At 46.5% G+C, this 72,089-nt stretch overlaps 1 protein-coding gene across 3 annotated transcripts; it reads left to right on the forward strand.

The window, feature by feature from the left end:
• Positions 1-29,239: 29,239 nt before the first annotated feature.
• KXD1 (KxDL motif containing 1) lies at positions 29,240-58,315 on the forward strand. Of its 3 annotated transcripts, none has more exons than XM_075337855.1 (5): positions 29,240-29,308; positions 34,526-34,635; positions 39,884-40,036; positions 41,743-41,789; positions 54,522-58,315. In XM_075337855.1, the coding sequence occupies exons 1-5, from the start codon at positions 29,288-29,290 to the stop codon at positions 54,752-54,754; spliced, it is 564 nt and encodes a 187-aa protein (XP_075193970.1). In that variant the 5' UTR covers positions 29,240-29,287; the 3' UTR covers positions 54,755-58,315. The 3 variants fall into 3 exon arrangements, with proteins under 3 accessions (XP_075193970.1, XP_075193969.1, XP_075193971.1); XM_075337854.1 differs by lacking the exon at positions 29,240-29,308 and adding an exon at positions 29,796-29,906 and having other exon boundaries at positions 54,522-58,314; XM_075337856.1 differs by lacking the exon at positions 29,240-29,308 and adding an exon at positions 29,833-29,913.
• The last annotated feature ends 13,774 nt before the right edge of the window (positions 58,316-72,089 follow it).

Genomic DNA, 72,089 nt, shown 5'->3' on the forward strand with positions numbered 1-72,089 from the left:
CCCCCACTCTCTGCAAAGCGTGTACCGGACGCAGAAAACGTATATGTGCAAAAATGTCACCAAACAGAGCACACGCTAACGCAGTGCGCTCCATTACAGTGAATGGCCCTGCCTGGTGCATGCGATCGGGACACACTTTGTAGAGTGGGGGAGGGGCAGTTCGGACGGATCCTCCGACAGAACCTGTGGACGTAGGGAAAAACGTAATACGAAAGGAGCCTAATACATTCACTGTATAACCTAGATGTCAAAAACAAGGTTAATCCTGATAAATAACAAATAGATCAGATGTTAAACTTAACCCATTGAGTACATGTATCTAAATTCACAATCCAGAAAGCCTCCCTAAGATGGAGAATCTGCAATTTATTACCAGCCCTTTTTGGTAAAAAGCTCTCTCTATGGCCATCACTGTTAAAGTAGAAACCGCCCTTCTATCATGCAAAAAATGCTGCAATGCACCTGATACTAGGCTTCTGGTCGTTTTATTCTGGGCATCATATTTGTGCTCAGAAATCTGCCTCCTGAGGGGGGGAGTCATGCAGTCGATGTAACATAAATTACATTTTTCACAAATTATCATATAAACAACATACTGTACCATAATACCACTCTCTCTTGCATAAGCAGCCTGATAGATACACCTTTTCGCTCTAATACACTCACCCACGGGTATGTTGATGGATTTCTCATGAGGCAGAATTCTGAGCCCATATACTATACCCAGAATAAAATGACCAGAAGCCTATCATGTGCATCGCACCACAGAAGGGTGGTTTCTTCTTTAATAGTGGCGGCCATTGAGAAAGCTTTTTACCAAAAAGGGCTGGTAATAAATTTCAGATTCTCCACCAGAGGGAGGCTTTCTTGATATTTATTTAGAGACATGTATTTCCAATGGTTAAATTTTATCTGATTTATTTTTTTTATCTATCAGGATTGTGACGACATGGACTCTCATGGGTTAAAGTTTCTTAAAATTCAGCCAGACAGCTTGATAAATTGTTTATAGACGGGGGAGAAGTCCCTCATTGTTTTTACAAGACTCTTGTTGACTCAATGTAATTGTGTTGGCCACTGAAAGCCAGACTATTGTTCTTATGTGTGCTAAGTCATGTTTGCTTAGCTATTGCTCTCCATACTTTTCCAGTAATCATTGTATTGTAGTTGTGTGTTGATAATGTAATTACCTTAGTAGCCATTGTCTAGTCGGTGACTTGCCGACTCCATGTAGATATACTGAGTCTTTCTATGCACATCATTTAAATGAACATTATCCATGCAGCTTGAAATTCATCCAATGGGAGAAGCAATCTTGTCCAACCAATCGATGAGGATGCAGTGTATTTTAAGGGAAGGTTATGGCTATAAAAGGGACTTCTTTAAGCCACCAGGGTTGATGAAGGTTGATGGATGCTGATGGATCCAGTCTAAGCTCTTTGGAGCTGACTAGAGGATCAGGATATCTTATGGCTTCAATCTAGGGACTCCGGTTCCGGTTGGAGACCATATCCACAGCCTAGGGATTTCGACTCCGGCTGCCAGGATTGTAACGTCATACCAGGACTACCTAAGGAGGACACTCAGGTTGGGACAGTTCAGTCACCTGTTACAGACTTTGCAGACCTCACACAGCTTCCTGAATCTGGCATTATTCCTTTCTCGGTGGGTGCCCGCCAAAAGCGGGGTGCTGCTGGACTGGAGTAAGCGGCCCTGGAAGCTCTGAGGCATGGACATTCTAAATCCCTGGTGAGCCAGCGGAAGGGTGAGACTCTGTTGCCTGTTACATTTGTGTGTTTTGCTGGTTATGTGTTATGTGCCGTTAATTGTTTGGGGATCCAATAAAGTCTAATTATTGTGGTTCCCTCACCCTGTGTTGTCTGAGTAGTGTTATGTCCACGGTTAAGGAGGCCGTCGTTCAGTTGGGATGAGCCCTGAGCCACGCTGTCTTTCTAAAGGCGGCGGGTTTTAGTGGACGAGAGCACCCACTGAGCCCGGTGTCTCCACAAGGATTAACCCTGTTTTTTACATCTAGGTTATGCAATGAATGTACAGTGAAGGAAACAATTATTAGATCCCTTGCTGTTTTTGTAAGTTTTCCCACTGACAAAGACTTGAACAGTCTATAATTTTAAGGGTAGGTTAATTTTAACAGTGAGAGATAGAATATCTAAACATTTTTTCCAGAAAATCACATTGTATAAATTAAATTAATTTGCAGTTTGCAGAAAGAAATAAGTATTTGATCCCCTACCAATCATTATGAGTTCTGTATCCTACAGACCACTTAGGGTGTTTTCACATCAGCGTTTTTTAACTGCAGCACGAATGGATTTTTTGCCGCAAAGCCGGATCCTTTACAAATGCATTGTCAGTTCAATGCATTTGCAATGGAATTGCAGCAATATGCGGTCACATGCGGTTGTGTGGCGCCCCTGCTGCTTCAGGTGCCACAGGGTACTGCACATTCATTAGGGTGTACAGTGGAACCTTGGTTAACGAGAACAATGCGTTCTGGGAGTGTGCTTGTTAACCAAGTTACTTGTTCAGCAAAGCAAGATTTCCCATAGGAAATTATTCAATGCAGAGAATTCATTCCTCAACTTGTTAAATGTCCCATCCTGGTCCTCTATTGTGCTATTCCACACATGCACAAACACACACAAACACACACAAGCACACATGCACATATTATGCTCAACTTACCTTCCGTTCCATCGCCGGTCTCCTGGGGCTTGCTGTTCGCTAGTACGGGCTGTGTATCTGGTAACCATCGCGACGAGGGAGGAACTTCCGCACCCAGAGCGCTGACGTCAAAGGCAGGAGCTTCTTGCCTCTGATTGGTCAGCTCGCTGCCTTTGAGTAGCGGCTGACAGCCGAAGTTCCTGCCTCGTTGCGATGCTTGCGGATACACATCCTGGAGCGGCAAACTACAAGACCCAGGAGGCCAGCAATGGAACTGAAGGAACACATATTATGCTCACCTTACCTTCCGTTCCATCGCCGGCCTCCTGGGTCTTGTAGTTCGCCGCGAGGATTCCTCCCTTGTCGCGATGTACCGGCGAACTACAAGAACCATGACGCCGGCGATAGAACGGAAGGTAAGGTGAGCATAATACTGTATGTGTGTGCGTGCGTGTTTGTTTGTGTGTATTTTGTGCATGCTTGTGTGTGTTTGTGTGGACTGCAAGAGTGGGTCAGAGCGCGGTGGATGTACAGAAACGGAAGTGTGTGCTTTGGGTATTTTACTTGTACAGCAAAGCTTTCTCGTAAACAGAGTTACAAATTTACAGAAAGCTTTGCTTGTTAAGCGAAATTCTCGTTAACTGGGTTACTCGCTAAGCGAGGTTCCACTGTAGTACTTATCCTGGGTCCAAGGAAGGTCGGTACAGGTTTCCACCAACATCCACACACAGGATCGGGTCACTGTAGGGGGTCACTACAGCGGTTGGGGTTACAGGACGCCACCGCACCAGGGGCTCCCCGATCCACTGAAACCAGGATCCAGGGTCAGGGAAAAGCACCCACCAGGGTAAGTCAGGAGCACACAGTGGGAAGAGCAGATTGACCTAGTGAAAGTAGTGAACCAGCCGGTGGTAGCGGCTGGGGGCAACAGCTTGGAACACACAACACAACTAGAGATGAGCGAACCGGTCCCGGTTCGGCTCGAGGCGGTTCGCCGAACGGGGGGTCTGGCTCGAGTTCGGCTCGTCGAACGTTCGACGAACCGAACTCGAGCCCATAGGAAACAATGGCAGGCAATCACAAACACAGTAAAACACCTAGAAAACACCCTCAAAGGTGTCCAAAAGGTGACAAACAACTCACAACACAACACAAACACATGGGAAAGTGACAAGGACATGTACTCATGCGAAAACAAAACAGCTGGACAAGGAAAAAGAGGAGGACACACAGATATAGGCATGGCACGCCCTTCTAAAGTCATGTAAAACACCGCAAGGTGACTCCAAGCGGAGTCTCCCTTTTTTCCAAAAATTGGGCCCCACACACCCACCCCTTCAGTGGCAGCAGTTGTGCCCCAGTTGTACACTTCACAGCTAGATTTGCATCAAGCACATTCAAAAATACGCCATTCTTATCCGTCCCCAGGATGACACCGGGGTAGGTAGCAAAGTCTTTCCTGATCCCAGCTCTGTTCATCTTGGCTTCTTTTAAAAACACAGCAAGCAAGGGTTACTCCAAGCGGAGTCTCCCTTTTTTCCAAAAATTGGGCCCCACACACACCCACCCCTTCAGTGGCAGCACTTGGGCCCCAGTTGTACACTTCACAGCTAGATTTGCATCAAGCACATTCAAAAATACGCTATTCTTAACCGTCCCCAGGATGACACCGGGGTAGGTAGCAAAGTCTTTCCTGATCCCAGCTCTGTTCATCTTGGCTTCTTTTAAAAACACAGCAAGCAAGGGTTACTCCAAGCGGAGTCTCCCTTTTTTCCAAAAATTGGGCCACACAGACACCCACCCCATCAGTGGCAGCACTTGGGCCCTAGTTGCAAACAGGATGTTTTGATTTGCATCAAGCACATTCAAAAATACGCTATTCTTAGCCGTCCCCAGGATGACACCGGGGTAGGTAGCAAAGTCTTTCCTGATCCCAGCTCTGTTCATCTTGGCTTCTTTTAAAAACACAGCAAGCAAGGGTTACTCCAAGCGGAGTCTCCCTTTTTTCCAAAAATTGGGCCACACAGACACCCACCCCATCAGTGGCAGCACTTGGGCCCTAGTTGCAAACAGGATGTTTTGATTTGCATCAAGCACATTCAAAAATACGCTATTCTTAGCCGTCCCCAGGATGACACCGGGGTAGGTAGCAAAGTCTTTCCTGATCCCAGCTCTGTTCATCTTGGCTTCTTTTAAAAACACAGCAAGCAAGGGTTACTCCAAGCGGAGTCTCCCTTTTTTCCAAAAATTGGGCCACACAGACACCCACCCCATCAGTGGCAGCACTTGGGCCCTAGTTGCAAACAGGATGTTTTGATTTGCATCAAGCACATTCAAAAATACGCTATTCTTAGCCGTCCCCAGGATGACACTGGGGTAGGTAGCAAAGTCTTTGCTGACCCATGACTTGTTCATCTTGGCTTCTTTTAAAAACAATGTAAGCAAGGGTTACTCCAAGCGGAGTCTCCCCTTTTTTCCAAAAATTGGGCCCCACACACACCCACCCATTCAGTGGCAGCAGTTGTGCCCCAGTTGTACACTTCACAGCTAGATTTGCATCAAGCACATTCAAAAATACGCCATTCTTATCCGTCCCCAGGATGACACCGGGGTAGGTAGCAAAGTCTTTCCTGATCCCAGCTCTGTTCATCTTGGCTTCTTTTAAAAACACAGCAAGCAAGGGTTACTCCAAGCGGAGTCTCCCTTTTTTCCAAAAATTGGGCCACACAGACACCCACCCCATCAGTGGCAGCACTTGGGCCCTAGTTGCAAACAGGATGTTTTGATTTGCATCAAGCACATTCAAAAATACGCTATTCTTAGCCGTCCCCAGGATGACACCGGGGTAGGTAGCAAAGTCTTTGCTGACCCATGACTTGTTCATCTTGGCTTCTTTTAAAAACAATGTAAGCAAGGGTTACTCCAAGCGGAGTCTCCCTTTTTTCCAAAAATTGGGCCACACAGACACCCACCCCATCAGTGGCAGCACTTGGGCCCTAGTTGCAAACAGGATGTTTTGATTTGCATCAAGCACATTCAAAAATACGCTATTCTTAGCCGTCCACAGGATGACACCGGGGTAGGTAGCAAAGTCTTTCCTGATCCCAGCTCTGTTCATCTTGGCTTCTTTTAAAAACACAGCAAGCAAGGGTTACTCCAAGCGGAGTCTCCCTTTTTTCCAAAAATTGGGCCACACAGACACCCACCCCATCAGTGGCAGCACTTGGGCCCTAGTTGCAAACAGGATGTTTTGATTTGCATCAAGCACATTCAAAAATACGCTATTCTTAGCCGTCCACAGGATGACACCGGGGTAGGTAGCAAAGTCTTTCCTGATCCCAGCTCTGTTCATCTTGGCTTCTTTTAAAAACACAGCAAGCAAGGGTTACTCCAAGCGGAGTCTCCCTTTTTTCCAAAAATTGGGCCACACAGACACCCACCCCATCAGTGGCAGCACTTGGGCCCTAGTTGCAAACAGGATGTTTTGATTTGCATCAAGCACATTCAAAAATACGCTATTCTTAGCCGTCCCCAGGATGACACTGGGGTAGGTAGCAAAGTCTTTGCTGACCCATGACTTGTTCATCTTGGCTTCTTTTAAAAACAATGTAAGCAAGGGTTACTCCAAGCGGAGTCTCCCCTTTTTTCCAAAAATTGGGCCCCACACACACCCACCCATTCAGTGGCAGCAGTTGTGCCCCAGTTGTACACTTCACAGCTAGATTTGCATCAAGCACATTCAAAAATACGCCATTCTTATCCGTCCCCAGGATGACACCGGGGTAGGTAGCAAAGTCTTTCCTGATCCCAGCTCTGTTCATCTTGGCTTCTTTTAAAAACACAGCAAGCAAGGGTTACTCCAAGCGGAGTCTCCCTTTTTTCCAAAAATTGGGCCACACAGACACCCACCACATCAGTGGCAGCACTTGGGCCCTAGTTGCAAACAGGATGTTTTGATTTGCATCAAGCACATTCAAAAATACGCTATTCTTAGCCGTCCCCAGGATGACACTGGGGTAGGTAGCAAAGTCTTTGCTGACCCATGACTTGTTCATCTTGGCTTCTTTTAAAAACAATGTAAGCAAGGGTTACTCCAAGCGGAGTCTCCCCTTTTTTCCAAAAATTGGGCCCCACACACACCCACCCATTCAGTGGCAGCAGTTGTGCCCCAGTTGTACACTTCACAGCTAGATTTGCATCAAGCACATTCAAAAATACGCCATTCTTATCCGTCCCCAGGATGACACCGGGGTAGGTAGCAAAGTCTTTCCTGATCCCAGCTCTGTTCATCTTGGCTTCTTTTAAAAACACAGCAAGCAAGGGTTACTCCAAGCGGAGTCTCCCTTTTTTCCAAAAATTGGGCCACACAGACACCCACCACATCAGTGGCAGCACTTGGGCCCTAGTTGCAAACAGGATGTTTTGATTTGCATCAAGCACATTCAAAAATACGCTATTCTTAGCCGTCCCCAGGATGACACCGGGGTAGGTAGCAAAGTCTTTGCTGACCCATGACTTGTTCATCTTGGCTTCTTTTAAAAACAATGTAAGCAAGGGTTACTCCAAGCGGAGTCTCCCCTTTTTTCCAAAAATTGGGCCACACAGACACCCACCACATCAGTGGCAGCACTTGGGCCCTAGTTGCAAACAGGATGTTTTGATTTGCATCAAGCACATTCAAAAATACGCTATTCTTAGCCGTCCACAGGATGACACCGGGGTAGGTAGCAAAGTCTTTCCTGATCCCAGCTCTGTTCATCTTGGCTTCTTTTAAAAACACAGCAAGCAAGGGTTACTCCAAGCGGAGTCTCCCTTTTTTCCAAAAATTGGGCCACACAGACACCCACCACATCAGTGGCAGCACTTGGGCCCTAGTTGCAAACAGGATGTTTTGATTTGCATCAAGCACATTCCAAATCCACAAGCATTTACTCTCCCCAGGATGACACAGGGGTAGTAAATTCCTTCTGGATCCATGACTTGTTCATTTTGATGAACGTCAGTCTGTCCACATTGTCACTGGACAGACGCGTGCGCTTATCTGTCAGCACACACCCAGCAGCACTGAATACACGTTCAGAGACAACGCTGGCAGCTGGACACGACAAAATCTCCAAGGCGTAAGTTGCGAGCTCTGGCCATTTTTGTAGGTTTGAAGCCCAAAAGGAGCAAGGCTCCAGTTGCACAGTCATGGCATCGATGTTCATTTGGAGATACTCCTGTATCATCCTCTCCAGCCGTTGACTATGTGTCAGACTTGTTGTCTCTGGTGGTCTTGCAAAAGAGGGTCTAAAAAAATTATGAAAAGATTCCATAAAATTGCTGTTACCGGCACCAGAAAAGGTCCTACTGGTACGGGTAGACTGTTGAAGATGACGAGACCGTCCCATGTTTGTCAAGTTACAACTGGGAGATTCACTCCCTGCACCTGCACGGTTGTTTGGTGGAAAAGCCGAGCTAAGATCTAGTAACAGCTTCTGCTGATACTCCTGCATACGTGCGTCCCTTTCTATGGCTGGAATTATGTCACAAAATTTGGACTTGTACCGGGGATCTAATAGTGTGGCAATCCAGTAGTCATCATCACTTCTAATTTTGACAATACGACTGTCATGTTGGAGGTAGTGCAACAAAAAGGCACTCATGTGTCTTGCGCAGCCATGCGGACCAAGTCCATGCTGTGTTTGTGGCATAGAGGTGCTACCCGTTCTTTCTTCCTCTGACATCTGACCCCAACCTCTTTCAACTGAAATTTGACCAAGGTCTCCCTCATCCGCTGAGTCTTCCATGTCCATGGACAGTTCGTCCTCCATTTCTTCATGTTCTCCTGCACCTTGCTCAACATTTCGCCTGCTACTATGCGCCCTTGTCGATCCCTGTCCCCCATGGTCCCATGCCTGCTGCGTTGGTGATGATGAACGTCTGGACCTTCGTGATGTTGTTGTCCCTTGCGCATATGAATCCTCCTGTAGTTCCTCCCCTTCATGTTGTCCCACCCCCTGACTCCGAATAGTGTTTAGCGTGTGCTCCAGCATGTAAATGACTGGAATCGTCATGCTGATAATGGCATTGTCAGAGCTAAACATATTCGTCGCCATGTCGAAACTGTGCAGAAGGGTGCATAGGTCCTTGATCTGAGACCACTCCATCAGGGTGATCTGCCCCACCTCTGCATCTCGTTGGCCCAGGCTATACGTCATGACGTATTGCACCAGGGCTCTGCGGTGCTGCCACAGTCGCTGTAACATGTGGAGAGTTGAATTCCAGCGTGTCGCCACATCGCATTTCAGGCGATGAACCGGCAGGCCGAAAGACTTCTGGAGCGATGCAAGTCGCTCTGCTGCGGCGCTTGAACGGCGGAAGTGAGCTGACAGTTTTCGTGCCCTGTTCAGAAGGCCATCTAGGCCGGGATAGTGTGTTAAAAATTGCTGCACGACAAGGTTCAACACGTGAGCCATACAAGGTACGTGTGTCACCTTGCCCAGGCGAAGTGCCGCACCCAGGTTTGCAGCATTGTCGCACACGGCCTTACCAGGCTGCAGTTTGAGTGGAGACAACCATTTATTAAACTCGGACCGCAAAGCTGACCACAACTCCTCAGCTGTGTGACTCTTATTACCAAGACATGTCAAGCTAAAGACCGCCTGATGCCGTTGCGCTCTGCTGCCAGCATAGTAATGAGGGGTGCGTGATTCCTTCTGCGCAGTGAGAACGCTGGTGGCCTGACCAGGCAGGCTTGGGGCGGAGGTGGAGGACCCAGATGAGGTGGAGGATGCAGAAGCAGTGGCGGAACTTGGACAGACAGAGGATTGACACACAAGTCGTGGGGACGGCAAGACTTGTGCAGCAGACCCTTCACCATCTATCACCATAGTTACCCAGTGCCCAGTCAGCGACATGTAACGTCCCTGTCCATGCTTACTGGTCCAAGTATCGGTGGTGAAATGCACCCGTTCACACACAGAGTTTCTCAAGGAAGCGGTGATGTTGTGTGCGACATGCTGGTGTAGCGCGGGCACACCTTTCTTAGAGAAGTAGTGGCGACTAGGCATCTGGTACTGGGGCACAGCGACAGACATAAGGTCTCTAAAATCCTGTGTGTCCACTAGGCGGAAAGGCAGCATTTCGGTAGCCAACAGCTTACAGAGGGATAGAGTCAACCTCTTAGCTTTGTCATGGGTCGGAGGAAGTGGCCTTTTATTTGACCACATCTGAGGGACAGAGATCTGGCTGCTGTGTGTAGACGGTGTTGAGTAGGGTGTCCCTTGAAAAATGCAGGTTTGTGAGGAAAGTGCAGGCGGAGACATGATGTTGCCTTCATCCAACGTTGGTGCTATCGATGTCTGAGAGAGCTGTACACACTCACTTGTTTCCCCTTCCAAACCAACTGACGACCTTACAAGCAAACTGCCTGTTGCGGTTACAGTGGTGGAAGTTTTGCGTGGAAAAACAGGTGTGGCAGCTGTCCCCACAGTCCTAGAAGATGAAGAGCGCGCGGATGCAGTGGAAGGGGCGGGCGGTGGATGGTTCGCTCCACTAGGCCGCATTGCAGCACGGTGAGCTTCCCACCGGGACTTATGATATTTAGTCATGTGACGATTCATGGAAGAAGTTGTCAAACTGCTGAGGTTTTGACCTCTACTAACAGAATCATGACAAATGTTACATATCACATGAGTTGGGCGATCTTTTTCGATGTGAAAAAAGGACCAGGCTAGGCAAGGCTTAGAGGCCATGCGACCTGTTGATCCACCCCGAATAATGCTCATAGGCAGAGTGGTGGCTGAGGATGCAGTTGTAGACGTGCTACCAGTGCTCCGACTCTGTCCAGGAAGGCGCAAGGTAACTTCGTCGTCGGTTGCATCCTCCTCCACCGCCTCTGTTGACCTCCTCGAGTGCCTGACTGGGGGTTGACAGTAGGTGGGATCTAGAACGTCATCATCAATTGTTGTGTTTGCACTCCCCTCCCCCTCAGACCGAGCCTCTTCTTGCCCTGACGGAATATTTAAGTTGTCATCCCAATCGGGTATCTGCGTCTCATCTTCATCAGTATGTTCCTCATTGTCTATAACCACAGGTGTTACAGTTTGTGACAAAGGGTCAACATTATGCTCAGAAACTTGGTCCTCACGGCCTGAATCTGAGTCACAAAGGTTCTGGGCATCACTGCAGACCATTTCCTGTTCTGTACTCACTGTAGCTTGGGAGCAGACCTCTGATTCCCAGGCTATAGTGTGACTGAACAGCTCTGCAGACTCAGCCATCTCAGTTCCACCATACTGTGCAGGGCTGATGGAGACTTCAGAGCTGGGAGAAAGCAAGTTTGATTGGGATGACAACTCAGAGGACTGGTGTTTTTTGGATGCGGTACTTGAAGTGGCAGAGAGGGCACTTGTTGGACCACTTGAGATCCATTCAAGCATTTTCCTTTTTTGCCCATCATCTACCTTTGTTCCTGTTGTTCGTGTCCGTAACAAAGGGAGCACATCGGATTGTCCACGGTAAGTAGTAGACATCTTACTTTTGCTGGTAGATGGTCTATCTTCAGCAGATGATAATGGAGCTTTGCCACCTTCCCCACGGACAAAACCTTTTTTGCCTTTTCCACCACGCCTCTTCCCCTTTCCACCAGCATCTGTCATTTTGCCACTCATGTTGATTGCGACAAGATTGTGGACTGAAAATGTGGTAGTAAAAATTGAGAGGTGGTGAAGATTGCAGTGGTGGTCTAGCTTTATTAACAGCAGAATAATAAAGAATAAATATCCCTGACAATGCAACTTAGTTATAATTAGTTGGAGTGTGCAACGCAGGCAGACGTGCTGCAAATGTCTTTGCACTAGTGGGACTATAGCAAAGTCCAATAGCCACGTATAGGATGCCACTAGGTACACTGAGTGTTTCCTAGTATAATGGCTTGGTTAGAATGAGTTGTAGTGTGCAACGCAGGCAGACGCGCTCTGCAAATGTCTTTGCACTAGTGGGACTATAGCAAAGTCCAATAGCCACGTATAGGATGCCACTAGGTACACTGAGTGTTTGCTAGTATAATGGCTTGGTTAGAATGAGTTGTAGTGTGCAACGCAGGCAGACGCGCTCTGCAAATGTCTTTGCACTAGTGGGACTATAGCAAAGTCCAATAGCCACGTATAGGATGCCACTAGGTACACTGAGTGTTTGCTAGTATAATGGCTTGGTTAGAATGAGTTGTAGTGTGCAACGCAGGCAGACGCGCTCTGCAAATGTCTTTGCACTAGTGGGACTATAGCAAAGTCCAATAGCCACGTATAGGATGCCACTAGGTACACTGAGTGTTTGCTAGTATAATGGCTTGGTTAGAATGAGTTGTAGTGTGCAACGCAGGCAGACGCGCTCTGCAAATGTCTTTGCACTAGTGGGACTATAGCAAAGTCCAATAGCCACGTATAGGATGCCACTAGGTACACTGAGTGTTTGCTAGTATAATGGCTTGGTTAGAATGAGTTGTAGTGTGCAACGCAGGCAGACGCGCTCTGCAAATGTCTTTGCACTAGTGGGACTATAGCAAAGTCCAATAGCCACGTATAGGATGCCACTAGGTACACTGAGTGTTTGCTAGTATAATGGCTTAGTTATAATTAGTTGGAGTGTGCAACGCAGGCAGATGCGCTCTGCAAATGTCTTGGCACTAGTGGGACTATAGCAAAGTCCAATAGCCACGTATAGGATGCCACTAGGTACACTGAGTGTTTGCTAGTATAATGGCTTAGTTATAATTAGTTGGAGTGTGCAACGCAGGCAGACGCGCTCTGCAAATGTCTTGGCACTAGTGGGACTATAGCAAAGTCCAATAGCCACGTATAGGATGCCACTAGGTACACTGAGTGTTTGCTAGTATAATGGCTTGGTTAGAATGAGTTGTAGTGTGCAACGCAGGCAGACGCGCTCTGCAAATGTCTTTGCACTAGTGGGACTATAGCAAAGTCCAATAGCCACGTATAGGATGCCACTAGGTACACTGAGTGTTTGCTAGTATAATGGCTTGGTTAGAATGAGTTGTAGTGTGCAACGCAGGCAGACGCGCTCTGCAAATGTCTTTGCACTAGTGGGACTATAGCAAAGTCCAATAGCCACGTATAGGATGCCACTAGGTACACTGAGTGTTTGCTAGTATAATGGCTTGGTTAGAATGAGTTGTAGTGTGCAACGCAGGCAGACGCGCTCTGCAAATGTCTTTGCACTAGTGGGACTATAGCAAAGTCCAATAGCCACGTATAGGATGCCACTAGGTACACTGAGTGTTTGCTAGTATAATGGCTTGGTTAGAATGAGTTGTAGTGTGCAACGCAGGCAGACGCGCTCTGCAAATGTCTTTGCACTAGTGGGACTATAGCAAAGTCCAATAGCCACGTATAGGATGCCACTAGGTACACTGAGTGTTTGCTAGTATAATGGCTTGGTTAGAATGAGTTGTAGTGTGCAACGCAGGCAGACGCGCTCTGCAAATGTCTTTGCACTAGTGGGACTATAGCAAAGTCCAATAGCCACGTATAGGATGCCACTAGGTACACTGAGTGTTTGCTAGTATAATGGCTTGGTTAGAATGAGTTGTAGTGTGCAACGCAGGCAGACGCGCTCTGCAAATGTCTTTGCACTAGTGGGACTATAGCAAAGTCCAATAGCCACGTATAGGATGCCACTAGGTACACTGAGTGTTTGCTAGTATAATGGCTTGGTTAGAATGAGTTGTAGTGTGCAACGCAGGCAGACGCGCTCTGCAAATGTCTTTGCACTAGTGGGACTATAGCAAAGTCCAATAGCCACGTATAGGATGCCACTAGGTACACTGAGTGTTTGCTAGTATAATGGCTTGGTTAGAATGAGTTGTAGTGTGCAACGCAGGCAGACGCGCTCTGCAAATGTCTTTGCACTAGTGGGACTATAGCAAAGTCCAATAGCCACGTATAGGATGCCACTAGGTACACTGAGTGTTTGCTAGTATAATGGCTTGGTTAGAATGAGTTGTAGTGTGCAACGCAGGCAGACGCGCTCTGCAAATGTCTTTGCACTAGTGGGACTATAGCAAAGTCCAATAGCCACGTATAGGATGCCACTAGGTACACTGAGTGTTTGCTAGTATAATGGCTTGGTTAGAATGAGTTGTAGTGTGCAACGCAGGCAGACGCGCTCTGCAAATGTCTTTGCACTAGTGGGACTATAGCAAAGTCCAATAGCCACGTATAGGATGCCACTAGGTACACTGAGTGTTTGCTAGTATAATGGCTTGGTTAGAATGAGTTGTAGTGTGCAACGCAGGCAGACGCGCTCTGCAAATGTCTTTGCACTAGTGGGACTATAGCAAAGTCCAATAGCCACGTATAGGATGCCACTAGGTACACTGAGTGTTTGCTAGTATAATGGCTTGGTTAGAATGAGTTGTACTGTGCAACGCAGGCAGACGCGCTCTGCAAATGTCTTTGCACTAGTGGGACTATAGCAAAGTCCAATAGCCACGTATAGGATGCCACTAGGTACACTGAGTGTTTGCTAGTATAATGGCTTGGTTAGAATGAGTTGTAGTGTGCAACGCAGGCAGACGCGCTCTGCAAATGTCTTTGCACTAGTGGGACTATAGCAAAGTCCAATAGCCACGTATAGGATGCCACTAGGTACACTGAGTGTTTGCTAGTATAATGGCTTGGTTAGAATGAGTTGTAGTGTGCAACGCAGGCAGACGCGCTCTGCAAATGTCTTTGCACTAGTGGGACTATAGCAAAGTCCAATAGCCACGTATAGGATGCCACTAGGTACACTGAGTGTTTGCTAGTATAATGGCTTGGTTAGAATGAGTTGTAGTGTGCAACGCAGGCAGACGCGCTCTGCAAATGTCTTTGCACTAGTGGGACTATAGCAAAGTCCAATAGCCACGTATAGGATGCCACTAGGTACACTGAGTGTTTGCTAGTATAATGGCTTGGTTAGAATGAGTTGTAGTGTGCAACGCAGGCAGACGCGCTCTGCAAATGTCTTTGCACTAGTGGGACTATAGCAAAGTCCAATAGCCACGTATAGGATGCCACTAGGTACACTGAGTGTTTGCTAGTATAATGGCTTGGTTAGAATGAGTTGTAGTGTGCAATGCAGGCAGACGCGCTCTGCAAATGTCTTTGCACTAGTGGGACTATAGCAAAGTCCAATAGCCACGTATAGGATGCCACTAGGTACACTGAGTGTTTGCTAGTATAATGGCTTAGTTATCAGTTGGAGTGTGCAGAGGACAAGAGGGTACAGTGGCAGGATTGTGGTGCTCTGGGTAGAGGAATGGAAGACTGCCTTTCTATTCCCTCCTAATGGTGAAATGCAGGTAGGAAATCCCTGACCTGGGCTACACAGACGCTGTTGCTGTTTGCAGGACCTGTCACCTATGGCTCTCTGACCCTGCCGGTTGGAGCCCTTAAAAGGACTGCTATAAAGTGCTCTCCCTAAGCTGTCTAACGCTGTGTATGCAGCGCATACAGCTGTATCGGCTATAGGACTCAGGAAGACGGAGCTGCGACAGTGATGTCTGACACCAAAGACGCAGAAGGCAGATAATGGCGTCCGTGAAGAAAATGTCCGGTTTTATAATGCAGGGACATGTGACATGCAGATCCTATCACACATGCTGTTGCTTCTCTGGCTCAAAGTCCACTTAGCTGTGTGTGTGTCTGGGATTGGCTGACATGCTGGCCCGCCCCACAAGACGCGCGCACTTAGGGAAGGAAGACAAGAAAAAAAAAAAAAAAAAAAAATGGCGATCGCCATTATAGAAACAGCAGTGATCTGAAGGCGCTGTTCACGCACACTATACACTGAAATGTGATAATAGTTTGATTCACAGAGTGACTTACACTATTACAGCAGAAACCAAGCTATGATTTAGCTGTTTTTTGGCTGCTAGAACCGTTCTCGAACGTTTCTAGAACTACCGAGCTTTTGCAAAAAGCTCGAGTTCTAGTTCGATCTAGAACATGCCCCAAAATCACTCGAGCCGCGAACTGGAGAACCACGAACCACGAACCGCGCTCAACTCTAAACACAACTACAACAAGAGGAGAACAGCTACAGACACAGAGCAGAGCGGACATGCCGCAAGCAGGTCTGTGGGCCAAGGTGTTCAACCCAGTCGCTGGGGAGAAGCAGGCAGCTGCTTCCACAGGACTGGTGCTGTCATGGTACAGAACCCTAGGGCAGGCATACTTCACGTTATCTACCAACTCTGCAAGGGTCGCGGGAAGAGTCAGCGGACCTGTCCCACCGAGTCTGGAGCCAAATAGCATATAGGACCCGGGGCTGAGGTCTTCGACCGGCCCCACATTGGAACTGCGCTATCAGCATACAGACCGGGATACTTTACTGACACTGGGATCCCCAAGTGCTTCACGCCACAAGAATCTGATACTTAGAGCATCAAAGGAGAAAGGGCCCATAAGCTGATATACACCGGACTTGACCTTCCACGGATTCGGGATCGGATGGAGCCCATCGTGGCGGAGACCGGTATTCTGGGGCAGCGCCTGAACGATCAGTGAGTAAAAAACCTGGAACCACAGCCCCTGCCTCTGATTTACCGTCACCGTCGCCCTGCGCTTCGGTGCCAACGGGGACTACCACCATCCCCGTTCTTCCTGCATCATCCTCCCCAGGGTAACCCCGCTCCACCTGTGGGGAGCGACACCATCCCGGCTGCAACCTTCACCATCAGCCCCGGAGAACAGCACCCACAGCGGCAGCCCATCCCTGGCCGCGTACCACAGGTGGCATCACGATCATAAAAGACTTTCCTAACCATCCCTATTACCCCATCCTCCATCTTTCCTCCTGTCCACTGCCTTCCCTCCCTTCTGTATGTCTTGGGGTCACGAAACTGAGCCAGACCAGCCCGTGACGACGCAGAGGATCTGAACCCCTGGCCCGGCAACGTGTCAGGGGAAAACCCCTCTCGACTCTGGGGTGTTACAGTTGCGTGTGGCACACAATGGATCCGTTGTTTTGCGGTATTTTACCGTGTTTCAAAAACGCTACTCGTTGCATTTTTGACCTCGGTCAAAATACTGCATCTCACTGGATCCGTTAGATTGCAGTGGTACCTGAAATGTGATTCAATGGGCGCTGGATCCTGCTGTACCGGAAGTCACTGGATCTCGATAGACAGGATCCTGTTTTCTGTACTGAGCATGCCCAGAAAGCAGCCTGGCACGGTCAGTACAGAAATCTCTCTCTCTCTCAGACAGAAGACCAGGATCGTGGAGGGATGATAGAGAGTAATAAAGATGGAGTCCCTAATGGTGTCTGTGTATTTATTTCTAATAAAGTATTTTTTCTCTGTGTGATGCCTTGTTTTTAACCCGTTATTGCAGATTCTTAATGGCCAAGTCAAAGGTGGCCTGACATTAAGAATCTCAGGCTTTATACCAGCTGGTAAAACAAAACTGGTAGTCACCCCTTATTACCCAGCGTACCACCCAGTACCAGGACCGCTGGCAGAGTTAGGTACAGCGCCAGAAGATGGCACGTCTCTGAAAGTGCCATTTTCTGGGGCGGCTGCGGACTGCAATTCGCAGCCGGGGGGAGTGGGGGGGGCAGAAAGCTTGGGCCACCTTGATCTGCGGATTCCAATCCCCAGCTGTCTAGTTGTACCTGGCTGGACACAAAAATTGGGCGAAACCCACGTCTGTTATGATCCGGTAAGCATGGAGGATTACAAAAAAATCCCATCAGTAGAAAAACACCAAGAAAAACAAGGGTAGTTGAAACCTGAGCCGAACGCAATCCCCTAACTATTAGACCACACTAGAAGTAGCCATGGAGCGTTCCTAAACACCTAGACGCCACATCACAGCCGGAGAAACTAGCTACACTTCAGATAGAAATGAGGAAATCTACCTTGCCTCAGAGAAGTCCCCGAAGGAATAGCCAGCCCCCCCGACATATAGAGATTATGGTGATGTAGGAAAACACGATACACAGATTGGAAAAATAGATTTAGCAAAGGCGAAGCCCGACTACCTAGATACAAAGGAAAGAAAAGGAAACTGATTACGGTCAGTAACAAACCCTGTAGAAAAATACCAATCTCCTAATAGTAAAAATGGCCCTGGAGGTCACACGATCTCTCCCATACTATATCAGGTACTCTTGTAAATAATGGGAGAAACAAAATACCAAAAAACCCCACAAAATTACAAAAGTGTAAATAATCAAGTTTGACAGGGAGAATCTCCCTTTTCTTGCAGAAGAGCTAGCAAAGGTGGAACCCCCATGCTCACTAAATTAGAAAAGCAAATCTTCACCTGCAAGAAAACAGATTCCAAACAAAATAAAAAGAAAACCAAACACCCTTTGGTGTAAACCAGGAAGCAAAGGAAAAGCTTGCAAACTTATCTGCAGAGGTCTTGCACAGGAAGACAGGGAAGACAGAACTCCATGCCAGGTCAGAGACTGAGGAAAATTCAACTATCACCGGCGCCAGCAAGGCAAAAAGTGCTCTCCTATATGCACCAGGCTTGTCTGCAATAGGACTTCCTTAATTCCCAATTAATGCCGACACCTGTCTGAGTCACAGACTCAGACTCAGCTTCACTACCATACCTAGCCACCAAAGGGAGCTCCAAAACAGCATCCACACAGACGACATTTACAACACACGTCGTTTTTTTTATTATTTCATGAAATTCATGAAATAATTAAAAAAAGGGCTTCCCTATATTTTTGGTTCCCAGCTGGGTACAAATAGGCAGCTTGGGGTTGGGGGCTGCTCGTACCTGCCTGCTGTACCTAGCTAGCATACAAAAATATGGCAAAGTCCACGTCATTTTTTTTTACTCCTAACTTTAGGGTTATGTGTTTGTTTTTTTTAATTTTTTTATTTAATTACAAAAATAAAAAAGAATTGACATGGGCTTTGCTCATTAAGCACCCGAGCATTTTACTACACGCTCATCCCTACTCCTGACCACACAGCCATCAGAACAAGAAATCAGATCAGCTGACTCCAGTGTCGGCCGATTACTTGTTCTGTGTGCCACTGCATCCATTGCAGTGTGTGCGGGCTGTGAGGTCAGCTGAGTTCAGCCGGCACTGGAGTTGGTTGATCTGAACTCAGTTAACCTCACAGCCCGTAAACGCTGCGATGGATGCAGCGGGACACAGAACAAGTAATCGGCCAACACTGGAGTCAGCTGATCTGATTACTTGTTCTGCTGGTATGGGGTCAGGACTCAGAGTTCAGCTGAGTTCAGGTCCGGCCGAACTCAGCTGAATTTCACAGCCCGCACACGCTGTGATGGATGCAGCAGGACACAGAACAAGTAATCGGCCGAAACTGGAGTCCTCAGCTGATCTGAACTCAGCTGAACTCCTGATAACACAGCCCGCACATGGTCACACGTGATCGGCAACAGGCAGTGACTACTGTTAACCTGCATCCATCGCAGCGTGTGCGAGCTGTGAGATCAGGAGTTCATCTGACTCCCGATTAGCTGACTCCAGTGCCAGCCGATAAATTCTGTGTCCCGCTGCATCCAGGATCTGGTAAAATAACAATTGCGGTTGCATGCGTTGCACATTCAGTCCACAGGATCCGGTCATATGCTGATGCTGATGTGAAAACACCCTTAGACGCTTCTAATCAACTTGTTACCTGTATTAAAGTAAGCTGTCTTGAATTGTCACTTATATAAAAGATTCCTGTCCACCGACTCACTTAATCAGTCATACTCTAGCCTCTACAACATGCGCAAGACCAAAGAGATTTCTATGGATGCCACGAGACAAGATCATAGACCTGCACAATGCTGGAATGGGCTACAAAACCATAAGTAAGACACTGGGTTAGATTGAGACAACTGTTGGTGCAATAGTAAGAAAATGAAAGAAATACAAAATGAGTGTCAATGAACATCGATCTGCTGCACCATGCAAAATCTCACCTTGTGTGATATCCAGGATCATGAGGATGATGAGATCAACCTAAGGCTATGTGCCCACGTGTGTGCGCTCTGCACAGCAGCGTAACGTCACTGCATGTGCGCTTCAGAGCGCAGCTGAAAAGCTCCGGTCTAAGGGCGGCTTTGCACGTTGCGACATTGCACGTGCGATGTCGGTGGGGTCAAATCGAAAGTGACGCACATCCGGCGTCGCAGTCGATATCGCAACGTGCAAATCCTTTTTGATACGATGAACGAGCGCAAAAGCGTTGTTATCGTATCATCGCTGCAGCCTCCGACATTTCCATAATGCCGGTGCAGCGACAGGTACGATGTTGTTCCTCGCTCCTGCGGCAGCGCACATCACTGTGTATGAAGCCGCAGGAGCGAGGAACTTCACCTTACCTGCCGCCGGCTGCAATGAGAAGGACGGAGGTGGGCGGGATGTTTACATCCTGCTCATCTCCGCCACTCCACTTCAATTGGCCGCCTGCCGTGTGACGTCGCTGTGACGCCGCCAGAGGGACGTCACACGGCAGGTATGTGCGTGTGAAACTGCCGTAGCGATAATAATCGCTACGGCAGCTTTCACTAGATATTGCACGTGCGACGGGGGCGGGACTATCGCTGCAGCATCGGTAACACATTGTTACCGATGTCGCAGCGTGCAAAGCCCGCCTAAAGCTTCGGTGACTGCCGATTTCATGCGCTCTGGATGCAGCCCCTCCCATAGACAGAGCGGGGGCTGCATGCAAAGTTCACGAAAGAAGTGACATGTCACTTCTTAGAACGCAGCGATTTGGCAGCAGCCGAAGCGCTGCATTCTAATACGCCACGTGGGCATGGATTAGGCACAATCTTCACAGATTGTGCTGGGGACGCAGGATGCATGCAGTTACGCTGCGGGGCAGATCGCAGCGTTACTGAATGAAAATACGCCACGTGGGCACATAGCCTAAAACTACACGGAGGGAAATTTGAATGATCTCAAGGCAGCTGGGATCACTGTCAGCAAGAAAACCATTGGTAACACATTATGCTGTAATGGCTTAAAATCCTGTAGTGCCCGCAAAGTCCCACTGCTCAAGAACATGTGCAGGCACGTCTGAAGTTTGCCCATGAACACCTGGATGATTCTGAGAGTGATTGGGAGAAGTTGCTGTGGTCAGATGAGACAAAAATGTAGCTCTTTGGCCTAAACTCAACTCGCCATGTTTGGATGAAGAGAAATGCTGACTATGACCCAAAGAACACTGTCCCCACTGTCAAGCATGGAGGTGGAAACATTATGTTTTGGGGGTGTTTCTCTGCTAAGGGAAGAAATTCTAGAAAATCACATTGTATAAATTCTATACATTTAGGCTATGTGCGCACGTAGCGTTTGTCCCTGCAGAAATTTCGTGCGCTTCAAATCGCTGCAGAAAGAGTCCGTAATGATAAACAAAAAAGCCGATTCCATGCGCTCTGAGTGCAGCCCCTGCCATAGACAGAGCGAGGGCTGCCGGCAGAGCGCAGGAAAGAAGTGACATGTCACTTCTTAGAACGCGCGCTTCGGGCAGCAGCCGAAGCGCTGCGCTCCAATACGCCACGTGCGCACGTCTCCTGCATAATCTTCATAGATTATGCTGGGGACGCAGGACGCATGCAGTTACGCTGCGGTGCAGATCGCAGCGTAACTGCATGTAAATACGCAACGTGCGCACATTATTTACATTTTGCAGAGAGAAATAAGTATTTGATCCCTCTGGCAATCAAGACATAATACTTGGTGGCAAAACCCTTGTTGGCAAGCACAGCAGTCAGATGTTTTGTTGTAGTTGATGATGAGGTTTGCGCATGTCAGGAGGAATTTTGATCCACTCCTCTTTGCAGATCATCTCTAAATCATTAAGATTTTGAGGCTGTTGCTTGGCAACTCGGAACTTGAGCTCTTTCCATAGGTTTTCTATGGGATTAAGGTCTGGAGACTGGCTAGATAGGGAGGATGAGGGATAATGCATGGGGAGAGATTGGATGAGGGGTGATGCATGGAGACAGAGAGGATGAGGGGTGATGCATGGGGACAGAGAGGATGTGGAGCGAACTGGAAAGAAATTTTGAGGACACAGAATAAAGAGTGACATGGTATGAGGAGCAAGTGGGCAGGATGGGGAGTCAGGTGGAAAAGTATATGGACACACAGGAGGTAGTGAGGAGATAGTAAGGGATGAGAAGAATGTGAGGGGCACAGAATAAAGACTGGGTAGTGGAGAGGGGTGGTATGGAGAGGGGGCAGAATGGGAGGACAGTGTAAGGTTATAGCAAGGAAGGGGAGTGTGATGAAGGCACAGTATAAAGACTGGGCAGTATAAGGGGACACAGTGTAAAGGACACTGTAAACAGTAGGCTCAGTTTGGAAAGAGAGGGAATATGGAGGGCATGTACCATAAGAGGGACAGTGTGGGTCATATTTTGTACAGATAACATAGAGAGGGATCATTATATATTCTGGGGCACAGTGTAGGGCAGATATTTTTAAGTAGAAGTATTATAATCATTCTGCTACTTTTAGGGGCAGCGTGTCGGGATGTGCTGCAGAAGACCGGAGAAGATGGAAATCTGCAGAGACGAGATGTGAATGTGAAAAGTCATCATTGCGTCAGGACAAGATGAAGAATAGAAAGAGATGACTAGAGACAACATCATCTATAAGGTACATGAATGTAAATATTTATTTGTGATACTGACAATGTCTTATCATTAGGCCTTGGTCCCACTTGTGCATTGCTTCTGATGTGAGCACAATGGGACCCCCACTGATCAGCTGATTACAGTGCAGGTGTCCGGAAATGCTTATTTCTGGATCTACTCTGCCCTGTGATGGTGTCCACGGCCCGGTACTGCACATCCACCTCATTGATTTTAATAGCAACCTGCTGCCACTATCAGAAGACGGAGCAGATCCAGAACTGAGCACTTCCGGCCACCTGCCACCACCGGTACATAGAGTAGGGAATTGGGGGTGTTGCCAGGTGCCGGACCCTGACATTGACATTGGTGACCTAGCCTAAGGAAAGGTCATTAATGTTAAAGTAGTGGACAATCTCTTAAATAAAGTCTTGTGCCGTCTGACAAGTTAAGGGTTACCATGTTTTTATTTATGTTGTTAGGAGTATTAAAGGGGTTGTCCAAATTTGTGATGAGTCTCCAGTCACTCCTTGTGTCACTCTGTGACTGCAACCTTCTGAATTCTCACAGTGTGCACACTGCACGCTGTCAGGATTCTCTGGTGCCGGCGGAGAGCGTTGGAGGTTATGAAACTGCAAGTATGTGATTTACATAGATGTGGTCATGTGCTGAACAGACCTGCTCAATGAAAATAAATTGACTGAGGCTGGACACATCAAATCAGAGGTGCGTACCGGCAAATATTTTTGTACAAAAAAAGCACTGATATGAAGCATATAATAAACATTAGATCAAAACCTGACAAAACTGTTAAGGATTTGGCCTGATGTTCCCCTCATTAAATAACACACATAATTATATATACTCAGTCAAAAAGAGTAGACCACCAGCTCTATCAATGTATGGATGACCTTAGTAAAATGTGCCAATAAAATTCCCTCATATAATGTTAACTATTCTATTTATATCAACTTCCTGGATTATAACCTGACAAGGATGAAGGGCACTCCAAATCTCCATGGTAACAGCAAGATTATTGCAAAGGTAATCTGGTAATCCTTGTTTGTGTGAAGGAAATAATCTGGTTTATAAAGTCAGATTGTTGCTATTACACTATGTAACACAATTTTTGTCTCTAGCTTTTAAGTGTTATATTCCAGTTACTCATGCCTAAATAGTCAAGAAAAACTATTTAATTAATTATAGACTTTGCTGTTGTGACCAGGTGTCACGTTCCCTGGTCCCCGTGCTGCGATCCCCGGTCCCCAAGCTGTGATCCCCGGTCCCCGTGCTGCGATCTCCGGTCCCCGTGCTGCGATCCCCAGTTCCTGTGGCACGCTCCCCGGATCCTGACGGCGCGCCCCGCTCACCACTCCCACTCCCGATCCTCCTGCTCCCTCTCTCCCGCCGGTATCTTCCAAGCGTCCCCGCTCTAGGTGTCCCTCCGCATCGCAGGACACCCTGTCCGGCACTCCTGCTTCCTCCTTCCGAAACGGACTGTGCCCACACAGCTAGTGCTTCGGCTACCGTGCATCAAGGCCCTCTGACGGGGTGACCGGACAGTCCTTGTATAGGGGTTAGCTCTGAGTTGCTCCGCTGGAGGAGTCCGGTGCACAGCCCAGCGTTTCCACCACCAGGACTTTACACCAGGACAATGAAATATTCAGTTTTACGTATTTCCATAGGGAAATCGTAAATGTTCATCATTTCTTTTTCTTGATACAGTTACAAAAACATTGTATATGCGTTTAATATTGTCCAAGATGAGCAAGAGTGGTTTAGAAGTGAGTAGCTTTTGTCGATTTACGATTATACTGCAAATCCCTTTTATGAATCAACCTCCAAATATAGTCCCCATCATGTTCTCGTTATACTGTCCTTGGTAGCGTCTTTCAAAGTCCTTTATATCCTGATAACAGTGTGGAGCCCCCAAGGCTACCGTCGCCACAGAGGTACTGCATCTCAGCCAGAGGTGTGGTGCCCCATCCTGGGTAAGAAAGAGGCCATCTGCCGGTTCACGTACCAAAAACCTGCAGACACCCAATTGTTAGCTCACACATTAGATCAGGGCCGGGGCAGGTCCCATTAATGCGTAGTGACCAGTAATCTGGTTATGACACTTAAGCCCCATGCACTGTCTCTGGAACCATCCAGAGAGTGGAGCTTGGTGGGTGTGCTGTCTGCGGTAAAATGGGCAGAGCTAAGTTTCAAAGTTGACAGTTGACCGTTGACAGGAGTCAGTCAAGAGCGGGAAGGAGACCGACTAGGGGTCCGGACCCTGGGGGTCTTCCTCAACCCTGATGACGCTGAAGGGAGAATCCTACAGAATTAGGGGAGGGGTGTCCGACTCCCCTAAAGTCTTGATCCACAAGCAACATCTCCCGGTGGAGGAATTTGGTCGCAAGCGGGGTCCCGATCCCTAGGCTAGGAAAAGACTTCAGGACTTTCTAGTAACACCGGAGGCCAAGGTGGCTGTACACACTTTTGGGCCACAAGCGGCTCATGAATCCGCTGGAAGGATTCACAGAGGATCAGGGAGCCAAGCAGGCAGAAGTCCCTTTAGAGGTCCGCGACCCCTGGCTCAGGGCACTGTGTGTGGAGGCACAGGACTGGTGGGAGGGAGTCAGCGCAGACGAGACGACCAGATAAGACAAACAAAGGAGAACCGGTACTGGCCTCAGACTTACTCGGGATCGGCGGATGCCCATCACTGGGGATCCCAACATACCGGGGTGGACTAATCTGGCTGTCAACTTGGAACCGGTACAGTGAGTAAAAGACTGTTATTGCAAAGCCACAGTGTCGTCTCCATTCCTCCTGCGTCATAACCTGCCCTCATAGACTTTTCATATTTCCAATGGTCCCCCCCGGGGTCCGCTACACCTGTGGGGAGCAAGATTACCTCAGCTGCACCATCATCACCTGCCCCGGGGAACACGCAGCACAGCGGCGGCCCACATAGCCGCAAAACCACAGGTGGCATCACAAACTTTAACATCTCTAAAAATACAACTCCCATCATCATCCCCTTTATTATTTAAAAGACACCGTCAGGGTCATGGAGCCAGACCCCGCCACCGCTGATGTCCCCAGACTTGTCCGGCCCGGTTCCGAGTACCCCCAGCCCTGGGGCAGGGAGTGTCAAAAGCGCTCACCTTGCTCTTCTGAGTAAGCCCCCATGTTTTCCTTGAATTTGTCAAGATGAGCATCCAAGATGTGTACTTTCAGAGACATCCTACATCCCATTTTTCGAAAGTTCTTTATCAGAGTCTGAACCAGTTGCACATCTCTCTCATCCTTGTGATTGCCCAGGACACCATGCACCACTGTAGCAAAGCTACTGTAAGCTGCCTTCTCTTTTCTAGTCAGCTTCTTTACAAATTCTTCGTTCTCTAGAATCTGCTTGCTTTGTGGTCCGATGAAGATACCATCTTTTACCTTTGCCTCAGACAGCTTAGGAAAGAGATCTTGTAGGTACTTGAAGGCTGTCGATTCTTTGTCGAGAGCTGTGACAAACTGTTTTATCACTGTTTTATCAGGGCAATCAGGAAGAGCGTTGTAAAATCCCAGGACTGTCGCATCTAATGGTTGCAGCAATTCCGGGCGGCTGCTGGCTGATAGTCTTAGGCTGGGGGACTCCCAATAACATGGGGCTGCCCAGCCTGAGAATAGAATACCAGCTCCCAGCTCTGAGGCTTAATGTTGGCTGGGTATCAAAATTGGGTGGGACCGCATGCCTTTTTTTTATTATTTATTTATTTTACTGTATGATATAGACCCGCTGTGATTCGTTGCAGTGATTGAGGGAAGCAGTGAATATGTATGAACCTAATGAGTGGCCGGCTCGGGAAGAAGAAAGAGCTGCCGCAGGAGCAGTGTGAGCCACCCCGGTGATCGGCGGGCATGTAGCGCTTGCTACTACTCCTTTGCTGCGGATTCTGTTCACTATAAACTTTTTATGGGGACCAGCATCTGGCCACTTACCGTGGACTGTATATAACCCTCCTTCCGTTTTTTATGGTCAGCAAAAAAACGGAAGTCATACAGATGACAAATGGAACATATGCGATTGTCCCACGGATGCATCCGTGGAAAAACAGGACCATTTTTTGGGGTCCGCAAAAATGGCATGGTCGAATGAATGTAGCCTAAGGGTGCAACACCATAGATGAAAATATGGTTACCTGGTTAGGGGCCCACTCAGACGCTCCTGAGCCCAGGGCCGGCGTCAGCATGCGGCACACCCGGGCAAATGCCAGGGAGGGCCCTGGACAGCCAGGAGGCCCATTCGCGAGTTTTGGGGACCGCAGTCCTCTGCAGGAAACTGCGGCTGCCGTCCCTTTAAGGCACACTGTCCACAGCATTCGCTGTGAACTCCTTGTTTGAACTTCATCTGTGGGCGGAGCTATCGCGTGGCGTCTAGCTCCAGTCACTGTCCCACAGATGAAGATGAGGAGCAGTGCCAGCCAACGACCCCCAGCACAGCACTGCCCTCCGGTGCTGTGTGGGCCCCCTCTCCACCTTGATTTGAGCGGTATGTTCTAGGTGCCTACAACCCTCCCCCCCACCCGATCTGTATGTCCCCTCCCCGCCACCTGATTTATGGGCTCCAGTGAGCTGTATGGACTCCCCCCGCCTCCTCCGAGATGTATATCCTGGCTCCCTTTCCCCCCCGGAACCGTATGTGCTGGCCCCCAGAGCTAAGTGTTCGGGCCTCCCAGAGCCGTGTGTGTGGGGCCCCCAGAGCAGAGTGTGGGGCCCCCAGAGCAATTTGTGTGGGGCCCCTAGAGCCGCGTGTGCACATTTCCCAGATGTCCCATTATAAGCTAAAACCCCCTGCATTAAAAGGAGATAACTACAACAGTGTGTCTGTGTATGGGTGCAGCACAGCCGAGTGCGTGCCTGCGTGCAGCAGAGCTGAGTGTGTGCCTGGGTGCAGCAAAGCTGAGTGTGTGCTTGGGTGCAGCAGAGCCGAGTGCGTGCCTGCGTGCAGCAGAGCCGAGTATGTGTTTGGGTGCAGCAGAGCCGAGTATGTGTCTTGGTGCAGCAGAGCCGAGTATGTGTTTAGCTGCAGCAGAGCCGAGTATGTGTTTGGGTGCAGCAGAGCCGAGTATGTGTTTGGGTGCAGCAGAGCCGAGTATGTGTCTGGGTGCAGCAGAGCCGAGTATGTGTCTGGGTGCAGCAGAGCCGAGTATGTGTCTGGGTGCAGCAGAGCCGAGTGTGTGCCTGGGTGAAGCAGAGTCGAGTGTGTGCCTGGGTGCACCAGAGCCAAGTGTGTGTCTGGGTGTAGCAGAGCCGAGTACGTGTCTGGGTGCAGCAGAGCCCAGTATGTGTTTGGGTGCAGCAGAGCCGAGTATGTGTTTGGGTGCAGCAGAGCCGAGTATGTGTCTGGGTGCAGCAGAGCCGAGTATGTGTCTGGGTGCAGCAGAGCCGAGTATGTGTCTGGGTGCAGCAGAGCCGAGTGTGTGCCTGGGTGCAGCAGAGCCGAGTGTGTGCCTGGGTGCAGCAGAGCCGAGTACGTGTCTGGGTGCAGCAGAGCCGAGTACGTGTCTGGGTGCAGCAGAGCCCAGTATGTGTCTGGGTGCAGTAGAGCCGAGTGTGTGTCTGGGTGCAGTGTGTGTCTGTTTGCAGCAGAGCTGTTTGTGTATGTGTGCAGTAGAGCTGTGTGTATATATACTCTTTGGGCAGCTGTTACGTCACCGCCGGAGTCTGCTCCAGCGACTTCTGCTCCGATCGCCAGGCGACGCCGTGTTCCTGCCGTGGATGGTGCTGGTGATGGGAGAGTAGTCGATGCCAGCAGCACCGGTGGACGCAGGCTTCGATCATCCACTGGGCTGGGTTATCTTGGGATCTGCAGTACCGCTGGCTGACTGTAGGTGGCGGGTGTCTCCTAGCTGAAGTACCATCATTCAGCTACAGCTAATGGGAAGACACCACACCCTTCTTATTCCCCCTCCTGTCTGCTGGCCTCTGCCAGAGATAGTTCTGATTCTGGCTCATGTGCTGTTTGTTTTGTGATTCCTGTGCGCTGACTTGCTTGTTGTTGACTACCCTTCTGCCTGCTGTTTTGTACCTCGCTGCCCAACCCGGATCTGACCACTGCTACGTTTTCTGTTTACGCCTTTTCCTGACGATTCTGTCCCTGTTCTGCTGTTCCTGGTTTGACCCTGCCTGACGACTACTCTCATCGGACTGCAGCCTTCCATGGGTAGAGATCTCCAGGGCCTTGTGTAATTCCAAATCCCTGTATAGGGGTTAAAGGGTTTCAGGGTTCTGGGGTCCTGCTTGGTGAGGGGCTTCCCTCTAGTAGTCTGTCCATTACATCCTACCTGAGTCTGTCTATCCAGGCAGGTGTTACAGAAGCAGAGTGTGTATTTACTCTGGGCAGCAGAGCTTTGTGAATATGTGCTGTTTGGGCAGCGTAGCAGAGATGTGTGCAGCAAAGCTGTGTGTATACATAGTCTTCGGACAGCAGAGATGTGTACATGTGCAGCAGAGCTGTGTGTGTGTATATATATATATGTGTATATATATATATATATATATATATATGCAGCAGAGCTGTGTGTGTGTTTGTGTCTGTACATATGCAGCAGAGATGTGTGCAACAGTGCTATCAAGGGGTGTGTGTGTGTAGCAGAGCTGTGTGAGTGTGTATGTATGGATCAGAGCTGTGCGTGTGGGCCCCCCCCCCGTAGCCATCTGTGCTGCCCCCAGGAGCCGTATGTGCAGCCCCCCAGAGCACTATGCAACCCACCCCAGTAATGTGTATACCCCCAGAGCTATTTGCTATTCGAGTAACATCTATGCCCTCCAGTAATGTCTATGTCCCCTGCCCCTCCTGTGATGTATATATTGTAGCGCCCAGCCCCTCCTGTGATGTATATACAGCAGTGTCAGTGTGCACAGTGCGCGGCCATGTCTGTTAGTGATGACCATCGTGCAGCACAGCAACATGCCGAAGAGGAGCTGGATGGAGACAAGAGGGAATGTGTCTGTATGCATGTATGGTGAGTATCTATGTATGTCACTGTATATGACTGTATAGATTTGTCTGTTTATAAGTATTTTTGTGTGTCTTCAAATATGTATATATATGTATGTGTATGTATCTGTGTATATGCGTGTCTGCATGTAGATGGGGCCCAGTGAGACACTTCCGCCCGGGGTCCACAAAAACCTGGAGCCGGTCCTGCCTGAGCCGAACCCCTAGAGGCAGACCCTAAGAAATGTCAGCTGCACAGCCGTGCTCTCTCCAGCGCCTTCCTATCATGCTGGCCTTTCATTATCATGATTGTTGGTCATTTACAGGAGGGAAATGATCACAACTGATAATGATATTCTTTGTTTACACCGTCAGCTCCTGCTACACGTGTGCAGCACAACACCCACGTGACAGCACACTCTGGAAGGGTTAAAGTGGGCAGTGGGCGGGACTAGCAGAAACAGGAGCCAATCTGCTGCCAGCAGGAAGTGACCAATAAGACCGAGCATTACAGGAGTGAAGAGGAAGTGGGGCGGATTGCCGGTGAAAGCTGCATGTCCGCGGAGAGGTGCTGAGACATGAGCAAGGATCTGCCGGAGCCCCGGGGCAAGCAGCCGCTTTCGGTGACTGGTGTGCATGATGCCGCTGTGCAGTGCGGTTTTGTGTCTGTTCGGGGACGAGAGCGCACATTTAAATACATTGCCATGAGAAGCCCCGGCATAGCCCCTCATTATCAGGAACTACCAGAGAGGCGACTGTGACCGCCCCTCCTGGAGCCTGAGCCGGTGTCCTCAGACGGGCAGCAGCTTCACACGTACCACTGATAGGGGGCATCCCTGGGGGTACATGTGCCCTGTCACCCAGTGTCCTCAGATGGGCAGCAGCTTCACATGTACCCCCAGGGATGTCCCCTCTCAGTGGTACATGTGCCCTGTCACCCAGTGTCCTCAGATGGGCAGCAGCTTCACATGTACCACTGATGGGGGCATCCCTGGGGGTACATGTGCCCTGTCACACAGTGTCCTCAGATGGACAGGAGCTTCACATGTACCACTTATAGGGCACATGTACCCCCAGGGATACCCCCTTTCGCCCAGTGTCCTCAGATGGGCAGCAGCTTCACATGTACCACTGATGGGGGCATCCCTGGGGGTACATGTGCCCTGTCACACAGTGTCCTCAGATGGACAGCAGCTTCACATGTACCACTGATGGGGGCATCCCTGGGGGTACATGTGCCCTGTCACACAGTGTCCTCAGATGGACAGGAGCTTCACATGTACCACTTATAGGGCACATGTACCCCCAGGGATACCCCCTTTCGCCCAGTGTCCTCAGATGGGCAGCAGCTTTACACGTACCACTGATGGGGGGGGCATCCCTGGGGTACATGTGCCCTGTAACCCAGTGTCCTCAGATGGACAGCAGCTTCACATGTACCACTGATAGGGCACATGTACCCCCAGGGATGCCCCCTGTCACCCAGTGTTTTCAGATGGGCAGTAGCTTCACATGTACCACTGATAGGGCACATGTACCCCCAAGGATGCCCCCTCTCAGTGGTACATGTGCCCTGTCGCCCAGTGTCCTCAGATGGACAGCAGCTTCACATGTACCACTGATAGGGCACATGTACCCCCAAGGATGCCCCCTCTCAGTGGTACATGTGCCCTGTCGCCCAGTGTCCTCAGATGGACAGGAGCTTCACATGTACCACTTATAGGGCACATGTACCCCCAGGGATACCCCCTTTCGCCCAGTGTCCTCAGATGGGCAGCAGCTTTACACGTACCACTGATGGGGGGGCATCCCTGGGGTACATGTGCCCTGTAACCCAGTGTCCTCAGATGGACAGCAGCTTCACATGTACCACTGATAGGGCACATGTACCCCCAGGGATGCCCCCTGTCACCCAGTGTTTTCAGATGGGCAGTAGCTTCACATGTACCACTGATAGGGCACATGTACCCCCAAGGATGCCCCCTCTCAGTGGTACATGTGCCCTGTCACCCAGTGTCCTCAGATGGGCAGGAGCTTCACATGTACCACTGATGGGGGGCATCATGTGCCCTGTCACCCAGTGTCCTCAGATGGGCAGCAGCTTCACATGTACCACTGATAGGGGGCATCCCTGGGGGTACATGTGCCCTGTCACCCAGTGCCCTCAGATGGGCAGGAGCTTCACATGTACGACTGATAGGGGGCATCCCTGGGGGTTCATGTGCCCTGTCACCCAGTGTCCTCAGATGGGCAGCAGCTTCACATGTACCACTGATAGGGGGCATCCCTGGGGGTACATGTGCCCTGTCACCCAGTGTCCTCAGATGGGCAGGAGCTTCACATGTACCACTGATGGGGGGCATCATGTGCCCTGTCACCCAGTGTCCTCAGATGGGCAGCAGCTTCACATGTACCACTGATAGGGGGCATCCCTGGGGGTACATGTTCCCTGTCACCCAGTGTCCTCAGATGGGCAGGAGCTTCACATGTACCACTGATAGGGCGCATGAACCCCCAGGGATGCCCCCTGTCACCCAGTGTCCTCAGATGGGCAGGAGCTTCACATGTACCACTGATAGGGGGCATCCCTGGGGGTTCATGTGCCCTGTCACCCAGTGTCCTCAGATGGGCAGCAGCTTCACATGTACCACTGATGGGGGGCATCATGTGCCCTGTCACCCAGTGTCCTCAGATGGGCAGCAGCTTCACATGTACCACTGATAGGGGGCATCCCTGGGGGTACATGTGCCCTGTCACCCAGTGTCCTCAGATGTGGAGAGAGTTCTTATGGCAGCAGCTCCATATGTACTACCTATAGGGGGCACCACTGGGGGTAGATGTGCCCTGTCACCCAGTGTCCTCAGGTGTGGAGAGAGGTCTTATGGTAGCAGCGCCACCTAAACAACTCAAGTGTTGCTTTAGTAGTATGCTTTGGGTTATTGTCCTGTTGGAAGGTGAAGCTCCTTCTCAGTCTCAAAGCACTGATTGACAAGCAGATTTTGCTCACGAATATCCCTGTGTTTTGCACCATTCATCTTTCCCTCCACTTGGACCATGTTCCCTGTCCCTGCTTGATGCTGCCACCGCCATGTTTCACTGTGGGGATGGTGTTCTTCGGGTGATGTGCTGGTTGGTGCCAGAGTTTACCTTGGTGGCCAAAAAGTTTCATTTTGGTCTCGTATGACAGCACTTTCCTTTCCACATCTCTTTTGCCAAATCAAAACGAGCTGTAAGTAAAATCTTTTATCTGGCCACTCTTCTATGAAGGTCAGCTCTTTGGAGTGTATGGCTTTTTGTGGTGTTATGGACAGATGCTCCAGTGTTCTTGTGAACTCTGCAGCTCCTTCAGGGTGACCTTTGGTCTCTGTGCTGCCTCTGATTAATGCCCTCCGTGCCCAGGCTGAGAATTTTGGTGGGCGACCCTCTCTTGGCAGGTTTGTTGTAGTACCATGTTCTTTCCATTTGATAATAATGGATTTAATAGTGCTCTGCCGAATCATCAGAGATTGGGATATTTTTTAGAACCCAACCCAGACTTGTACTTCTCAACAGCTTTGTCTCGGACTTCTTAGGAAATCTCCTTGATCTTCATAGTGTTGTTGGGTTAATGGTGCCTATTACTTACTGATGTTGTAGCAGAGTCCATCTTTTTAAGTGTTCATAAAAACACAGTCGATCAGTTTTGTACACTGCTGAACAGATGCCAGATAGTCTAGAGTAACTCAGCTGCCTCGTATTATTGGGAGATTTTGATGGAAACCCCCATGTAAGTGCTCAGTGTTGAATACAGGATAAATGTGGTCCAGAATGTACCCAACAAAAGCTTCAACTCATGGCACAAGAAAAAAAAAAAAGTATGACATCTGTCAAGCTACTTGTAACACGAAGGCTTTGGAAAAGTGAAATGGTTCCCCCCAAAAAAACAGTCGTCAAATTCTGTGTTCCCAAATCCAGATGCCCCCTCCTTCTCCCATAATGTACCTAAACCACATTTAGCATCCACATGTTAGGCATTACAGTAGTGTGAAGAGCACGCTTAATTTATGGGGTGTGTAATCTACACCTGCAGATAAATGCTCAGTTAGGTGTAATTTCCAAAATGGGGTCACTTAAGGGGGATTGAGCTCTTCTGGCACTTAGGGGGCTCTGTATATGGAGTTCGCAAACTATTCTAGGAAACTCTGCGCTTCAAGATTTGAATAGCGCTCCTTCCCTCCCGAGTCTCGCCGTGTAGCTGAGCAGTAATGTACAACCACATATGGGGTATTGACATGCTCAGCCGAAAATGTGGTTCCATTTCCCAGTGGGAAAATCTAAAATAAGGAGTTAAAACTAAATTTGTTGAGGTAAAAATGTAATTCCTTTTTCTTCATCCCAATGGTATAAAGCTTTGTGACATATCTGTGGTGTCCATATGGTCACTGCACACCTAGATGAATTCATTGAGAGGTGCAGTTTGTAAAATGGGGACACTTATGGAGGGCTGCTATTTTGGCACCTCAGTGGCTCTGCCAAAGTGACATTCCCTAGCTGTAATAAGACATGGACCTCTCATCCAAAAATCATCAGTTGATCTAATGCCGCTAGGGAAAAATTAAATACCTGAGCATGAGATTCTTGGTTTAACATTGTGATCAGACTGTGAAGCCCACTGCCACGTCACAGCGAACCTTGAGTGGGTCCCTAACTTAAAGGTGCAATGCCGTGACATGGCACCCTCAAACCATAACAGCAAAATCTGCATTACAATATGGCGCTCTTTCCCTTCTGAGTACTGAGCCTGAAAAATAGTTTACTTTTACATGTAAGGTATTGATGTACTCAAGAGAAGTTGCACAATGAAATTTACAGTCCCTTTTCTCCTGTTACCCTTGGAAAAAAAATTGTGGGTCCAAAGCAATGTGTTTTTTTTTTTTTTTTTTTTTTTTTTTTTTTTTTTTTTTACACAAAAAGAGTAACTTTTTATTTTTATGGTGGTTATAGAATTCTGTTAAGCACCTACAGATTCAAGGTGCTTGCCACACCTCTTGAAAAATTCCTAGAGGGGTGTAGTTTCCAAAATGAGGTCACTTGTGGGGGTTTCCACTGTTTAGCCACATCATGGGCTTTGCAAACTTGACATGGCATCTCCTTTCTATTCCAACCGATTTTTGCGATCCAGAAGTGCAATGGTGCTCAGATGTGTGATTGTTTGGTTTTTTTTTTTTCCTATTGCTTTGCCTCTAATTTGAGTGTCTTGCAGGCTGAAGACCACATGATGGAACCAAGCGCTTCAGGAGTATTTTGTAGCCGGATTCTGAATATGGTGAACTCGGAGGATGTTAATGCCATCATACTGGCTCAGAGGCACATGTACGTTTTTATACTGGACTAGTCATCTGGAAATGAGCAGGAATTGCATAGAATATTATCGGCTTGCGAGCTTCCAAACAGTCTTTATACAACTAGGGTTTGGCATTTTGAATTTCCAATATGAGGATTGTGCTTTAGCTATAAATGTAGAGATCTTCAGGAGGATTGCACTCAGCATCTGTTCTAGAATTAGCTTTTCAACATAAAGGACACAGGCATAGCTATTAGGAGGTGCAGAGGTTGTGTGATCCTATCCTACTTCTTCTTTGAATCTGTTTTTGTGCTAATCTATTTGGAATGAACTTAAGGGGGTGGTCTGAAGGCTTTAGAAATTCAGTCTAAGTTCTTGTCTAGTTATTGTCCCAATCTAAACTAATGTCTAATATGGCTGCATTAAAAATTCTGTACCCTTCCCTGACAATACTATTAATTTTTCTTTTCCCTAGTTCCTGTCTGATGACGCTTCGTTTGAGAATCCCTGTGTATGTTGGGATACGCAGAAGAGTAATCAGGGGGTAAATGCTGCGGTCACAGTCCCTGCCTTCTCCCTCAGTGACTCTTGTTTCAAGGTGTGGTCTGGCTGGTCAGAGCAGCGCACACTGTAGGGCTATGTGCGCACGTAGCGTTTGTCCCTGCAGTAATTTCTGCAGCGATTTGAACAGCACACGTGCACTTCAAATCACTGCAGAAAGAGTCCGTAATGAAAAAAACAAAAAAAAAAACGATTCCATGCGCTCTGAGTGCAGCCCCTCCCATAGACAGAGCGGGGGATGCATGCAGAGCACATGGAATAAGTGACATGTCACTTCTTAGAGCGCGTGCTTCGAGCAGCAGCCGAAGCGCTGCGCTCTAATACGCCACGTGCGCACGTCTCCTGCATAATCTTCATAGATTATGCTGGGGACACAGGACGCATGCAATTACGCTGCGGTGCAGATCGCAACGTGCGCACATAGCCTAAGTGTGCATTGTCAAAGAACCCGGTGGCGTGCAGAGATCAGTGCCGCAGCTGCAAATGATGTCACTATGTGGGCGGCATTGGGCTCTAAAGTTAATGTAGTCAGGCAAGGGTTGGGAATTTTTTATGTTGATGTATTAGAAATTAGTTTTGATTGGCGCAATAACTAGATAAGGATTTAGTTTGAAATTTCTCCAGCCTTCAGACCACTCCTTTAAAGAAACAGTCCCATCAGAGTTTTTATCCTTTTATTATATATTGCAATCATCATATTATACAGCAATGTGTACTTAAAATTGCTCATTTTGCCTTTTTCCCCAGTTAATTCCTTTGTTTTCCATTAGGTCTCTGAGATCACAAGATTATAAATTGTCTGAATCCTTTTACGTACTATATAGAAAAGTCTTTTTTCCTGCATAAGTAACCACTGCAAAGTACCTGGCAAGGGGAGGAGCGGAGCAGCTGTATCAGGAATTGAAGATGGGAATGATTCATGGAGGGACAAGACACTTAAGGGGGCTTTACACGCTACGATATCGTTAATGTTTGCTCGCCGGGGTCAAGTTGTTAGTGACGCACATCCGGCGTCATTAGCGATATCGCAGCGTGTAATACTTACCAGCGACCTTAGGCGACCTCAAAAATGGTGAAAATCGTTCACCATGGAGAGGTTGTCCCAAAACCAAAAATCGGTAAGGGTTGTTTAACGTTGTGGTTCATCGCTCATGCGGCAGCACACATCGCTATGTGTAACACCGCATGAGCGAGGAACGTCTCCTTACCTGCCGCCGGCCGCAATGCGGAAGGAAGGAGGTGGGCCGGATGTTACGTCCTGCTCATCTCCGCCCCTCTGCTTTGATTGGCCGGCCGCTTAGTGACGTTGCGGTGACGTCGCTGTGATGCCGAACGTCCCTCCCCCTTGAAGGAGGGATTGTTCGGCAGTCACAGCGACGACGCCGACCAGGTAAGTATGTGTGACGCTGCCGTAGCGATAATGTTCGCTACGGCAGCGATCACAAACAATTGCATGCGCGACGGGGGCGGGTACTTACACGGTCGCTATCGCTAGAAATTGCTAGCGATATTGCTACCGTGTAAAGCCCCCTTTAGTGTTTCTACATAGACCCAAGAGAATTTACTGGGTTGAAAGGCATAATGAGCAATTGTACGTAGACAGTGCTATGTAATATGATTGCAAGATATGAAGAGTATAAAAACTTTTTTGGGGGTGCTTTAAATGATCTATGTAGATTTTATACAGACGCCGGATTGCATGGTGGAGTTAATATTAAATTTGCAGAGGTTGCATGTCGCATATGAAAACACCAGTAGTATAAAAATTTTTGATGGTGTAGGCCTGTACTCTAAACAAAAGGAGGATACGAAAATTAGTTGCGTTTCCTGAATTTAAAGGTGTTGTGTGACATAAACTCCAAAAAAATTTTTAAGCTAATCCGTGCTGTATTGTCATAAATCATCCCTACGTTAATTTTTGTTTGTTTGTTTTCTACCTTTTGTTCCTCTTGAATTATCACTTTATTCTCTGCAGCAGCTTTCTTTACCTGCAGCTCAACCAAACATGACATGTTTGACTGCTGAACTTCAGTCGTAGCTGGCTCCGCCCGGCCTCACAGTCCAGACCCGCCCTCTGCACACACATTCCCTGTCAGTATTCTGCCCCAGCACCTTGACAGATAAATGAATACTATGTAATGAAAATTCTATATAGCCCCTAATGTGAGTATAGTGTTAGGGTGAACTCTTAACCAGAGATCACTTGTTGCCTACTTCCTGGCCTAATTGGTGTGGATCGAGTGCATGCTTGACAGATGACATCAGACACACAGTCAGATATTCATCTTTCCTCGGTCAGAGGTGGTTCAGAACTGCCTGATTTATTCAAGAGCTTGCCTTTGTATAACCTAGGAAAGGGGCATGGTCGGCTCTACAGTGAGCATACTAGGATGTGTCCATTGGTCAGTGGGTTGAACAATGTATTAGTCCATGAGCTGATTGGTGGGCATCATCGTAGGCGGGTCTATGACGTCATTAGATGGATCCATGGTGATGCTGATGGGAGGGTCTGTCGTTATCTGGTGCATCCATGCTGATCGTAGGGTCTGTGATGTCATCGGTGGCCATCTTACTTGTATCTGAAAACCTGGCTTGTGTATAGAGAATCGATTTCATTGAACACACTCCTCACAATCCTCTGCATACAGAGGTTAATTAAGTATTTGATCTAATGGCTTTCCTCAACAATAGGATATATACATATATACTCACTTGCATACACCTACCCACACACACCTAGTTATATAATATATATAATCCACCCCTCATGGACTCTGTCTCTCCCCCTGCACCCTCTTCTCTGCCGCCTCCCCCCGGTCTGTATCTCACCTCTGCACTGTCTTCTCTCCCCCTGCACTCTCTTCTCTGCCGCCTCCCCCCGGTCTGTATCTCACCTCTGCACTGTCTTCTCTCCCCCTGCACCCTCTTCTCTGCCGCCTCCCCCCGGTCTGTATCTCACCTCTGCACTGTCTTCTCTCCCCCTGCACCCTCTTCTCTGCCGCCTCCCCCCGGTCTGTATCTCACCTCTGCACTGTCTTCTCTCCCCCTGCACTCTCTTCTCTGCCGCCTCCCCCCGGTCTGTATCTCACCTCTGCACTGTCTTCTCTCCCCCTGCACCCTCTTCTCTGCCGCCTCCCCCCGGTTTGTATCTCACCTCTGCACTGTCTTCTCTCCCCCTGCACCCTCTTCTCTGCCGCCTCCCCCCGGTCTGTATCTCACCTCTGCACTGTCTTCTCTCCCCCTGCACCCTCTTCTCTGCCGCCTCCCCCCGGTCTGTATCTCACCTCTGCACTGTCTTCTCTCCCCCTGCACTCTCTTCTCTGCCGCCTCCCCCCGGTTTGTATCTCACCTCTGCACTGTCTTCTCTCCCACTGCACTCTCTTCTGCCCCCCCCCCCCCCACCCATGCTGTCCCTTCTCCTCTGTGCTGTGATGAGTGCAGCCTGCTTACAGCTAGTTGATGCAGAGTTCAGTGTTGTTGTTCACTGGTGTCAGGTGACGTCCCTGCTCTCTGCTCCTGGCTGCATTCATCACCGTGTGAGGAGAGACACAGCGCACGGGGGGGGGGGGGCCTGAGGAGGGACACAATTGCCCGGGCCCCATACATCTCAATGAGCGCTGGCCACCAGCGCTGACTGTGACCTAGACAGCGAGGGCAACCCTGTTTGTCCAGGACCTGGGCATATACAGGGCACAGGGAGCGGGGAGAGTACGGAATGTGGGGAGGGGGTGGGGGAAGGATGAGAAGGGCAGGGGCTCATTGCACTGTACCTGGGCGGCGGCAGCATGACGTCGGCTGTAATGCTCGTCAACAACGTCAACAAGGTTCAGCCCCTGTTGACGTATCCTCACAGGAAGCAGCAAAATCACAGCAGAAGCGGTCACATGACTGCTCTGAGCCGGGGGAGAGGGGCTGACAGCAGCACAGGTAGGTAGTCACTATCTACTTACCTGCCCCCATGTAGCCCAATAGTGAAACAACAAAAAATAAGTAAAATAAACCGGATATCCCCTTTAAGCAATCTAAATATTTATTATGCAACAAAGCCAAAAACCTTAAGAAAAATTAAAAATCTTAAAAATGCAGCATTGTGCCATGAACATGTTTACATGTAAATATAATGCATATAGATAGGTAATTCTCCTCAAGTTATGTCAAAGAAGGCTGATGAGTTGCCCCACTGCTTGCATATAGAAGAGGAGATGGACAGGGGGAAAGTGGTGCAGGAATGAAGCTACTGAAAGCAGCTGGATTCACAAAATCCACGGTCAGCATGTTTTGGATCTTCTTATGTTAACCCTATGGTTTTCCTATAATGGAAGGCACAATGCTGTGCTGGACCTACCCAATAACACCATGGCAGTGCCCTACAGACACTACTGACTTTTATAATGGGGTCCATAGAGTTCTGCTGCTGTGGATGTCATCTTGAAGGAATAACTGGCTTTGCACGTAGCATATTTTTTTTTGACCGATTCTGAGTGTTATGACGAGTGACAAAATAAATGCAAATCCTGATACTAGGAGAAGGTTGTAAGTTTCTGGTTGACTTCTATACGAAGTCACTGCACAGATATGCACATTGTCATCACGTGTCTATAAAGGTATGTGTAAGGATGTAACTAACCAGAGCAAAATTGGGGTCCTATAAACTTTTTTCATGTTGGGAGGAACACTTTCCAAAGTGGGATCCTAATTGTGTGTTTTTGTTTTTAGGCTTGATCGTTTTGAGAAGACCAATGAAATGTTATCAAATTTTAACAGTCTATCCAATGCACGACTCCAACAGATGAGCGATCGCTTCTTGCATCACACAAGAACGCTGGTGGAGATGAAGAAGGACCTGGACATGATATTTAGGAGAATAAGGTGCTAGCTGTTTGTGTCCCCAATATTAATCGTGGCCAATAATAAAGATGCAATGTTCTGGCATTCTTATCTAGGATGGCCTCTCTGGTTACTGTAATAGGATGATGTGTCACTCTACTTGCTAACATAATAATAATAATAATAAATTTTATTATATAGCACGTCACCAACATATTCCCCAGCACTTTACAATTCAAATGTCCTAAAATGCTGCTATGTTAATGTCTTTAAAGTGTGACCGTGGTTTTAATTTTTATTCCAAAAATCAATAGTACACATGAAAATAAACAACTTTGTAATATTGTGATATTAGGATCATTCATTATCAGAGTTCTGACGTATAATCTGTATTCAGTGAGGACTTTCCCATTACAGTGGAACCTTGGATTACGAGTCACCTAGTCTGCGAGCATTTTGTAACCAAACAAGATTTCGCAATGTGAGTTTATAATAGAAATATTGACCACTTTTAACTCTTTCAGTTTCGGCCTTTCGACATGCTCTGACTAAACCAACTTTAGGTCACTTCCTTAAAGGGAATCTGTCACCAGGTTCAGGTTTTTGCCACCTAATCTGAGAGCAACATAATGTAGAGACAGACATCCTGATTCCAGCGTTGTCACTTACTGGGCTGCCTAGTGTAGTTTTGATAATCTACTGCTGATTAATCAGTGATATTATCATTGGAGGCCTGCTGCCAGGTAGTCCAGCATATTTATGAGCTCTGTATAACTGCTAGATCAGCAGCAGAGAAAACATTAATTTTATCAAAATGACAGCAAACAGCTCAGTAAGTGACACAACGCTGGAATCGGGGTCTCTGTCTCTACATTATACTGCTCTCGTATGAGGTAGCAAAAACCTGGTGACAGATTCCCTTTAACTTTCTGTACACACAGCATACCAAAGTAAGTACGGTATACTATATAGCAAGTCTCTAGCATGTGCTGTATATACAGTACCATTTTTTTTTTTTTCTCTAGGGGACTTTCTTTATATTTGCCACATTGTATTTTCATCTCCCAGGGTGACATCAATAATTTGCTCGCATTTGTGTCCTGTTAACTTTTAAATACAGTACATTATTGTTGTGCTTGTACTGTAGTTTCCTGTATTCCTACTCCACATTTGGTTTAGTTCTACCCTTATTTTCGGGTTGTACATTTCAATTTCTTATGGGAAATTTTGTTTGATATATGAGCACTTTTTGGATTAAGAGCACATTCCCAGAATGAATTCTGCTCTATGCAAGGTTCCATTGTACTAGATAGAATCTCAGCAGTAACAACTGCCACCTCCTATGTGGATAGAAGATTGAGGAAAGGGCGGAGTTTTGCCCCCGCCCCCGTCTCTGTGCGCCCCCGTCCTGTCTCTGCGCGCCCCCGTCTCTGCACGCTCCCGCCCCGTCTCTGCGCGCCCCCGTCTCTGCGCGCCCTCACTCTACAGATTTTACCTCAGAATTGAGAATTTTGATGACTGATCAATTTTGGCAGAGAAAGAAGCAGATTTCTTTGATAAGATTTATTATCAAGTTACTTATTTTCATGTGTACTATCGATTTCTGAAATAAAAAGTAAAATGACGGTTGTGCCTTAATAATCAGTGTAGGACAGACTGGTAAAATTGTACTTCCTGTAAACATATTGAGTAACTGGTAACTGCCACCTTTGTCTGACACTTTTCCCATCTGAACGTTCTTTCTGCAGGATGCTGAAGGGGAAGTTGGGAAAGCAGTACCCAGAGTCTTTCAGTAGTAAGTCATTGAATGTATAATCACAGCTGAATTGCTCTTTTCCCTAGAGTGTTTCTCCAATGTGATCTGTCACCGGATCTCTGCTCCTTACCACGGTACATTTACTGATGTCCAGTCACTATACACACACACACACAGGCCCTGCACTCATTAAAGGACCCATGCATGATGCCTCACTTGCAGTCCTACATCTTGCCTTTAGCCATCCAGGTTGCAGTGGAATCTGAGTATTGGTCTGGATGGCTCATTGGCAGGACCCTGTATTTTTATCAGTTCTAATGTAGTAAAGTTAAACTCCAGGTGTCATAAAATTCTTATTTATAAGCTACAAACAACTAAACCACTAGACTGTGCACATGGTTGACTTTTTTTTTTACAAAATTATTTTTCTTGGTCGCTTCATCAGGGGACACAGTAACCATGGGATAGGCTGCTGCCACCTGCAGTCTGTCATGGGTATGACAGTCAAAGGAATTCTGGCTCCCCCCTGGCATACCATGCTTCCTCTGCCAGAACTAAAGCGCCTCATTTTGTCGTAGTGTTAGTTCGAGCAGGGCTGTGGCGTCGTAGAGTCTGAGTCTGTGTTCATTTTGGTGGAGTCGGTATAAAATGCACTGACTCCGACTCCTAAAATATATAATAAATTGGGAACAGTAGTGCAATGCAGAATGTGCTGAATATTTTTTCATAGGAATTTGGGAAACTTATGAAATGTCCTATAAATGGCTGTTCTATTCCTGATCTAAGGCTACATTCACACACAGCGTTTTTGCGGATACGTTTGTCAGCTGCAAAAGCAGATCAGCTTTTTAAAAAAACTGCATCACCTGAAAGGTTTTTGAGGTCATAAATAATGCTTTCAATAGCAAAAGCAGATTAGAAAAAGGCCACACAAACTGACTGCTCATTCTTTCTGAGGATCCTCACAAAACGATGTGTCTGAATGTCCTATCTTTTCACCCATTGCCTTTGCTGGGATGCCCAAAGTCACTGCATTTCACTGAATTATTTTGCTATCAATGTTCGATATGTTTGTGACTAGAAAGAAATTGTTACCAAGTCACTGGCAGTAAAAGATAGTAAAGCTCATCACACCAGCCAGTTTCTCCAGGCCTTAAGGGAAAAAGTTCTGCAAGATTACAAACTCAAAAAAACCCCAAAACAAAACAGGTCCTCGCTATTGTATCGGACAATGCTTCAAACGTAAGTGCAATTACACTGATGAATGAGAGTAATGAACAACAGCTAGAAGAAAATTTAGGATTCAGTATGTGTGAGATGGAGCCACAGCGCTGCTCATGTAACTGAGGAACAAACAGATATTACAACAGAACAGCAAAATGATACTTTAGGATTAGATGATCTTGTTGAAGCTGCTTCAAAACACTTTCATATTCATCACATGCGCTGTGTTGTGCACATGCTGCAGCTGGCAATAAGAAAGAGTCTGCAAGAGGGACCCGGCTTCACACATCCGGCTTTTTGGCGGATGCGGCGCACTCCAGTACAGTGTATACAGTACAGTGGCAGCGCGACAAATGCCGGTCACATGCTGTTATGTGACCTGGAAGTTGCAGCGCTGCCAATGTATCGTATCGTACTGTACTGGCGTGCGCCGCATCCGCCAAACCGGCGAAAAGCAGGATGTGTGAAACTGGGCGGACATGCTGGAAATCTAATTGGAAAAGTGAGGAAGTTGATTATTGCCGCCAGAACCCCTAAAATTGATTCCATCTTGAAGAGACGTGCTGGGAAAGGGCAATTGTTGATCAAGCCACTCGGTGAGGCAGCACTTATTTAATGACTGAGCGATTCCTTGAACTAAAATCGTTTTTTATAGATATGGTGAACCCTCAAGTAACATTAAATGAAGGTCAATGGACACAGGTGGCTGAATTGAAGGAATTGCTTAATCACCCCTTTTCCCCATTCTAAAAAATTACACCTGAGGATTTAACTCCTGGCATTTTCATAAGGGAGTGGAAGAACATGCTATTTTGCCTGTCCCAAAGACTAGGTTTAATCACAGATGGCATTTCTGCTTCAATGAAACGGAGAGAGACACAGCTATTGGAAAATAACATTCTTCTGGCAGCTGTTTATGTGGACCCAAGTCATCGTATACTGCTTGATGATCAACAGCTTACTAAAGGAAAAGAAGCTTTGAGTGAGGTAGCAGTTAGGATGAGCGGCTACAAGACTGCCAGGCGCAAAAGGACTTGGGGCCTGACAGTGCTACTGCTGCCATATCTTCATCCTTATCAGATGAGGAGTTTAACTTTGACAAGTATTGGGATGACATGGAGCAGGCAAAGCGTTGTCGCAAGGAAAAAGATTTCATTCCGTCTCCTATAACAGCAGATTGACCAGATTTCAGTAACCTTTTTCACTTGTTCTCAAAGAAATAGAAAAATTCAACCGTTCATCAAAACTGACTGTGCATGAGGCAATTCCTTTATACCCGGAAATTGTTAGAGATGTTGCCCATGTGGTTATGGCTTTGCCTCCAACCCAAGTTAGTGTAGAGAGGTTGTTCTCTAGCCTTAAAATGATTAGGTCAGATTTGAGGTCATTTATGAAGGAGGATCTGATGGAGGCAATTCTATTTCTTACAACAAATTCATAGACTGCACAAATGTTATTTAGTATGTTTTTGTTGAAAACTGTTTTTTTGCCACTTACATCTTGTTTTATATAGTGTTATATATAACACTATGTAATACACTATGTAAGTGGCAAACAACAGTTTTCAACAAAAACATACTAAATAATATTTAGTATAATGCTTATATTTAAGTGAGAAATTTTTTGTAGTACAATGTGAACATCAGACATTTAGTCATTTTTATGATACAATAATCAAGATACTTGGAGAGAACAAAATATTTATTGGATACAACTTTAGAACACAAAACTAATTGTAAATATGTAATACAATATGTAATAGATACACACAAGATATATATGTAATCTACTGTATATTACATAGTGTATTACATATTTACAATTTATTACAGTTTGTCTTCTAAAGTTGTATTCCAATACATATATTTTATGTTCTATCCAAATCTTGATTATTGTATCATAAAAATTATTAAATGTCTGATGTTCACATACACATGTTCATGTACTACAATACATTTTTCACTTAACTATAAGCAATATATGTAGGAGTCGGTGCAAGGGAAATTAAGGAGTCTGAGTCGAAGGTTTGGCTTACAGACTCCACAGCCCTAAGTTCGAGGCAACTAACGTCTGAATCTCAGACCTATTTTGGCCTTAACAGGCCAGGTTAGTTGCAGGGTTTTCAACTTGACTTTTTTTTTTTTTTTCTGGACAGCTTATCAAAAATTTCATACAGGCAAATTTAGTATAGATAATGATAGTTCTGATATGAAGACATTTGCTGGTTTCACTGTGAAATAGAAAATGTTTACAGTCAATCTCTATGTTCAACTTTAAAAAAAATCACGAACGCTATATATATATATAAACAGGACTAAAATGTGCCCTATTTTACAGCTTTTTCTGCATGGTTGGCAACCAATGTAAGCACTTGGGCTATGTTCACACAGGGCTTTTTTGGTGCTTTTTTTTTTTTTTTTTTTTTTGTGTGTAACCAAAACTTGATCTTGTGGGGCAGGAAATCTCCTTTGAGTCATCTGTGTTTTTGGTATGTTGGTATGTTTTTTAGTGGCATTTTTGCTGTGGATTTGGTGCGGATTTGCCGCAATTTTCTACAAAATGGGTTGTATCAATGAAAAACACTGCTAAGAATTGACATGTTCATTGTTTGAAATCTGCAACAAAAATACCGGGATTTGACAAATCAGTCAGGAAAAGTGTGTGGTGTGTGTGTATATGAGATTTCAGAAATCTCAGACTTTCCTGGGACTGTAAAAAGCAGCTTTTTACTAGCAGGGATTTGCATAAAACCAAGGCAAATCTGCAGCTAAAAAATGCACCCAAAAAGCACTGTGAGAACATAGCCTTAGTCGTGGAGTTTTTTGTTTTTTTTTCTTCTTGGAAGGATTAGAAGTTATCAGGGTGTAATTTACACTGGTTTCCCCATGCAGGAGCAGAATGTACAGACAATGAACACAGCTGCATTTTATTGATGGCATTTTGAATGCACAGAAATACCATGACGAGACCCTGAGGCCCATTGTTATAGTATTCACCCATGACCTCATGTTGCAGCATGATAATACACGGCCCCATGTTGCAAGCATCTATACACAACTCCTGGAAGCTGAAAACATCCCAGTCCTTGCACGGCCAGCATACTCACCGGACCTGTCACCCATTGAGCATGTTTAGAATGCTCTCGATCGGAGTATATAACAGTGTACTCAAGATACTGCAAATATCCAGCAACCCTGCCATTACAGGGGAGTGAACAAACATTCCAGATGTTGCACTACATGCTGCAATTTTTGGTCTCGCCAGATACTGACTTTTTTTTTTTTTTTTTTACTTCACCCCCCCCCCCCCCTCCCAATTCTGTTAAGCTGCACATTTTACAGTACTTTTATTGTGGCCAGCCTAAGGCACACGTGTGCAATAATCTATTCAACATCTCTTGATATGCCACACCTGTGAGGTAGTTTATTTATCTCCACAAAGTGCTCACTAAGGCTGGAGTCACATTAGCTTGTGGCATCCGATGCGCGATGCTAATGACCTTCGGCTCCTGCTCTGCTGCGAGCAGAGTGCCTAGCAACTGTGACCTGCTCCTGCAACCGGATCACAGCCGCAGAGGAGAGGGGTAGGGTCTATCCATCTCCTTCATTGTCAGCCTATGCGTATATCGCACTGCACTTGGATGTCATCAGCATGCAGTCCGATATCTTGCGCCTATAGAATTGTATGGGTATAAGTAATGCAAGACTTAAAGACAATCACCGCATGCTACAAATTTTTTTTTTCCTCATTCCGATTAGAGCTGAGGAAAAAAACGTCATATCTAAGATATGTCTCACATGGAGCCGAGTGCAATGTGAGATTTTGTTGTTTTGCGAGTCATACATCCGTGTGACTCTACCTTAATGCAGATTGAGAACTTTGTGAGTCATATTTGAGCGAAAAAGGCCTTTTGTGTACATACAAAAAGTAATATTTTAGTTTAGTGTGTGTGTGTGTGTGTGTGTGTGTGTGTGTGTGTGTGTGTGTGTGTGTGTGTCCGGTGCTGGCAATTCATTAAACTGAATTAAAGCACTGACTGTGGTGGGCCCCTGCACTGTTAAGGGGCTAGGTGCCTGCGGGCCACTAAAAGACAAATATCCTGTGTTAGTAAGCTATAAACTTTTTCGGAAAATGAAGTATTTCTCCCAGAAAATTGCCATTACACATGTTTTGTCCTGCACATGTTTCTTTCCTGTGTATTTTAACCACACACAAAAAAAAAACCCCAAATCAGACATAATTTCACACAACTTAAAAAATGAGCTGGATAGAATTGTTGACACCCTCACACCCTAATCTTAATATTTGGTGGCACACCGTTTGGAATAAGTATCTTCAATAATGAATTGGGTTTTATAACAATCAACAAGCTTCTTACACCTCTTAACTAGAATTGTGGACCACTCCTCTTTTACTAACTTCTCCAGGTCCCTCATATTTGAGGAGTTCCTTCTCACAACAGTAATTTTTAATCACTCCACAAGTATTCAGTGGGCTTTAGATCCGGACTCATTGCTGGCCATTTCATTACTGTCCAGCGCTTTGCTCAGTCCATTTCTCGGGCATACTGAAGTATGTTTGTGGTCATTGTCCTGCTGGAAGACCCATGACGTAGGACACAAACCCAGCTTTCTTACACTGGGCACTACATTGCAACCTAAAATCCTTTGGTAATCCTCACATCCCATGATGGTTTGCACACTGTCAAGGCACATAGTGCCAGAGGCACAAAAACCTCTATGAAACTCCACCATATGTGACTGTACTTACTGTGTTTTTTACTTTGTAGGCCTCATTCCATTATCGGACAACAGTAGTTTCATGGTTAAATACCTAGTTATATAGGTTGAAAAATGGCTGAGGGAAATCATCCATCCCTGTTTAAAAGCTTGGTGTCTGCCATTTCTACCGCTTGCAATAGGACATTACACAGTCTGACTGCTCTAACTGTAAAGCGTCAAAGAATCCCTTCCTATTAAGCTGCCGGAATCGCCTTTCTTCCACCCATAAGTGGCTTCTGCTTCTTAGTATTGTCTTTGGAAGAAATAAGTCATGTATCGGCCCTTTGTATTGACCATACATGTATTTATACATTTACATTAGATCGCCTCTGAGATGTTGGTGTCCCTTTTTTTTTTTTTCTTTTTTCTTTAACCCCTTCAGCCCCCAGGCACTTTCCGTTTTTGTTTTTTGCTCCTTTTCTTCTGAGAGCCGAAACTTTTTTTTTTTATTCTTTTGTCAATCTTGCCATATGAGGGCTTGTTTTTTGCGGGACGAGTTGTACTTTTAAATGAAACCATAAGTTTTACCATATAGTGTACTGGAAAACAGCAAAAAAATTCCAAGTGCGGAAAAATTGCAAAAAAAGTGTGATCGCACAATAGTTTTTGGGATGTTTTATTCACAGTGTTCACTATATGGTAAAACTGATGTATCTATATGATGCCTCAGGTCGGTGCGAGTTTGTAGACACCACACATGTATAGGTTTACTTGTATCTAAGGGGTTAAAAAAATTCACAAGTTTGTGCAATAAATGTGGCGCACGTTTTGCGCCATTTTCCTAAACATGTAGCGTTCTCATTTTTCGGGATCTATGGCTCAGTGATGGCTTATTTTTTGTGTCTCGAGCTAACATTTTTAATGGTACCATTTTTGTGCAGATGCTACGTTTTGATTGCCTGTTATTGCATTTTGCGTACAACATGCGGCGACCAAAATACGTAATTTTGGCGTTTGGAATTTTTTTTGCCACTACGCAGTTTACGAATCAGATTAATTGAGTTAATATTTTGATCGGGCATTTCTGAACGCGGCGATACCAAATGTGTATATTTATTTTATTTTTTAACCCTTTAATTTTCAATGGGGTGAAAGGGGGGTGATTTGAACTTTTTTTTTTTAAACTTTTTTTTTACTTTTTTTTTTATTTTACTAGTCCCCCTAGGGGGCTATAGCGATCAGCAATCCGATCGCTCTTATCTGCTGATCACAGCTATACAGCTGTAAACAGCAGATACAGTCACTTCCTGTTTCCCTCTGCTCCAGCAGGGAAAGTGAAAGTGAAACATCATAGCTGCAGGCGTCATCACATGACCCTACGATGCTACGATGGCAACCACCGAAAGTCACGTGATCACTTACGTGACTTCCGGTGGGGCGGCGGTAAGTAAAAACCATGGCCGCGCGCATATAGATCTCGCTGCCAGACTTTGGCAGCGAGATTTAAGGGGTTAAATGTTGCGAGAGGAAGCGATTCCGCTCACAACATGCAGGCATACATGTCAGCTGTTGAAAATAGCTGATATGTGTGCCGACCGCCACCGCCTGCCTGCGGCAGGGGGCGGGGCTTAACCTGACACGCTCCATGACGGATAGATCCATCCAAGGTCGTGAAGGGGTTAAGCTAAACGGGTCCAATGTTTCCAACATCATCATTTTGGAAAGCCTTCCATTCCTTGTAATATAGTTGTGTGGCTTTGAACTGACTTTTACGTCTGGATATTTTTTTTTTTTTTAAATGTGGGGCCCAAATCCCATACTCCAGATGTGACTTATAGAGGGGTACCAATATGTTGGGATTACAGGATCTAATCTCTTTATACACCCTAAAATCTTGTTTGCTTTTGCCACTGCTGCTCAGCTTATTTGTAAACCGAATCCCCAAGTTTTGTTCTGTAGTCCCGAGTTTACTTCATTTAATTTATATGCAACAATAGGATTACTCCATCCTAGGTGCATTACTCTACATTTATCAACCTTCTATCTCATTTGCCAAGTGTTTGCCTAAGTTTTTGTATCAGCAGTGGGGTCCTCCTGGGTCTCCTTCCATAGTGTTTTATGTTATTGAAATCTCGACTGATATTTCCCGCTGATGCACCCTGAGCCTGCAGGACAGCTTGTTTCTTTGGAACTTTGATCATTTTTTTTTTCTGCTTATCCACCATCTAAACTATTCTGCATTGCAACCTATTATTAATTTTTTCTCTATTGTCCACGTCCAGGGAGATTAGCTACAGTGCCGTGGGTTATAAGCTTCTTGCTTTGTGTTGCACTCCAAAGACAACGAAACATCAGTATCTCTCAGGATGGACTTGTAACCTTGAGATTGTTGATACTTGTCAACAATTTTGGTTCTTAAGTCCTCAGACTGTTCTCTTCTCATATTGTATGTCCTCCAAGTTTTTGTGGCGCACACACACACACACACACACACACACACACACACACACACACACACACACACACACACACACACACACACACACAGCAAAGATTGAATCTGCTTATTTCTCATGTAAAGTGCCATGGAATAAATGGCGCTACAATAACAACTTATCCCCTTTATCTGATTTCAGGTGTGATTTTTATATTTCACACACCTGTTACTTGCCACAGGTGAGTTTGAACGAACAGTTGTGGACCAGTGCCAACAATTTTGTGGTTTGGTGTTGTTATTCCCAACTTGTGTTTTTTTTTTTTTTTTTTTTTTGTGGTGTTCCAATACACGCAAAAATAAACAATAACAAAATATTTGTAATTGCAACAGTCTTGGGAGAAATGCCTTAATTTCCTGGAACAATTTCAAGTGTGCGAACACTTTCGGTCATGGGTAGGTATGTCGTCCCAGAAGGAAGCCATTTCTAAACATGATGCACAAGAATACCCGCTGTCAGCTTTGCTGAAGACAAGCAGACTAAGGACATGGATTACTGGAGCCATGTCCTGTGGTCTGTTTAGACCAAGATAAACTAATTTGGTTGAGATGGTGTCAATCACGAGAAGAGTACAGAGACAAGTGTCTTTCATACAGTAAAGCATAAAGGTGGGAGTGTCATGATTTGGGGCTGCATGAGTGCTGTCAGCTGTAGGGAGCTACAGACCATTGAGGAAACCATGAATACCAACATGTATTGTGACTTACTGAGGCAGAGCACGATGCCCCTCACTTCCGAAACCGGGCCACAAGTTTGTGTGCCAACAAAGCGACCACTGCTTTGCTAAAGAAACTGAGGATACTGATGCTGGACTGGCCCAGCATGTCTCCAGACCTAAATCCTATTGAGTATCTTTGGGGCATCCTCAAACGGAAGGTGGAGGAGCTCAAGGTCTTTAACATCCACCAGCTGCGTGATGTCATGGAGGATGGAAGATGATTCTAGCACAGGGGTGGGCAATTAATTTTCCCTTGGGGACGCATGAGAAATTGGGATTGGTTTAGAGGGCCGGACTAATATAATTACCTCAGTTCTACCCAATATACTACATTACTACACCCCCTCCATATACTACACCTGTAATAAACTACACCACTACACCCCCCATATACACCTGTATTATACTACACCCCCTCCATATACCTGTAATATACTACACCCCCATATACACCTGTATTATACTACACCACTATATAATACACCTCCGATATACTACATCATTACACCCCTATATACTACACCTGTAATATAGTACACCCCCATATAGTACACCTGTAATATACTACACCTCCATATAGCACACCTGTAATATACTACAACTCCATATAGTACACCTGTAATATACTACATCACTACACCCCTATATACACCTGTAATATACTACATCACTACACCCCATATACTACACCTGTAATATCGTACACCCCCATATAGTACACCTGTAATATACTACACCCCCATATAGCACACCTGTAATATACTACACCTCCATATAGTACACCTGTAATATACTACACCTCCATATAGCACACCTGTAATATACTACAACTCCATATAGTACACCTGTAATATACTACATCACTACACCCCTATATAGCACACCTGTAATATACTACACCTCCATAGAGCACAACTGTAATATACTACATCACTATACCCCCATATACTACACCACTATATACACCTCCATATAAGACACCTGTAATATACTACACCCCCATATGTCACTCACCCTGCTCCCCATACAGCCTGCACTCCCATATCACATGCACTACCCCCCCCATATGTCACACACCCTGCTCCCCATACAACCTGCACCCCCATATGTCACACCCTGCTCCCCATACAACCTGCACCCCCATATCTCACACAACCTGCACCCCCATATCTCACACACCCTGCTCCCCATACAACCTGCACCCCCCAGATCACACACACTACACCCCGATATGTCACACACCCTGCCCACATATCTCACCCTGCCTGTACCCCAACTTACCCCTCTCAAACTCTCCGCACTCCTTCACATCCTTCTGTCAGTCTGCAGCCCTCATATGCCACTCACCCTGCAACTCCATCTTCCCTTATATGCCACTCGCCCTGCAACTCCATCTTCCCTCATGCCACTCACCCTGCAACTCCATCTTCCCACATATGCCACTCACCCTGCAACTCCATCTTTCCTCATATGCCACTCACCCTGCAACTCCATCTTTCCTCATATGCCACTCACCCTGCAACTCCATCTTTCCTCATATGCCACTCACCCTGCAACTCCATCTTTCCTCATATGCCACTCACCCTGCAACTCCATCTTTCCTCATATGCCACTCACCCTGCAACTCCATCTTTCCTCATATGCCACTCACCCTGCAACTCCATCTTTCCTCATATGCCACTCACCCTGCAACTCCATCTTTCCTCATATGCCACTCACCCTGCAACTCCATCTTTCCTCATATGCCACTCACCCTGCAACTCCATCTTCCCTCATATGCCACTCACCCTGCAACTCCATCTTCCCACATATGCCACTCACCCTGCAACTCCATCTTCCCACATATGCCACTCACCCTGCAGCTCCATCTTCCCTCATATGCCACTCACCCTGCAGCTCCATCTTCCCACATATGCCACTCACCCTGCAACTCCATCTTCCCACATATGCCACTCACCCTGCAACTCCATCTTCCCACATATGCCACTCACCCTGCAACTCCATCTTCCCTCATATGCCACTCACCCTGCAACTCCATCTTCCCACATATGCCACTCACCCTGCAACTCCATCTTCCCACATATGCCACTCACCCTGCAGCTCCATCTTCCCTCATATGCCACTCACCCTGCAGCTCCATCTTCCCACATATGCCACTCACCCTGCAACTCCATCTTCCCACATATGCCACTCACCCTGCAACTCCATCTTCCCACATATGCCACTCACCCTGCAACTCCATCTTCCCTCATATGCCACTCACCCTGCAACTCCATCTTCCCACATATGCCACTCACCCTGCAACTCCATCTTCCCACATATGCCACTCACCCTGCAACTCCATCTTCCCTCATATGCCACTCACCCTGCAGCCCCCTCCCCCTCATGTCCCCTCTTTTCTTATTACCAGTCATCATGTGTCCACATCTCCTTCAAGATTCAGTATCTTTGCTTTCTGCCCGGCATCCTGTGTCTCCTCCCACACAGTCACATGGGCGTGACGTCATCGCAGGTCCTGCAGGATGAATTATTCCGTCTGCTGTGCTGCTTCTTCTCTTGCCGGGCGGGAACTTTTGAAATGACACACGCAGCGCAGTACTGACAACGTCAGAGCGCGCGCGTGTGTCACTGACAATTAGTGCCGGCAGGGAACAGAGGAAAGACTCCTGCGTTCTGCTGCCTGCACTTACTGTGCAGACGTGCAAGATCTCTTCCTGCTCGGAACGCTGCAGCCCAGCTCCACTGCATCGGCTGAAGACGGGCGGGCCGGTCACAGAGAGTAGGCGGGCCGGATGTGGCCCGCGGGCCGCCCCTTGCCAGGTCTGTTCTAGCGGCTCCTGTGAAGCTCTAGTGGTCTCCATGCCCAAGAGAACTAAGACAGTGGTTGAAAATAATGCTGGGCATACAAAATATTGATACTTTGGGCACAATTTGGCCATTTTCAGTTAGGGGTGTGCTCACTTTTGTTGCCAGTGTCGTAGACCTTAATGGCTGTGTTATTTTGAGGGCACAGCAAACTTACACAGTTATACAAGCTGTACACTGACTACTTTACATTGTATCAAAGTGTCATATCTTCAGTGTTGTCCCATAAGATATAAAATATTTACAAAAATGTGAGGGGGAAAAAACATGTTTGGTAGCTGTGTAATTGCATTGACAGGTCACTTGGACCATAAAATGATCATTATAAAAAAAAAATTGAGCAGTCTTTTACAGTTTTGCCACACTTTGAATTTTTTTTTCCACGCTTTCCAACACATCACATGACAATATGAATGGTGTCTGTTAAAAGTGAAACTCGTGTGTAAAAAAAAAATTCCCTTACACGTCTGTGAAAGGAAAAATGTAAAAAGTTATGGCTCTTGGAAGAAAGGGAGGAAAAAGAAATAGGTCTCTGCATGAAGGCGTTAAAACCTGAATTCTGTTAGTTTTACAAGGAGCAGGTTTATTTAATTGTTTGTTTTCATAGCGTTTAAGCTGTATATTATGCTCGCCATCTTTTTAAAAAAAAAAAACCCTACAAATCTGAATGATTTTTTTTTGATCTTTCTGTATCTCCATGCTTTTGGTACTTTTTAAATAAACCATTTTTTGTATCACTTGATTACAGATGTACATGAATCTCCCATTTTAGAAGATGATGATGATTTTGACCCAACCCCAAAGAGTGCGGCCACCACCATTGCTACTTCAGAGCAGAGCACAGAGTCTTGTGATACCAGTCCCTCGATCATTTCCCCTACCATGAGTCAGGACTTTGAGGACCTTTCCCAGGCTCCTTCTGAAACGCCATCTGCTAATGGGCAGCTTCTGACAGATGATGAGGTAGCGCATGAGGACTAGTAGACTGTTGTGGGTGAACTCGTTGGAGCAGTTTTTTGAAAAGCCCTTTGCCATGAATGGGATTTCAGCTATCTTGAAATGAGAACAGTGGTTCCAGAGGAAACGTTGGCAACATCTTTACCTGCTGAGCCACTGCATGAGGAGGCATCTGGCAAGGCAGAAATCATGTTCTTCTCCTGATGAAGGTTGTGCTCAGAACAGCACTTGTTTATTTCCTCTGTCTATATGTAAATTACTTGACTATACTGAAAAATGAAGATTAAAACAAGAAATGCCACTTTAAAAACAGTGCTGTATTCTCATTGTTGCCGATTTAGCTTTTTTAAACTCCAGATACAGTTTTATTGCCAAACTGCAATATAATGCTTTGTCTAATCTATGTAAATGATGATTTTTATAGTGGGTTATTTTTTTTTTTTTTTTTTCTTCTAGTGATGGGGGAGGGAGGCTCAGGAATGTAGCCCAACATTATCACTATTGTATAGCACCTTACAACTTCCTTTCCTTCCGTCTCTAGTATAGAAGTATCACTACTTGCTTCTAATATTCCTTCCAGTGTGTACTTTGTTTTGCTCTTCATAATTTATTTTTTTTTATATGGACACACTCATCTCACTTATGTACGTTGCTTTGTGTGTATTTATGTTATAAGTATATATAAAAAGACACGTTTAGGCTACTTTCACACATCCGGCTTGAGCTCTGCGGCTCAATCCGGCTGTGCAAGCTATGCAACAGATGCGTGAAAACACCGCATCCTTTGCATAAGTTTTTTTCCTTTGCGGCCAGTCCGGTTTTTGCCGCTTGCGGCATGCTACTGAGCATGCGCAGTGGCAAAAACCGCATGCGGCGGCCGGATGCGGTTATTGCCGCATCCGGCCGACATAGGCATGCATTGAAAAATGCGCCGCATCGGCCGAATGCGGCGCGATGCGTTTTTTTTTTTTCCGCACGAAAAAAACGTGCCAGGCAACGTTCCATCCGGCCGCCGCATCGGCTAAATCTGCCGCATGCGGCAAAAACCGGACGGAACACAAGGCCATGCGGCACAATGCGGCACTAATTAAAGTCTATGCAGGAAAATCGCAACCGGCAGCAAAAAAAAAACTGTTGCGTTTTTCCTGCAAAGTGACGGATTGTGCCGCATAGCAAAAACCGGAGGTGTGAAAGCAGCCTAATATGCTCTTTTACACAGGTTAGCTTTGGATTTTAGCACTTGGCATGGGATACTCTTCTGTGTAGCAAGGGCTGCAAACCGTTAACTGTAGCATACATGAAGTTCAATTTGGTTCTGCACTTTCCCCTGGAAATCACTAAGTAAATGCAGACTCTGTAAAAGGGATGTCCAAACGGTCATCTCTGTATCTTTCTGTCATATTAGTAGCCCCAATAAGAAATGCTCACCATAATGCTGTGATAAGAACCTGATATTCCTTTAGAATAAAGAGGAAGGAAAACTTACATTGGCAAGCCACAGGAACAAAAGAAAATAAAAAAAATTGTATGTATTATACACACACACACCCTTCAAATCTGCTCCATGAACCAGCACTGCCATTCAGACAGTCTACATCAGAATGATGTCCTGATCCTGCACCCAATCAGTGGTTAGGTGACAGGTCATTGCGCCACCACTAGCTGTCCTCCAGCAAAAGGTGTCAGCAGCAGCAATAGAGTGGATTCTTGGTGTGAAAAACTTTTTACTCTTTTTTTTTTTTTTTTTTTTTTCTCCCCCAATGGCTTGCTGCAGTCAGTATTTTATTTTTAAGAAACAAAGTACTTAATAGACCAAATTAATGTCAGAGCATGAACCACGATGCACGGTGTATGGGTGGGCCTCCTGACCTGAACTTGACATTCTAGATGAAGCTGTCACATTCGGGTGAGAAGATTCCCATGTGGTCTGTACTTCAACAGTGATTCATGGACATCTGCACTCTGCCTTGCCGTGATATATAGAATTTATATTGTTTTCCAGATGTTTATTGTTGTTTTTCTTTCTTTCACATCAATAATCATTAGAGTTGAGTGGACTTCTAATAATCTGGGTCCGGCGGATCTGTCGCGGGTTGAAAAAGTCCGGGTCTGATGAGAGAGATCGGGTTGGACCTGGATCGGACGATGAAACTGCGCGGATCTGGATTTTTACAGTTCGGATCTGCTCAACACTAATGATCATTAATATTCCTGTAAGAAATTTAGGTTTGTAACAGAGAAGACTCAATACAGATTGTGTAGAAAGTAAAGCCAGAGATTAAAAGCTATTTTTCTGATTTGTGGTTTTTTTTTGTTTTTTTTTTACAAATGAAAAAAAAAACAACTTGTTTCTATTTTCATGCATAACATTGAGCAGACCAAAAACCTCTATGGGTGGTCTCTAGCCAGTTGGTGCTGGTGATGGGTAGGCTCAGACTGTAAAAGTCTGGATCTGCTCGGTTTCAAAGGTACTCAAGTGTGTTATGTTCAGTGATCGGGGAGGATCAAAGGGGTAGAAACTAGGAAACCCAGAGAATCACCAGAGTGGTTGGAAACTCAGCTGACTGCAGACCTCTAACTGAAAACACAACTAGAAGTAGCCGTAGGACGTGCCTACAATGACCTGGCCGCCTCAACAGAGCCGGCGAGCTATTTGTTCCTAAAGAGAGAAAAACAAGGAAAGCTAATCTGCCTCGGAGCAGTTCCCCAAAGATTATAGGTAGCCCCCAAACATGTAAAGCCGGTAAGACAAGATGAAATACAATACACAGGTAGAGAAGAGATTCAGCAAAGATGAGGCCCAAACTATCTATATAGGACAGAAAAGAGCACTGCCTGCAGCCGCGCAAAACCCTAACAAAAAAAACCAACACACCTGATATGAAAAAACTGAGAATACACGATCTCTTCCCCACTATATGAGTAATCTGGTGTTACTGGGATCCAAGCAAAACACTAATATAGAGGAAGTACTGAAATTAATATGAGCCTGAAAAAACAAAAATACATTGCAGAATATGGAGCTGGGTACACAGACATTCCCAGCAGGGAATGATCCAACTCCACACAAACAGAAACCAGGAAACAAGGCTTAATACTACAGAAATAAAAACGACAAGAAAGGGGAAACAAACCAGCAAATGGTACAAAAACAAAACTTATCTGCAAGGAGGTCAGGTGGAAACAGATATAGGGCAGACTCCAGAATGTCCACAGCACCACATGAGACAACATTGAACACCTGCCCAGACCGAGAGAACACTACTCAGTTATATAGGACCAGTCTGAGCAGCCTAATTTCCAATCATCATCAGCTGTCTGGCTTCTGTTAAGCAGATTAACTCTACTACCAGCACTGGTGACAAGAGGGAGCCCCAAACTGAATTCCAGTCCAAATGTGTTCTCAACAGATCTGGATTTGGCACTCAGGAAATTAAAAAAAATAATAAGAATGGAGAAAGCACTTCATGCTTACCAAGGCTCCGGCGTGGCTGTTTACTGCTCCCCCAGCCGCATATTCTCTTTCTGGGCTGCTCGTCATTGCTCATCCATATGCACTGCTTTCCCTGCCTACTGGCCGTCCTGGCATTTGTGATTGGTTGCAGTCAAACGCATCCCCAGCCTGTGTGACAGCGTCTGACTGCAACTAATCACAGGCGCTATCTGTGGGTCCGTATCGCGGTGTAAAAAATAAGTAAATTTAAAGAATTTGCGTAAGGTCCCCCATATTAAGATACCCAGCTTAGATAAAGCATACGGCTACAGACTGCAGCCCCCAGCCGTGCGCTTATCTTGGCTGTATATCAAAATAAGAGGAACCGAATGCATTTTTTTTTTTATTTAAATAAATAATTTTAACCCCTTCAGCCCCAAGCCTATTTTGACCCTAAAGACCAGGCCATTTTTTGCAATTCTGACCAGTGTCACTTTATGAGGTTATAACTCTGGAACGCTTCAGCGGATCCCAGTGATTCTGAGATTATTTTTTCGTGACATATTGGGCTTCATGTTAGTGGTAAATTTAGGCCGATATTTTTTGCGTTTCTTTGTGAAAAAAGCGGAAATTTCGTGAAAATTTTGTAATTTTCAAACTTTGAATTTTTATGCTCTAAAACCAACGAGACATATGACACAAAATAATTAATAAATAACATTTCCCACATGTCTACTTTACATCAGAAAAATTTTGGGGAAAAAAAAAAAAATTTAAGGAAGTTATAGGGGTTCAAAGTTTATGAGCAATTTCTCATTTTTACAACAAAATTTACAAAGCCACTTTTTTTAGGGACCATATCACATTTGAAGCGATTTTGAAAGGTCTACATGACATAAAACACCCAAAAGTGACACCATTCCAAAAACGGCACCCCTCAGGCTACTCAAAACCACATTCAAGAAGGTTATTAACCCTTCAGGTGCTTCACAGTAACTAAAGCAATGTGGAAGGAAAAAATGAACATTTTACTTTTACTTTTTGCAACAAAAATGTTAATTTAGCCTCAAATATTGCATATTCACAAGGGTAGCAGGATTAAATGAACCCCCAAAATTTGTTGGGCAATTTCTACTGAGCACGTAGATACCTCATATGTGGCGAAAAACCACTGTTTGGGCGCACAGCAGGACTCGGAAGGGAGGGAGCGCCATTTGACTTTTTTGAACAGAAAATTAGCTGGAATCGTTAGCCGCACCATGTTGCGTTTGGAGAGCCCCTGAGGTGCCGAAACAGTGGAGCTCCCCCACATGTGACCCCATTTTGGAAACTAGACCCCCTCATGGAATTTATCTAGATGTTTATTGAGCACTTTGAGCCTCTTGGGGCTTCACAAATGTTAATAGAGTTGAGCTGTGAAAATAAAAAAAAAATTTTTTACCACAAAATTATTACTTCAACCAGGTAGCTTTTTTTTTCACAAGGGTATCAGGAAAAATTGCACCATAAAATGTATTGTGCAATTTCTCCTGAGTACACAGACACCTCATATGTGGTGGAAATAAAATGTTTGGGCGCACAGCAGGGCTCGGAAGGCAAGGAGCATCATTTGACGTTTCAAACGCAAAATTGTCTGGGATAATTAGCGTATTCCATGTTGCGTTTGGAGACCCCCTGAGGTGCCGAAACAGTGGAGCTCCCCCACATGTGACCCCATTTTGGAAACTAGACCCCCATGGCATAGAAAAAAAAACCAGCGGCAGATGGGGGGGGGGGGCGGCGGCAGATGGGGGGGCAGCGGCATAAAAAGGGAGGATCTGTGATTGTGAGACGGCGGCTGGGATAGGGTGGGGGCAGATGGGAGAGGGAGCAGTGGATGCAGAAGCGGCAGAGGATGGGGGAGAGGGGGGATGGGGGGGAAGGGGAGTGGGAGGTGAGATTGGGGATACTTACCCTACAGGATGGATCTAGGCAGCTGGATCACAGGAGATGAAGGAGGCAGCAGATCGGGGAGGGTGAGAGGTGGGGGAGGGAGCGCAGCGCAGATCACGGAGGAGACAGGTGAGCAGAGCACAGATCATGGGGGTGAGAGGTGAGGGAGAGCGGACAGCAGATCACGGGGGTGACAGGTGAGGGAGCGCACATCACGGGGGTGACAGGTGAGGGAGCGCACATCACGGGGGTGACAGGGGAGAGAGCGCACATCACGGCGGTGACAGGTGAGGGAGCGCACATCACGGCGGTGACAGGTGAGGGAGCGCACATCACGGCGGTGACAGGTGAGGGAGCGCACATCACGGGGGTGACAGGGGAGGGAGCGCACATCACGGGGGTGACGGGAGGGAGCGCACATCACGGGGGTGACAGGGGAGGGGGCGAGTAGCCGATCACGGGGGTGAGAGGTGGGGGGGAGCGGGCAGCACATAACGGAGGAGAGGGGGCGCGCAGCATATAACGGAGGGGAGGGGACGGGCAGCACATAACGGAGAGGGGGCGCGCAGCACATAACGGAAGAGAGGGGGCGGTGCCGGGCAGCACATAACGGAGGAGAGGGGGCGGGGCCAGGCAGCACATAACGGAGGAGAGTGGAGGGGGCTGGCAGCACATCACGGAGGTGAGGGGACGAGCAGCCGATCACGAGGGAAAGGGGCCGGGCAGCAGATCGGGGGGGCCGGTGGCACTGTGCAGATGGAGGGCGGCGGCGGCGAATCGGGAGGTGTGGGGGTGAGGGCAGCAGATCGGGTGGCAGATCGCGGAGGACAGCGGCGGATCGGGAGGTGTGGGGGTGGGGGTGCGGGCAGCAGATCGGGTGGCAGATCGCGGAGGGCAGCGGCGGATCGGGAGGTGTGGGGGTGAGGGTGCGGGCAGCAGATACGAGGTGGGGGTGCGGGTGGCAGATCGCGGAGGGCAGCGGCGGCGGATCGGGAGGCCGGTTTCATACAGTGCAATGGCAGCGCGGCAACTTCCGGGTCCCATGCTCCGGTCACATAACAGCATGGGACCAGAGCTTGTCGCCCTGCCATTGCACTGTGTACACTCACTGTGCTGGCGTGCTGCAGGGAACGGGAAGTGAAGCTGATGGGGTGGTCACCGGCAACAGGTCCACTGTGATTGGAGACAGCGGTCACAAGGCCGATCTCTCCAATCAGAGCTACTGGAGCTGGGGGAGGGTGATCCAGTGAGGTCACCCAGCTCCAGCCAATGGCCAGTGCTATAGCTGCACTGGCCAGGGCTGGATTTCAATGTTTCAGTCACTTTAAGTGGCTGGAACATTACAGTGGCTGTGATTGATTGAGCGGCGTTCGTCAGCCAATCACAGCCTCCGTAGGTCCACGGAGGAGGCACCACCCCTCTTGAGGTCAGGTACAGGTCCCCTCCTCCCCGAATCTGCGGTTTATGCTAACTCTTCGCAGTCACCGGAGGCTCCGGTGCCGCGATTACGCCATGTCGGAAAGATCCGTCCTTGGTCGTTAAGGCCCAGGGCACCATGACGGATCTTTCCGTCCATGGTCGTGAAGGGGTTAAAAAACGGTGTGCAGTTCTCCCCAATTTTGATACCCAGCCATGATAATGCACAACAGCTGGGGGCTAGTATTCTCAGCCTGGGGAGTCCCATGGTTATTGGGACCCCCCCAGGCTAAGAATAGCAGCCTACAGCCACCCCAGAATTGTTGAGCCAGGTAAAATGCCGGGATTGTTGCATCTACCGGATGCGAAAAATCCTGGGCAGCTGTAGGCTGCTATTCTTATTTAGCCCGGGAGTTCACAATAACCATGGGATTACTAAGGCTGAGAATACCAGCCCCTAGCTGTTGGGCTTTATCATGGCTGGGTATCAAAATTGTGTGGGCGGGGTAGGGACTGTACACCATGTTTTATAATTATTTTAATTTTTATTTTTTTTTATTATAAAAAGCCACAAACGATTCCTCTTATTTACATACACAGCCAAGATAGGTGTACGGCTGGGGGCTGCAGCCTGTAGCCGTGGGCTTTATCTGTGCTGGGTATGATCATATGGGGAGATCCTGCACCAAATATTTTATTTATTTTTACTGTACGATTCTGACCCACAGACAGCGCCTGTGATTGGAAGCAATCACAGTAATATAGTTGAAAAAAATAGTCTGCACTCAGACAGTGGAATAGTTGTGCAAGTGAAAAAACAGGTCCAATTCAAGATAAAGAATAATTTCACTGCACTCATTGATTGTAATGCAAAAAAAAAAATCAAATTTATTGAAGCGACTGTGAAGTCATTCGACGTCAAGAATCGCTTAAAGATGGATGCCTGGGATATGGAAGTTGAGTGAATTAAAGCGTTAGTAAAGAATGCCTTGAGGATAAAGGTCCTGGGTTTAGCAGGTGCAGCAGCGCTGTGGCTGGTGATACACCATACTGCAGACACACACACTGCTAAGGGCACCCCTGCAGTGACCTGGGCTTGCCTTATGAGATCTAGGTCACCGCAGGGAAGCATACACAGCAGTGTGTTTGTCTTCCTGCAGGATATGTTCTCACAATCAATGGGGAACGTTCTGTTCTCCATTGAATGTGCCAGCAGTATGGGATCGATGTGGCCCCCCCCAATTGGATTACGGCGGACCAGGATTAGGGTTGTGACAGGCATCAACACCACAAATATTACCCCGTTTGCCACCGCACCAAGGCAATGGGAAGAGCTGGGAACAGCACCAGAATTGGCGCATCTAATGGATATGCCATTTCTGGGGTGGCTGTGGGCTGCTATTGTTAGGCAGGAAAAGGCCAAATAACCTTGGCCCTTCGCACCCTGAATATCCGCACCCAGTTGTCTGCTGTACCTTGGCTTGTTTTAGTAAAATGGAGGGGACCCCACGTCATTATTTTTTTTATTTAAGAAATCTAAAAAATAAAGTACAAAGTACAGCAGAGAGCTGAGGGTTGCAGAGCTGCTGCTGTTCATGTGCTGGATATGAAAATTGGGGGGCCCCATATTTTTTTTTAATTAAAAAATAAAAATGCTGTAAAACAGCTGGCCAAGCTAGCTACCTTAACCGTGACCTCCACAAGATGAATATATATTGCTCAAGGACTTTAAATAGACCAATAATATGGTGTAGTTCAGAAAATAGGTACACAAGGTGCAGAAATAGTTTATTGTAACACATCAGCCAGAGAATAATTAAGGCGATACATGTCTATAGATCATAAACCATGTAGTGATCTGATGCCCATTTATATACACATAGATCTACATCAGAAAAATCTTTCTTCTTTCTCTTTTCTTTTTTACCTTCCCATTAACAAATAAAGTTGTCATGCAGTGTTATAACCGGTGAATTAAATGATCAAAAAAAAATAATAAATAAAAAAAAATAGGTGATGCAGAGAATATAAGTATGGACGATGGGTTACCCTATCAGCAAATCCGGCAATGTGGGTCAATAAATATTAACAAACATCATGACCAAATGATTAATATCAATAATATTATAGACGTAGTGGATATAAATCCAATATCATTGTATAATGCAAGGGTCTATATAATAAATGCCCCACACCACACAATATATAATGAGTACTAGCACAAATAAATATGATAGAGGTTCACCACTCCAAAAGTAGCCCCCATATGAAACACTTGTATGTGATATATAAGGGAAAAAGGTAACCCTGGGATCACACATAGTTACCAATCGGGCCCGGTATCTTGTTGAACTAATCATAGCAAGTATGTGCGCAGGGAACAACATATAAGGAGACAGGGAACCCAGGATAGCAGTGGTGCCAAAAAGGAGCAGAAGCAAAGTGCTTCAATAAGGAGGATCATGGAACGAGCCCCATGCGTTACGCTGCATAGCAGCATCGTCAGGGGAATGCTATGCAGCGTAACACATGGGGCTCTTTCCATGATCCTCCTTATTGAAGCACTTTACTTCTGCTCCTTTTTGGCACCACTGCTATCCTGGGTTCCCTGTCTCCTTATATGTTGTTCCCTGCTCACATACTTGCCGTGATTATTTCAATATGATACCGGGCCCGCTTGATAACTATGTGTCATCCCAGGGTTACCTTTTTCCCTTACATATCACATACATGTGTTTCATATGGGGGCTACTTTTGGAGTGGTGAACCTCTATCATATTTATTTCTGCTAGTACTCATTATATATTGTGTGGTGTGGGGCATTTATTATATAGACCCTTGCATTATACAATGATATTGGATTTATATCCACTACGTCTATAATATTATTGATATTAATCATTTGGTCATGATGTTTGTTAATATTTATTGACCCACATTGCCGGATTTGCTGATAGGGTAACCCATTGTACATACGGTACTTATATTCTTTGCATCACCTATTTTTTTTTTTGATCATTTAATTCACCGGTTATAACACTGCATGACAACTTTATTTGTTAAGGGGAAGGTAAAAAAGAAAAGATAAGAAAGATTTTTCTTATGTAGAGCTATGTGTATATAAATGGGTATCAAATCACTACATGATTTATGATCTATAGATATACAGTGCCTACAAGTAGTATTCAACCCCCTGCAGATTTAGCAGGTTTACACATTCGGAAGTAACTTGGCATTGTGACATTTGGACTGTAGATCAGCCTGGAAGTGTGAAAAGTTTTTTTTAAATTGTGAAAAGTTTATTCAGAGGGTCATTTATTATTCAACCCCTCAAACCACAAGAATTCTGTTTGGTTCCCCTAAAGTATTAAGAAGTATTTCAGGCACAAAGAACAATGAGCTTCACATGTTTGGATTAATTATTTCTTTTTCCAGCCTTTTCTGACTAATGAAGACCCTCCCCAAACTTGTGAACAGCACTCATACTTGGTCAACATGGGAAAGACAAAGGAGCATTCCAAGGCCATCAGAGACAAGATCGTGGAGGGTCACAAGGCTGGCAAGGGGAACAAAACCCTTTCCAAGGGGTTGGGCCTAACTGTCTCCACTGTTGGGAGCATCATCCGGAAGTGGAAGGCTTATGGAACTACTGTTAGCCTTCCACGGCCTGGACAGCCTTTGAAAGTTTCCACCCGTGCCGAGGCCAGGCTTGTCCGAAGAGTCAAGGCTAACCCAAGGACAACAAGGAAGGAGCTCCGGGAAGATCTCATGGCAGTGGAGACATTGGTTTCAGTCAATACCATAAGTAACGTACTCCACCGCAATGGTCTCCGTTCCAGACGAGCCCGTAAGGTACCTTTACTTTCAAAGCGTCATGTCAAGGCTCGTCTACAGTTTGCTCATGATCACTTGGAGGACTCTGAGACAGACTGGTTCAAGGTTCTCTGGTCTGATGAGACCAAGATCGAGATCTTTGGTGCCAACCACACACGTGACGTTTGTAGACTGGATGGCACTGCATACGACCCCAAGAATACCATCCCTACAGTCAAGCATGGTGGTGGCAGCATCATGCTGTGGGGCTGTTTCTCAGCCAAGGGGCCTGGCCATCTGGTCTGCATCCATGGGTAGATGGATAGCACAGCCTACCTGGAGATTTTGGCCAAGAACCTCCGCTCCTCCATCAAGGATCTTTAGATGGGTCGTCATTTCATCTTCCAACAAGACAATGACCCAAAGCACACAGCCAAGAAAACCAAGGCCTGGTTCAAGAGGGAAAAAATCAGGGTGTTGCAGTGGCCTAGTCAGTCTCCTGACCTTAACCCAATTGAAAACTTGTAGAAGGAGCTCAAGATTAAAGTCCACGAGACACCCAAAGAACCTAGATAACTTGGAGAAGTGGGCGAAGATAACTCCAGAGACCTGTGCCGGCCTGATCAGGTCTTATAAAAGATGATTATTAGCTGTAATTGCAAACAAGGGTTATTCCACAAAATATTAAACCTAGGGGTTGAATAATAATTGACTCACACTTTTATGTTGAAAATTTATTAAAATTTAACTGAGCAACATAACTTGTTGGTTTGTAAGATTTATGCATGTTAATAAATCCTGCTCTTGTTTGAAGTTTGCAGGCTCTAACTTATTTGCATCTTATCAAATCTGCTAAATCTGCAGGGGGTTGAATACTACTTGTAGGCACTGTATTTATGATCTATAGACATGTATCGCCTTTATTATTTTCTGGCTGATGTGTTACAATTAACTATTTCTGCACCTTGTGTATCTATTTTTTGAACTGCACCATATTATTGGTCTATTTAAAGTCCTTGAGCAATATATATTCATCTTGTGGAGGTCACGGTTATGGTTCATGTATGGTTTTAATTGTTTTTATATGTGTGTTTTCTATGGATCTAATAAAATTATTAATTATTCTTATTGGATGTGCGCCTTTACTATGTGTGACCTTTTCTTCCAATTGATTCTTGCTTTTCACACATGAGCCAGCACTCAATGTAGTTTATGTGAGGCTGTGCACCCCCCTCTCCTATTATATCCTGGTTTATCGAGGTTGGCGCAACATAAAGTGGAACTACTAATCTCTGAGCACTCCATAACTGGAGTTTACTCTGACTCAGTTCCGGAGTTACATATTTTCAAGCGAACTATCTGTAACCAGCTCCAAGACGGAGTTTCCCAGTTTCTAACCTCCGGTTTTCTTTGAATATAACTATAGGTTACATATGGTCACAGTGAGTGGTTAACCTTGCTTAAAGTATATATGTTACCTTGGCACTTTTCCTGTGGTGCTTAATTGCTTTAATTTACCTGTGTTTTGACCCCAGTGGCAGAGCTATTTGCGCAGCAGTACTATTCCTAGGACATCTGAAAGTGGTCTAAGATAAACCTATTTGGTTCAGATGGTGTCAAGCATGTGCGGCAGCAACCATGTGAGGAGTACATAGGCAAGTTTTTCTTCCCTACAGTCAAGCATGGTGGTGGGAGTGTCATGGTTTGGGGCTGCATGAGTGCTACCAGCTGTGGGGAGGAGCTACAGTTCATTGAGAGAGCCATGAATGCCAACATGTAATATGACATACTGAAGAGAGCATGATGCCCCTCCCTTCAGAAAGTGGGCCTGAGGGCATGGTTCAACTTGCGCATAGCTTCCGATGCTAGAGCATTGGAAGCAATATGCAAATGACCCTCTGCTGCGAGCGTCAGCCGAGGGTCATGCGTCTGTGATGCGGTCTTGCGATCATATCACAGCTGCGGAGAAGAGGGAGGGAGCACTTTCTCCTCATCTCCTCCCCAGCCTGTCTCTGCGTACATCGCAATCGATGACATGCTAGTGCAGTGTGATGTTTCATATGCTCCCATGGGGGTGCGTGAGCCGAGAATCACTGCCAAACACAGTGCGCTGCAATTCATTGATTTCTCACGCCATATCGGCCTGAGAAATCAATCACAGATGGACATTGCCATATAGCTTTGCACTGGTGCGAATGCAGTCCGATGTTTTATCGGATTGCACTCGTCCGTGCAAAATGCAAGTGGAACAGTACCCTCAGGGTAGTATTCCAACATGATAATGACCCCAAACACACCTTCAAGTTGACCACTACCTTGCTAAAGAAACAGAAGATAAGTGTGCTAGACTGGCCAAGCATGTATCCAGACCTAAGCCCTATTGAGTATCTGTGGGGCATCCTCAAACCGAAGGTGGAGGAGTACAAGATCTCTCCGTCATGTGGTCATGGAGGATGGAAGAAGATTGTAGTGGCTCCTGTGAAGCTCTAGTGAACACCATGCCCGAGAGAATTAAAGCAGTGATTAAAAATAATGCTGGCCCCACAAAATATTGACACTTATTGCACAGTTTGGTCATTTTCACTAAGGGGTGTACTCACTTTTGTTGCCAGTGGATTAGACATTAATGGTTCTGTGTTGGGTTATTTAGAGGGCAGACCACATTTACAATATTATACAAGCTGTACACTGACTATATATTGTATCAAAATATTGTCCCATGAAAAGATATAATAAAATATTTACAAAAATGGGAGGGATGTACTTACTTTTGTGATACACTGGATACAGTGACAAGCAAAAGGGCAGCAATGTTTTGAACTTTTGACTTTAAGGCTCCATGTCTCATACATATATTTGACTTGCAGCTATTCAGCATGTGATTAATTATGCAGATTATTGTCATGTTACTGCATTCTTACTGTTTTGCTTCTGGTGTTTAAAAAAAAATAAAAACATTCTTCCTGTATATTACAAATTAAAACCTGCTTTCACATTGCCTAATAGCTCAGTATTTTCTTAGGTTGATTCAAACTGCAGGGGTTGATTAGTGCATTACACTGTTCTCCACACCTGGATATCAGAGAGTAGTAGAAACAAGACTTGGCCCTTCTTAGGGCCGTTTCACACATCCGGCATTTCACCAGATTACCGGATCCTACACACTCCAGTACAGTGTTAATACTGTACAATGGCATTGCGGCAAGCTCCGGTCACATGCTCCAGTCGCATGACAGCATGTGACTGGAGGTTGCTGTGATGCCATTGTACTGTATTACACTATACTGGAGTGTGCCGGATCCAATAATCCAGCGAAATGCTGGATGTTTGAAACAGCCCTTAATGACACTCCTGTAAACATGGTCTCCCTTCAATGCTCACCGGGTTTTCCCCATAAAAAGTACAGCCACCACCTTAATATCCTTATATGCAGCATTCTGGAATGCTATATGTCTCCAAGCCGATCTGCATAATGTAAAAAATACCTTTTATTATACATGCCTACGCACGGTCCAGTCTGGTAGCCATCGCTGGTCTTGATCCAGCATCACCTTTCTTCTTGCAAGCGTCGTCCTTCCCTGCTCCTTGTGGATGATACCCCCTACGTCATCCACACAGTGTCATCCACTGCACTCCCGCACAATCGCCCTGCATGGGCATTAGAATATTTTCCTGTGACCTTCCCAGGTCAGAGAGAAGTACGCCTGTGCTGGGGGAAAATGTGTGGTTGCCGTAGAATGCATCATCCACAAAAAAACAGGAGGATGGCGCTGGATCAAGACTAGTGATGCCCATAGGTGAGTATAATATAAGGTATTTTTTTACTTTGTGAAATTCGACTTGGGGACATAAATACAGTATGTTAGAATGCTGTATATAAGGGCATTCAGTTGGTGGCCATAATTTATATGGGGAAAATATGGTGCTACGTTCCCTTTAAAGGGAAATTGTCACTACTTTATAACCTTTTTAATTTGTTAATAGGGGCATACAGGTAATTGAATGCTGACAATAGTCTTACCTGTATGCCTCATAACAGATGCCTTATTGTGGAAATATGACTTATCGCTTTATATCGCTTTATGCTAATGATTTCTCCCAGGGTATGGGGTGTATACTGCCCGGAAGATAGCCCTGCCTCCACACTTCATTAGCGTCGTTTTCGCCGCTAATAGTGTCACAGTCTGCCTATGTTGTGTACTTCCTCTCGGAAATCCCGTGCTTCTGCACTAAAAGTTAAGAGGAAGCAAAATAGAGATTAAAACAGGACAGTTGTACTCAGTGACGTAACTAGAGTTTGATGCGCCCCAGTGCAAAGTTCGGACCTGTGCCCCCCTCCACGTACACTGACACTTGGGGTACGGGACAATGACACTGACACTCAGGGTACAGGATAATGACGCTGACACTTGGCTCTTACCCTCAGCACCAGGATTTCCCATGATCTGAAATCCCTCTATCAGCACCCAGCTTTCCTATGTTCTGATATCCATCTTGTCCTTGGCACCCAGCTTCCCCATGCTCTGCTATACATCTTTCCCTCAGCACCCAGCTTTCCCATATCAGAGCATGGGAAAGCTGGGTGCTGAGAGATGTATAGCAGAGCATGGGAAAGCTGGGTGCTGAGAGATGTATAGCAGAGCATGGGAAAGCTGGGTGCTGAGAGATGTATAGCAGAGCATGGGAAAGCTGGGTGCTGAGAGATGTATAGCAGAGCATGGAAAAGCCGGGTGCTGAGGGAAAAAGCCTTGCCATGTATAATACAGCCAGACCCCCATGCTCCACGTATAATGCAGCCAGCCCCCCATGCTCCATGTATAATTCAGGCAGCCCCCCATGTTCCATGTATAATGCAGCCAGCCCTCCATGCTCCATGTATAAGGCAGGCAGCCCCCCATGCTCCATGTATAAGGCAGGCAGCCCCCCATGCTCCATGTATAAGGCAGGCAGCCCCCAATGCTCCATGTATAATGCAGGCAGCCTCCTATGCTTCATGTATAATGCAGCCCTCAATGCTCCATGTATAATGCAGCCCCCCTATGCTCCATGTATAATGCAGGCAGACCCCCATGGCCTCTGACCACCATGTACACATTGATTTAAAAAAAAACAAAAAACAAGTTCTTACCTCTCCTCGTTCCAGTGCTGCTCCGTCCTCACCTTGTTCCCCTGCTGCTGCCATCGGCATCCTCCCGCCCTGCACTCTGTGCTTTCAGCACAGCAGTCGCACAGGAGTGACGTCACCGCACAGGCACGAGGGGGAGAATGAAGGAGTGTGGAGCTGCACTGGCTGCTCCACGCTTCATTTTTGCTGTGCGCGATGACGAGGGAGAGGGGCCCGGTGTCATCGGCGGTGGCACCGGGTCATATAGTGGCCGCGTGGTCTGCTCCAGATCAGCGCAGCTCCTCCCTCTGAAAGGCCGGGCGGTCGCGGGCCCCTAAGCTGCGGGGCCCGGTCGCAGTCGCGACCTCTGCTACAGCGGTAGTTACGCCTCTGGTTGTACTTACCGAGTCTCCCGCGTGCCCATTACACTACTTCCAGGTCCGCTCATTACTCTCATGCATATTCTCTGCTTCTCCTGCCCACCGTCTGTGACAGTGTCTAGGATTGGTTGCAGTCAGACTGCCTGCATTTGTAATTGGTTGTTGAGAATAAAACTAAATAAAAATTTGAAAAAATGGCATAGGGTCACCCGCATATTTATACCCAGTGCAGATAAAGCCGATGGCTACAGGCTGCAGCCCCCAGCTGTGCGCGTTATATTGGCTGTGTATCAAATTACGAGGGACCTCATGCTACTTTTTTAAAATTATTTAAATAATTTTAAAAAATGGCGTGCTGTCCCCTCAATTTTGATACCAAGCCAAGATAAATACTACAGCAGGGGGCTGATATTCTTAGACTGGGGGGGCCATGGTTATTGGTGTCCCCCTCAGCCTAAAAATAGCAGCCTGCAGCTGCCCATGAATTGTCGCATCTGGCACTTTACCCAGCTCATCCTGATTGCCCTGGTGCTGTGGCAAGTGGGGTAATATAAAGTGTTAATGACAGCTGTGATTTGTCAAAAAATCACAGCTATCATCAAGCCCAAAGTTAGTACTGGGGTAGGGGTCTATAAGACCCCCCATTACTAAACCTGTAAGTAAAAAACACAGAGAAAAATGTTTTATTAACCCCCAAAACACCCCTATAAGTCCGATGTAATCCACCCGAGGTGCCATGATGATCATGGCTCTGCTACATCTGAGATCGCAGTGCGCAGTCACATTAGAAAAAGTGACCACTCACTGCGGCCATCAGAAACACACTGACAGAGCTGCAGCTATGACCAGTGAAATCAGTGAGTTCACTTGACGTCACAGCTGGCAGTTCCCGCGGTACCCCACCTGTGAGCGCAGGTGAACTGACGTCAGGTGAACTCAGTGACCTCACCTCAAGTGAAGGCATTGAAGTTAATGCTGGATTACCAGATTAGGCTATATCCACATGGACAGTATTTGTTGCAAACATTTCTGCACAATATCTTCATCTCCTGGTAGAAAAACACACTGAAACCGAATCAAAATGCATGTTAAATTTGGAACTTGTTTTGCCAGGAGGTGCAGATTTCATGCAGAAATGTCTGCACCCAAATACTCAATGTGCACACATTGCCTAATCCGGTAATTCAGCAATGAGTTCACCTGAGGTCACAGCTGGCATTCCCACAGTACACCGGGTATGACCTCAGGTGAACTGACCGCTGGTGAACTCATTAAACGCAG

Source organism: Anomaloglossus baeobatrachus, chromosome 1 (genome assembly GCF_048569485.1).
Source record: "Anomaloglossus baeobatrachus isolate aAnoBae1 chromosome 1, aAnoBae1.hap1, whole genome shotgun sequence".
Lineage (NCBI taxonomy): Eukaryota > Metazoa > Chordata > Amphibia > Anura > Aromobatidae > Anomaloglossus > Anomaloglossus baeobatrachus.

Coding starts and splice junctions, on each gene's coding strand:
- KXD1 (XM_075337854.1), top strand. CDS start 29,862: ATGAGCAAGGATCTGCCGGAGCCCCGGGGCAAGCAGCCGCTTTCG. Junction 34,636..39,883: donor ATACTGGCTCAGAGGCACAT/GTACGTTTTTAT, acceptor TTTTGTTTTTAG/GCTTGATCGTTTTGAGAAGA. Junction 40,037..41,742: donor ATGATATTTAGGAGAATAAG/GTGCTAGCTGTT, acceptor TTCTTTCTGCAG/GATGCTGAAGGGGAAGTTGG.